This window comes from Eulemur rufifrons, chromosome 8 (assembly GCF_041146395.1).
Source record: "Eulemur rufifrons isolate Redbay chromosome 8, OSU_ERuf_1, whole genome shotgun sequence".
Classification (NCBI taxonomy): domain Eukaryota; kingdom Metazoa; phylum Chordata; class Mammalia; order Primates; family Lemuridae; genus Eulemur; species Eulemur rufifrons.
The window spans coordinates 95,553,360-95,625,448 of NC_090990.1; the positions used below are offsets into that span (position 1 = coordinate 95,553,360).

Here is a 72,089-nt window from a genome sequence, read left to right on the forward strand (position 1 = left end):
AAGTGCTGAAGTGAAAAATTATCATTTTGCAATCATCACAGTTAAGATAGGCTTAGGCAAAAATCACCAATGGAAGCTAAATCTCAGAGGAAAATTTGATGAGGAATAGGATGTTTGCATGGTTTCACAGCATATACCAACAGATTTTTGGTAGTTAAAAAAAGAAGAAGAAAAAGAAGAAGTAACTATGCAATGGAGAAATCTGACATCTTGACCAGGTAAACAAAATGAGTGTTGCCCATGAGAAGACATCGAGGGCCTCTAAACATGATACCCTGAGAAATACAGAACATCACTTATATTGTACTTAATCTGGGAATGCATAAACTGTATCTAACCATAATGAAGTATCAGAAAACCCCAAGTGAGGAACTTGCCATTAAAAAAGAGAAGGTTGAAAGACTGTATTCTTCAAATATGTCCATGTTATAAAGGAGAAAAAGTGGCTGTGGAAATGCTCCAGATTGAAGGAGACTAAAGAGCTATGACAACTAATCAGATACTACAGTATCTGATGCTAGACTACATCCTGTACTGGAGAGAAAAGCATGACTATAAAGTACATTATTGGATCACCTGATGAAATTAGAGTACACATAGTAGATTAGATAAAAAATATCGTTATCAATGTAAAATTTACTTAAGTGATAACTATACTGTGGCTAAGGAAGAGACTATCCTAATTCTTCATGCTGAAGTATTTAGGGATAACAAGCCATGACATATGTAACTTACTCTCAAATAGTTCAGGGAAAAGAAGATATATAGTGGGGAGAGAGAGAGAGAGAGGTAATGTTAAAACAAAATGGGGCAAAACATTAAAGAACAGGTGTTCACAGCCACACCCAACTTGTAACCCCTTTGTGGCCTGGATATAACCAACTTGCAGGCTGGTTATAAGGGTGCTCTTTGTACTATTTTCTTTTTCTTGCTACTCTTTGACATTATTTTCAAGTAAAAAGTTAAAAAGACAGATTAATGGAAGGTCTAGAGTACTTGTTTCCCCTTGGTGGTCCTTCAAGATGCTGAGGGCCTGTTTCGCATTTATTGTGTCCTCTTTTTCTCCACATAGGCCTCTCCTTTTATGGATCTGTGAGCTCTCAGCACATAATCGTTTTCAATGTTGAATTCCCATTGAATCATCTGCCACAAGAGGACAGATTGTTGATCTAATCAAGTGAGAGCTTCCATGAGTAACAAATAGGTAGACGCTACAAATTCCTGTGGCTCTGCCAGGCTCTGCCCCATGTGTCTTTCCATTCTGTTTCCCAGGCTACAGGAGCAGCTACTCTCTCAGCCTTGCTGTTTCTGGCAGAGGGCAGGAACATACAGCAGAAGGATCTTTTTAACTCACAAGTTTGACAATGACAACATATCTATGCTGAAAACTTTCAAGGATAGGCTCTTTAGAAAGCCTAAAGATCCTTATGTGGTTTGGTTTCTGTGGATTTCTCCTGTCTCATTTCTAGCCTAGCCCCTTCCTTGCAGCAAATGCTGCAACCTTCCCGAACTGCTTGCAATTCCCCGAACTCACTCAGTGACTTTGCTCAAGCTTTTGCACTTCCTGGAATCCCCCGTCCCCCTCCTCGTTGGCCTAACAAACTCCTACACATTTGCTAAGACTCAGACCAGTTGTTGACTCTCCAAAGCTCAAGAACTACTTCTTAGGAGTGGGACTCTCCTTCCCCCATATCTAATCTCTTTCCACCCCCTAAGTGATAGAAATAATTATTAGAAAGAAGACTTGGAATCATCAGCAAGGAAGCCCATAAAATCTGCATTTCCCCATATTTTCTTTAATCTTGGAAGACCAAGAGAGGGAAGTGGTTAGCCCAAGACCATCTGGCGAGTTACTAGCAGAGCTGAGGTGGAACTCAAAGACACTTTCTCCTGTCTTTGCTGATGTCCATTGAGTTCTCCCTGGGTCTTGACCCATTGCCAATCTTATATTCATGAGGGTCTCTTAGATTCTCTCAAACCCCAGACCACCGAATTTTGCAGGGCCTATTGGTATTGGAGAGCTTGTTGGCTCCTAGAGAAAGCACTGGAATAAGCATGTTTGAGTTCCAGGCTTATATGTAATACCTGGAACCACATTCAAAGCCTCTGGAAGGCTGCATGATACAGGGAAAAGAGCATGACTTTTGGAGCTAGTCTTGGGTTTGAGTTCCAAAACCACCATTTACCAGCTTTAGAACATCAGGAAAAATAAACTTTCTAAGACTCAGTTTTCTCATGTGAAAAAAAGTGAATGATCTTTTTATCAGGATTAAATGAGATAACCTCAATAAATCATTCAGCATAAGGTCTGCCATACAGTAAATGCTCAGTATTAGTTGCCTGCCTCTGTCCCAGACTGCTTCCTCCTCTATACCAAGTTCAGGACTCTAATTTGACTGAATTAAGGCAAGATCTCTTAGCCTAAGTTTCTCCAAATATAAAACAAATGGGAATGGATGACATGATTTCTGAGCCCCAAATCATACCTTCTTTCCACTCTACTTGCTTTTATCAATCTCCTCAATCATGTTTGTAGACTCAGCACAAAGGTTGCCCATGGGTGTGACCTGAACAACAGAGTTTTGCTCTCAGAGGAAGTAAAGGAGGGTTGGGAGGTACCTGGGGAAATGCAAATTTGGTGGCTAGACAGGACTTCCCTGGGTCTGATGACTTCCAAGATGCCTCTGAGATATAATTCCAGTGATCATGTGAAGACCTCAAAGAACAGCTGCAATCAGTACAGTCATTCCACACACACTTACTGTATGTTAGACAGTGTCAGGCTGGGGAAACATGAAGATAAATTGAGCATAATGAAACTCAGGCAGGAGATGGGTGCACTGACTAGACCCAAGAGATCTGGTTTCTGGTCTTGGCTTTATAAAAACTGGCCACATGGCAAGTCCCTCAGAGGTGTCAGCCTCTAAATCATAGCTTTCTTTCTCACAGTGAGACAATGGACTTGCAAAGGTGGTTTCTATATTTGTTTGGTTTTATTCCCTCCAGATTATACCTCTCCCCTGAAATTCAGCTCTCTGTATTCAAATACCCCCTGGAAATCTCCATCTGGATGAATCATAAATACTTCAACTGAAGATATTCCAAACCAACAGATAATCCTATGCCTCCCAATTTTTCCCCAAAGTTATCTCCACCTCCCATACTTCCATTCTCAGAAAATGATATTGCCATCTGCCAGGAGACTACTGTCATCTAAAGGCCACAGTATATAGGTCACTATCCTGTTTGCCTAACAAACCATACCCTTCCAAATCAACCTGCAAAATAGCTCTCCAGGGGACCTCGTTCTCTTCCACCTCACTGCCACTTCTTTAGTTGAGACTGTTATTTCTTCTAATCAGCTCCCAGCCTCTAGCTATACCTAAATCTCTCTCACACTAAGGCCAAAGTAATCTTTCCAACACAAAAATATAAACAGGTCACTTATCTGCTTAAAACCACCAAAAGGTGGCTCCCATCAAAGGATGAATGGCTTTCCAAGAATGTGTTGAACTATTTGGATGCAAAAATGAGTTTTGATCAGGTGAGAGGAGGGACATGGCCTCCTGTGGGAGGACCTGGGTTCATTAGGTTGTGTATCCTTCCTAGGAATGAAAGAAAAAACGATCAAAAAAAAAAAAAAAAATGAGGAAGAGAAAGGAACTAGCAAATATTGAGTGCCCACGATACAGCAAATACTATACTTTGTATACACTGTTGTTCTAACACTTAAAAAAATATATATGAGCTATCTTAGGTCAGAGTTGCCCCTAAATCAGACTCTGAGATGGAGATTTGTGTGCGGTAAGTTTATTGGGGAAATGCCCGTGCGGGGAGTGAGGGACTGAGCAGAGGGAGAAGTCGAGCTGTGGTTGCAGTTGCAACAAAGGCCTCTGCCAACTTCCCGAGGAGCTCTGGAGCTGGGATGACCCTTCAGAGCTGTTTCAAATCAAGGCAAGGGAACTGGACTTTTGCATCCTTTCATCGACCAATTGACCTGTTGTTGGATGTGGGTTGGAACTGGCTGACGGCAGTTCTTGGAGAGGGACTCCTCAGTGAGCTGTCAGCCACCAACACTCCCAGCATAGGGACTGACTGCTTTGGCTCTAGGGGGAAGATCTGAACAGCACATCATGGCGTCCACTATGTGAGGTGGCTTGTAGCACACTATTTTATAGATGAGAAAACTGAGTTTCACCAACACTGTGACTGACCCTAGGTCATACAAGTAGTGAGTGAAAACCTTGTGGTTCTAATTCATATTTGTCTCCATGCTCCTTTGGCTACATATGTCCTTGCAATTAGAAACTTTCTTGGGGTAAACATTTTATTAGAGTAAGGTCAAACTTGAACCCTTAGATACTTTGGGTGGCAGTATAAGTTGTCACAAACATTAATCATTCGAGGAAGAATAGAGCTCAGCAATAGTGGGGCCAAGTATCTAGGGTCCCAGAGAGAGAGTCATGAGAACAGACAATGGGAGCGTCAGGGCCTGTGGAGCCTCGGTGTGTAACTCAGGACAAGGAGAGCAGGATCATATTTGTGGCAGCCCCAGGAAGGTTGTAGAAGATTGGCAGCTGAGATAGCCAACAAGGCAGCTACCATGGACATGGGCCTGTGGCCAGAAGTGGCCTGGGAACCAGAGAGCTCAAAGGGCTGAAGGGAGTGATAAAGGGGAAGGGCAGAAAGAGAAAGCCTAAGTCAAGACCAGGGTAGTTCCTAAGAAGAAGACAGGAAAGAGTAAAGGAAGTCATGAGTCAAAGATCTTTCATGACAAGTAGATAAGAGTATAGGTCAAGAACTTAAAAAGGATGTGATAGAAGGAGGGTGTAGAGCCACAGTTGTTCTTTTTCCCTGGTTTCTCCTTATCTGACCATCTTGCCCCTGAATATTAAGGGCTCTGGTAATGGCTTTGCTAAGCAGCACATACCCTGCATGGTAGAATGTGATGGAGCTTATATCCAAGTGCTGGCTCTGCTATTTATTTACTGTATGACCTCGGGCAAGTTGTTTAATTCTCTAAGCCTATTTCCTCACTATAAGTTATCTGGGGATAACAGTAAGGTTAGACCTGGTGCAGAACTCAGGGGAAAGCTAAGCTGTTCTGTAGAATGCTCATATTCTTCTACTTCCATGACCTACCACACCTGCGTGACCAAACCAAATGAAGAACCCAGGCTATTAAAGCAGATCTTTATTTTTATTTTAAGGAGTTCAGTAGACAATGTAGGAAGCAACATGATTCCTTTATTTCTCCCAGCCCTCAGTCCCAGAGTAGGATTTTCTCATGGTGTGGGAGTCGCCCCGAGGAGGAAGAGTGGATCCTCTGGGTTGCAGGGGGAATGTCTCCGCAGAAACTTCTGCTGGATTCTGGATGAAGGGAAACCAAAAAGGGCAGCTGGGTCTCAGGATGCCACCTGAGCATGCAGGATAACATCCCAGCCACTTGGGGCTCAGAGGAGAACAGGGCTCAACATTTTAATGGTCTTTATCAGGTTCTGTCATCAGATCTGAGAGCCATGGGCCATCCTTCTTAAAGACAATACAACAGAAATAGAGGCCTCTTCTTAACTGACCTATTCATTTCTAGAAAACTTTCTGAAAATGGAACCTACTCCTTCCTGCTTTAACTCTATTATCTTGCTGAACCAAGCCAAGTTTAGAAACAATAAAACTAAGAAAGAAAGCATCTACCTCTCAGTACGGTCTTTACTTCTTATCCATAGAATGCCTTCTAAAATTTGACATTTTGAATGATCTCATGATCTTTATTTGTTCTTTTTTCAAGATGAAATAATGAACACAATATTCTTTAAGAAATTCCTCTTCATAAAACTAGGCAACAGAATGTAATGCATTTTTATGTATTATGTTAAATCAAGAAAGAACACAAAAGTGTGTGCATACTAGTGATTGTAGTTACAACTGTGCTTCTGGAACGAGTAGCCCACTGAAGCAAGAAACAGCTCCACTTGAGCCACTGTTCTGTAAGGGATACTGCTTCCAAGGTCTCTGCCCCGGCACTGGTATCTTAACCGTAATTATTATTTGGGATTAGCCCAACTATCAGAGGTTTGCTTATGATGATATCTTGAGGCATTCTTTTACTTGAAATTTTATAATACAGCAAAAGGATAAACTGAAGTGATGAAACTCACCCTACAGAATAAGAACCCCACAGATGTTTAATACAGTGAAAATAAACAAAGGCAATTACTGTACTGTGTGATTTTGATATTGTCTTCAAATCCCTCTACGCATGGATTTTGTGAAACTGCATCAGGTGTGGCAAAGGGTTCAGTTCATATTTTCATTCTATTTCCCATTTTCTGGTTTGATTAATATTTTATTTTACTGGTCCCATTATATATCATACACTGATATTTTCTTTACAAAATGTGATAGTCTATGCTGAGAATTTTCAATTCCTTTATAACAGGAATAATACTTATTACATAAAATCCATCTGTCTGTCTTCAGTGACTAAAAGGTCCTAATGGCTTGTAATGTGCTGCTGTCAGTAATTTATGCTGCAAAGATACTCCTCTGATAGAGAAGCCCACAAATGACATTCATTTGTAGTGTGCCTAAAGCATTCATTCTATTCCATGTCCCAGAGGATTGTCCTTGACCTTGACCCTACGGTAGTACCTCCCATGCATCCCCAGCTGCTGCTACATGGGTTCATCATTTAATCACCCATGATCACTTTTAAGAAACAATAGAAATGACAGGCCGGGCGCGGTGGCTCACGCCTGTAATCCTAGCACTCTGGGAGGCCGAGGCGGGTGGATCGCTCAAGGTCAGGAGTTCGAGACCAGCCTGAGCAAGAGCGAGACCCCGTCTCTACTAAAAATAGAAAGAAATTATATGGACAATTAAAATATATATAGAAAAAATTAGCCGGGCATGGTGGCGCGTGCCTGTAGTCCCAGCTACTCGGGAGGCTGAGGCAGTAGGATCGCTTGAGCCCAGGAGTCTGAGGTTGCTGTGAGCTAGGTTGACGCCATGGCACTCACTCTAGCCCGGGCAACAAAGTGAGACTCTGTCTCAAAAAAAAAAAAAAAAAAAGAAATGACAGACACCAAATGCAAACTGGCTACCACATGCCAGTCTCTGCATTGAATACCTTACTTGCATTAATGTCATTTAATTCTCCCAATAACCCTATGAGATGTTTCCTCATCTTAACTCTGTTACTAAGGAGGAAAGCATGGTTAAGAGAGACTTAAAAACTTGCCCAAGGTGGCACGATTTGTAAATAACAGGATATAAATAACTGAGGACTTGAGCCCAGGTCTACCTGACTGTGGACCCAGAGTTCTGAACCAGTTCACTATTCTACCTTATAATCAGAGATTTGGAGGAGATTTGCAAGCACAAAAGCAATTGTGACAAGGTCATAAAACCATGGCAGATTTTATTCTTTCTTCTTTTTAAGTTTTCTTCAGTGCTCCATCACATTTGCAATTTTAAAAAGAAGAGGTATGTGTTAGTTAGGCTTCTCTAGAGACACAGCATCAGTAGGGTAGATATACAGAAAGAGATGTATTATGAGGAATTGGCTTAGGTGATTGTGCAGACTGAGAAGTCCCATGACCTGTGATCTACAAGCTGGAGGCCCAGGAAAGCTAGTGGAAATAATTCCAGTCCAATTCTGAAGGCCTGGGCGCCTCAGGGGCTGATGGTGTAACCCCAGTGCAAGGGCAAGAGAAGGCCCATGTCCCAGCAGGCAGGAAGGAAGCAAAAAGGTTAAATTCTTGCTTCCTCTGCCTTTTTGTTCTACTCAGGCCCTCAAGGGGCTGCATAATGCCCTTCACACTGGGGAGGCCAATCTACTTTACTGAGTCTACTGATTCAAATGCTAATCTCATCCAGAACACCCTCACGGACACATTCCGAAATAATGTTTACTCTGGGTACCTTGTAAGGCCATCAAGTTGACATCTAAAGTTAACCATCACAAGATGGAATCCTAATGTTAAAAAAAAATTGAATTCCTAAATATTTTTTCTTTTAACCAGCAATATTATCTGATAAAGTCATTCAAATAGTTGATACTTAGATTTGTTACTCCTTATAAGTATGAATATATCATTAAAGGATGTTTAGAGTCATATTTTAAACCAATGGAATGGTTTTCTCATGGTTAGTGCTGGGGCAGGCAAGTGGATGGTCCTCTCACACCACTGTGCTTCATCTGGAGTTCTTCCCCACCATTCATCTCTCTCTCTAGTGATCCCAGTTAGAATTCTTCACTGAAACTTTCTACCCTAAAGCTAGGTCTTCCAAACTGCTCAAGTAATCTAGCTCTCGCCTATTCCTCGGACTCACTTCAGGTCAGCACATGTCACTGGTGTGACAGTGTAGGAATCCTTGTTCTGGATAGCAGAAGTGGCCCGTGAGTATCCCAGAGTGTCATTGAATGACCTCATGGAGCATGAAGCTCCCATTTCCCCAGCTGTTTCTGTTTCTGTGGGAAGTGACCGGTTGGTTACATATCAGAACTAATCAGAGAGAAAAGAATGAATCCTGCTTCTCACCAGCCTTTGCAGGAAGAATGCTCAGTGGACTTGCCAAAGAGTCTTCTAGAATTGCCAAAGAGAAGACTTTGGTTTGAGCTTTGTATAGAGAGAAGAATAAGGCTGACCATGGTAATCCAGGGTTTCCAGGGTACTTTGCAAATTATCCTAATATCTATCACTGTGTCTAAAAAGACAGAACAGGGGTATGGGAGGCAGTTTTCAACACAAAGAAAAGGTCTGAGGTTGGTGACTCAATAGTCACCGTCACTGGTTCCTAAATCTATTCCTTCCTAGAAGGAGTAGTATGGCATGGGCATTTCCCTCTCTCTAGCAACGTATGCCAGTAAAAAGCAGGCTAGCAAGCTACATGGCTGCCATGTGAAGTCATTTGAACGGTAGTAGGAAGCATCTTAATCCTAGCAAGATTGTTTGTAAAGATGCTGTGGAGAGAGTCTGTGAAACGGTGACTCTTCTCTTCATCAGTCACCTCTTAAGGGACATGAAGAGTTCAGAATCAGTCCAGGAGGCCCCTGGAAGAGAGGGATCCCCATATGCTGGCTCTGGGGTCTGGAGGGATGGCAGGAGCATCTGTGGAAATGACAGGAGTTTGGAGACGAGGTCCTCAGATGACAGAGGCCCACAGATAACTCTCCACTCCCAGACTCCAAGTGCTCTGAACCACACCTGAACCCCTGGAGGAGGCACTGATGTGAGGAACCTGGTGAGCGCCTTGGAGGGGGCAATTTCAGGACCACAGACAGGATAAGGGCCCGAGGGCACCACCAGCAGACATTTTCATAGGCCACAGTGGGCCATGTTTCCAGCTCCCCTCCCCGAGCCCAGGAAGGTGACTGGCAGGCGTGAACACTCAGGGTGTGGTGGGCGGGGGGCAAAGCCTGGGCCTGCATCTGAGCTAGAGCCACCTCACAGCCAAGTCTTCTCCCCACTCTGCCCTCAGTCCTGACAGCACCAGTCCCACAACAGGGCTATCTGGTCGACTGGTCTGCTCAGCCTCCATGTCAGATATCTGCCCCCGTGGGCTTCCTCATCTCGCCCAGCAGGGCCGACGCCACGGTGTTTTTCCCAGTGCTTTCCCCAGGCCAGTTTTAGACTCTTCAGTCAGGTCTCCTAGGAGATGTTTCAGAGTTTGGGGGAATTTTGTATTTTCGTTTTGGTTTTGAGGGTTTTTCTTGTTTACTTATCCAGATAGATGTGCTCATCGTGAGCTCCATGTGGCCAGGTGGTCTGGCCTCAGCGACTCTTCCCCGTGGGTTCGTGTTTCGGAAGACCTCTGGTCAGAGGCTGTGATAAGTACGGCCATCAGCCGGGGAGCCAAGATGCTCAGGGGCAGTGCAGCCCAGACACTGTCACACAGGTGACTTTGCCACCTCTCACCATAAAGTGTCAGGAGAGAGAGTAACAAGTCTTAGGGACACATTTGAGAGTTTAAGAGTAGGAGATAGCCTCATCGTGTAGCCCACATGAGATTGTTGGAGGAAGGCTGCTTTCCACAGAATACGGTCTACGGTCCTCCTCACTCTCAGGCTGGGGCTCTGTGTAACCAGAAGGAGCAAAGTGGTGCCATGCCACAGACACTGGCGGCTGGGGCTGGGGAATGTTGCTGCTGCCCGTGCTGTGACCTGAACATTGAGAAGGAACGTCCCCCAGACAATGGGCCATCGGCCAACACAAGTCTGAAGACTGGCTAAGGTTCTTGCTCAGTGTAGTGACATACTGGTATGGTGAATGTGTACAGCACAGACTCCGGAGTCACATAATCCAGGACTGGAATCCAACCCTTCCATTTTTGGCTCTGCTCCATTGGGCAAGTTATTTAGCAGCCTGTGCTTCAATCTGTAAAACAGGGATACTTATGCCTGACCCAGAGTCAAGATTCCCAAGTTCAGTCTAGACCTTGCCATATAACACCACCATCTCAACCTCCTTCATAGGGATCAAATAAGGTAGTGAATGTGAAGGCTTTTGCAAATGGCTTTGTAAAGACAAGTTATATCATCTGTGTATCTTCTGTTGCTGGTCTGTCAACGTCTGCTCTTTACAACTGAAGGAAGCAGCTTGGTATACTAGGTGCACTGACTGCAAATCTTGGGGTAGATGTGTTGCCCCTTAGGTCCTGTGTTATTAATAGTTTCCCATGGCTGCTGTAACAAATTACCACAAACTTGGTCACTTAGAACAACAGAGATTCATTCTTCCACAGTTCTGGAGGCCAGAAATCTGAGATTAAGATATTGGCAGGGCCAGCCTCCTTCTGAAGTCTCTGAGGAAGAATCTTTCCTTGCCTCTTCCAGCTTCTGCTGGTCTCCGGTGTTCCCCAGATTGTGGCTGCACAGCTCTGCCTCTGTCTTCATGTGGTTGTCTTCTTTTATGTCCTTTCTTCCCTTTTTCTGTTTTTTGGTTTTTTTTTTTTTTTTTTTTTTTGAGATAGGGTCTCACTCTATCACCCAGGCTAAAGTGCAGTGGCTTCATCATAGCTCACTGCAACCTCAAACTCCTTAGGCTCAAGCTATCCTCCTGCCTCAGCCTCCCGAGTAGCTGGGACTACAAGTGTGAGCCACCATGCCTAGCTAATATTTTTTTAATTTTTTGTAGAGACAAGGTCTTGTTATGTTACCCAGGCTGTTCTTGAACCCTGACCTCACGTGATCCTCCCACCTCAGCCTCCCAGATTGCTGGGATTATAGGTATGAGCAGCCACCATGCCTAGCTTGTCCGTGTCCTTTTCTATTTCTTATAAAGATACAGTCCTCTTGTTGGATTTAGGGGTCAACCTAATCCAGTCAGTACAATCTCATCTTGATCCTTACCTTAATTACATCTGATAGATGTATTTCATCTGAAGGGTGTATTTGGAATAGCACCTATTTCAAATAAGGTCATATTCTGAGGTTCACGTAGACAAGAATTTTGGAGAGGGGAACTTTATTTAACCCACTACAGGGCCTCAGAAGCTTCATCTAAACTCATTTTTGACCCTCAGTCAGTGTACACTTTTGCTGAGTTTTAAATTGCAATGAAGAGTAAAACCCTTCAGCCAGTGCCCAGCAGTAGCTCTGTGTGTGTCTGTGCAGGGGATCAAGGGAACATAGTGGAGATGTCTCAGGGTGGGGCTAGAGAAGGGTTAATTCTGGAAATGAGAGGAAGAGCAAAATAAACGAGAGTAAATACCTGTCTTTAGGAAAGAGGCTCGACACAAGTAGACAGAACGTACATTCCAGTAGCTGTGTGGCTTGAGAAGAGAGGACCAGTCTTGAAGTCAGACCTGGATCACAGGTTTCCCACTTATAAAACAGGGCTAATAATTAGACCCCTACCAAGGTGTTTCAAGTTTTAAACTACATTACCTTAAAAGAGCATAGCATAGTCTTGTCTCACAAAATGTTCTTGTAAAAAGCCAGAATAAATATGTATTAACATCACAGCGGTCCACTCTGTGCCAACATTGCTTCTCAATTGAGTGATTGTATAGTCAACACCAAAGCCTTATGGGATAGGCCTTACGGGAATATGGGATCCCCATATTCCCAGATCCCATATCATTTAGTTATATTTCAGCTGCTATTTTACAAATATAGGGAGACTATGCCACTCACCCCACCATTTGAATTCTCAGTTATTGTGGCAGTGGTGTGCTGGTAAATTTTACTTATATGAAGGATGTGTAGCACATAATTTATAAAGATACAATTTTTTTTGTATTTTAATAAACTGTATAATACCCTTTATTGTAAATTCATACAGTCAATTCATTCTCACAGAATTCCTGTGTTTATATTAGCTTAACTCATATCCGTAGCCAATCTGAGGTTACAACTGACAAAAGAATATAGTTCCAACATGAATGTTGTCCCTTTGTAAGTTAAAGACAGGTGAAACAACAAAGACATATGTGGGAACATCACTTGCCCATCAGTGACACTAGTGACTTTTTGCTGAATCAGATGACAGTTTTTGAGTATTGGAAAAATATCTCCTCAATTTTTTATACTATTCCCAGTGTAAGGGCTACAGTCATGGTATATATGTTTAAATTTAATCTGTATCATTGTTTTCTCTGTCACTTTCTTACATCTAGACAATCAATGAAACCATAAATTAAAGCTCTGCTTTATATCATTTGCCGATTTCCATGGTATAAACTCCCACCATGGGCAATTTCAAACTCCCAAGATGACGTCATTGAATGCAGAGCTGGGAAAAGAGGAGCAGCTGCACCCATGACTTGGTGTGTTACTTCCACGAGAAGATAGAGTAGGTGTCAATGACCTCAAGAGGATAGATATCAGTAATATCATACAATAAATAGGAAGTAGTGAGTTTTAAGGTTTTATTCCCTCTGTTTTTAATATAATTCATTTAACTGTAAGTTTGTATGGTTATGTAATTTAATAATGGCCATGTTTATCAAGCAGTTCACAAGATTCCTGAAAATTTAACAACTACCTCTCATGGGTTGGTACGTGCCGGCTTGAGCATACACCACCGGGTAGAGTTGTGGGGAGGATGCCTGGGTCTTGGGGGATGGAGGGTGGGGCACAGTTGAGGATATAGAGCAAGTTCACACATATCACCAGCTTTTACTATCCTGATACCCTTGGGGAGGCCCATGGGAGAGGGTCTTTAACCTGTTGAGATGGACTCTAAAAACACTACCCAGGCCTTTCCAATATCCCTGTGAGCACTGGTCATAGCACTTTCCAGTGTTCCATTCTTATAGCTTAACTCCTAGAAAAACATGGGGTCTTCCTTCTGCCAATTGTAGCCCCCCCTTCAATGGAAAGTTAGACACAAACTCTAAAACAAAGGTGACCCCCAAAACATAACACAGGGATCCCTACATTCTACCACATTGCACCCATCAGGGAACTTGGGTTTCTGCCAAGTGGTCTGTGTGACAGTGGTACCAGGACGTGACTGCACGTTAAGGTGTTATTCAAAATTACAGAATAAGTCAGAAGTAAGAGGTCCATCAGTTCATCGAAATTCAGTCATCCAAGTTCAGCTTTGAACTATCAAATTTGAGGGATGGTCTGACAAGCATCTTTTCTTTGCACTCTAAGAATAGAGAACTGCTCAGAGAAGCTGTGAGAGTGTTTCCTGGAGACAGCTAAGGAAAGAAGGAGGGCAGAACATTTCTGCCCTGAGCCGCGGTTTGGCCCAGGTGACAACACAGGCCCCGGGACCTCTGGAGCAGCTGCTTCTTGAGAACAGCCAAGTGATTTAAGGGCTGCAGTGAGATGAGCAATCCTCAAGACACAGACAGAAAAAGTCCCAGTGACACAGGAAACTGGTTCAGGAACTGCTGGCTCCTGATGCATAAATCAGACAGCAGAGGCAGCACTGCCTGACAAAAGCTCGCTTCTGCCGAGGCGGTGGCATCTGTGAGCCGCTGCCGGGCTCCCGGCCAGGCCCCCTCCCTTCCCCTCACTGACGGATGGATTCCAAGGGGTTCTTCTCCTTGACCCTCCTGCTGTTTCTGTCCCTGGCCTTTGAGCACAGCTATGGAACAGGTGAGTGTGCCTCTGTCTGAGGGTTCGAGTCCCATGTCAGCTGCCAGGAATTGGCATAACCTCCTGGCTAGAGGGAAGGTGCAGGTCTGGGGACTGTGGTTTGGCTGCTTCTTCCTTAGGGACTAGCTCCGAGTTTCAACTGCCTCTTTCAAAGAGGAAGAAATATTATGAGTTCCTGGACCCTTGGGTTCCAAGGCTCAGCCCCACTAATCCTAGGTTCCAAGGAAACCAGGAGGTCTAAGCCAGAGGCCCTGTCACATTTCTGCCTGGTTTCTCAGGGCAAGAGGCTCTGGTGGAAGTCCCGGTCTGAGCAGTTGGTTTTGCATGGGTACCCTTCAGACCCAGGCTAGAGGGACTAAGCTGCAGGGACAGCAATCTGGGAGATTTGTCCTACATCCCTGCCCTGGAAGGGTATTGCACACACACAAGCAAACAAACCATGAACATAGTCCAACAGAAAGCAAAGGCTATAGCGGGAAGAGAGGGTAGAAGTGAAAACCCCAGCCCTTTGGCTGAGAACTGACATTGGCCACAGTTTGGTCACACTGGTGGCTACTTTCTGGGAAGAAGTGGTTTCAAGACAGCAAGGCGGGGAAAGGTTGGGATTCCTGGAGCCCAGGGCTGGTTTCAGTATTCGGGAAATGCAAATCTGGAATGAGGGGGAGCAACTCCAGCACTAAGGCCAGACCCGAGGCTGCAGCTGCGTTTGGAGCAGGTCTCTCTCTTTCTGGCTGTCTTCCTTCCAAGCAAGCTATTGTTTTCTGTTTAGTAGTATCAGGGCTGAAAGAAAAAGCCAAGCAAAAAGTAGACTTTGGGCTGACTGCATGAATGGGGTGAGGATCTCCTTCTGCTTATCTGTTTGGACTGTGGGAGGCAGCCTGGAGTAGAAGAGGTGGCATTAGGGAAAGGGGGGAAGTCCTGAGGCCCAGGGTGTTTTGGACTTGGGGTTTTCAAGACCACAAATCCATTATGGACTTTTCTAGGAAAAGCCCCAAAATAGGCCAGGGATGTTGGGGAACAGTGCATCAGATGCACCTCCTGCCAGACTGCCAGAGAACAGCCCCTTGTAGGGCCTCCCTTCCCCTTGGAATCAGCAGACCCATGGCTTTTACTTCCCAAGGTCTAGGAGAGGGAGAACTGAGCTCAGGGCTCAGAAAGCCAAACCGAGCTGCTGTAAGTGGTCGCAGGGAGAGCCAAGCCTTCCTTGTTGCACCCCGTTTGTGACTCCATTTTTGGAATACCTCTTGGTAACTGTAAGGAGTTATGGGCTTAACTGTGGTCTGGACTGTTCCATGTCTCCTCACTGGACTCCTGGCCAGCCTGGCCCATGGCATCTCGGGCGCTGCTGACGGTCGCTCTGTGTAAGGCTCTGGAGGTGGCTGGTTAGTGAGACACAGCCCAGCCCCCAAGGAGTGTCTACCCAATCGGTAGCTGCTTCCTTCCTTGCATTTCTTCTTCTCTGAAATATTTATAAAATGTTGTCAGTGTTTTTATTTTTAAATACACACCCTTTTGTGAAACTCCAATAAAACCCAGATGGAAATGCTTTGCAAATGGGACCAGTCAGTCATGACAGGTTTTACCCAAACAAGAAGCTTGATTCTTGTAAAATCGATACCTCTACTCAGTTTGACTTCCAATTCCCAGTTAGAATCATAAAACTCAAAAAGTCCACATGCCCCTTCTCCCAGTAAAGTGAACTTTCCATTTCCCTCGATGAGATTCTCTTTAAAAAATTGACTTTATTTTTTAGAGCAGTTTTAGGTTCACAGCAAAATTGAGCAGAACATACAGAGATTTCCCCTAGAGCCTCTGCCCCCAAACATGCACAGCCTCTGCTGTTATCAACACCCCCACCAGAGCGGGACCTTTGTTGTAACTGATGAACCTGCCTCAGTGAGACTTTTTATTCCCCTGCGCGGGTCCTCCTCACCCACTTCACACACATGGGGGAGAGGTGAAGGGCAAGTCTATGGTTCTAGGCTTGGCTCAAGCTTGAGTGCTCACTGGCCCATTCTATCTATCCCAACATGTCAATCAAGGCACTTTTATTTCTCAAAAACTTTAATACTGTGATATGATGTCGTCATCCTCACTATCTCCAGCATTGGACCAGAAATTAAAATATCAGGGTTATTTGATTTTATCCATACATTGACTCTGGATGATCCTATTCAGCCACTATCTATTAAGAACACATGATATGGCAGGCCCCACGCAAGGTGTGCGGGAAGCAAAATGAACAACAGCCTCTGCCCAGCACCTGACACAGTGTCTAGTATTCCCCTGTCCATGAATGTTTATAAATGAATAATAGTATGTACTACATACTTGCTATATACCAGGCATTGCTCTAAGTGCTTTATGTGTATCATTTATTTTTCATATCAACCCTGTAAGATATATATTATTATTGTTAGCATTACAACTCTATAAACAAGAAAAGAGAGACACAGAGTAGTTTAGCAATTTCTGTGCACTCACACAGTCTGACTCCAGAGGCCTCAGTCAATGAAACTGGATGAGCCTACGTTTGAGGAGTGAGAAGGGTGTGGGAAGGATGCTAAAATTTGTATCCAGATCCCATGGTAAAAATTACAATATGTTATCTATAGTTGAAGCATATGAGTGGAATTGAATCAAGTTGAAATAAATTAAAGTATACGAATTTTCAAAAGGTGAGAGATGTTGATAAAATCCTAGGAGAATACAGAGGGCATATAAGAAGTATTTGATCTGGAATTTGGAAAATGGATAGAAACTTTTTTCATCATGCAAGTTTTCTTTTTTTTTCTTTCTTTTTTGAGACAGAGTCTTGCTCTATTGCCCCGTCTAGAGTGCCGTGGCATCAGCCTAGCTCACAGCAATCTCAAACTCCTGGGCTTAAGCAACCCTTTGCTCAGCCTCCCAAGTAGCTGGGACTACAGGCATGTGCCACCATGCTTGGCTAATTTTTTTTTTCTATATATATTTTTAGCTGTCCAGATCATTTCTTTCTATTTTTAGTAGGACGGGGTCTCACTCTTGCTCAGGCTGGTCTCGAACTCCTGACCTCGAGCAGTCCTCCCACCTCGGCCTCCCAGAGTGCTAGGATTACAGGCGTGAGCCACCGCGCCCGGCTGCAAGTTTTCATTTAACTTTTTTGTCAACTAGTTTGTTTATTGGGTATCACATATATGCCTATAAAACTTCAACAATACAAATGAATTTAGAGTAAAGACTAATTTCCCTTCTATACCCCTTGCTGGAGGCAACCAATGTGACTAGTTTCTTGTGTCTTTCCAAATGTAAAGGTCTTAGTGTTTGATAGATCAGAAGGGTAGCTATAATTAGCAATAATCTGGGTGAGCTCAGCGGCTCACGCCTGTAATCCTAGCACTCCGGGAGGCTGAGGCGGGAGGATTTCTTGAGGTCAGGAGTTCGAGACCAGCCTGAGCAAGAGGGAGACACTGTCTTTACTATAAATAGAAAAATTAGCTGGGCCTCGTAGTACACTCCTATAGTCCCAGCTACTTGGGAGGCTGAGGCAGGAGGATCACTTGAGCCCAGGAGTTTGAGGTTGCTGTGAGCTAGGCTGACACCACTGCACTCTACTCACTCAGGGCAACAGAGTGAGACTCTGTCTCGAAAAAAAAAATCTATTGTACATTTCAAAATAGCTAGAAGAGAATAATTTGAATGTTCCTAGCATAAAGAAAAGATAAATATTCAAGGTGAGGGATATCCCAATTATCCTGATTTGATCTTTACACAGTATTCAAATGTGTCAAATTATCACATGTACCCCCAAAATATGTACATCTATTATGTATCAATTTAAGAAAATGGCAGAGAAGAAATCAGAGACTTATGGATAAAGAAAGTGGGGAGATAAAACTTCTCTGGATTTCTCAGTGTCCTGGTAAACAGCATTGGCTTCTTGACAGTTTTTACATATCATGAGAATTAGAACTGTAATCCTGTCTATAGGTAAGTGCTTTGATCCAAAATAATAATAAAACTTTTCTCTTCCTGAGAAGATCAAATGGTTACAGCCTGGACAAGGTCCCTAGGGTGAGCCCCCAAGGTGCCAGGAAACCTCTCTCTTCCCAAGCAGGCCAGCAGAAGCTTGTGCCATCAGCAAGCAGCATACAAGAAGGGACGAGCCTCAGAACTTGGAGACAAGTCCTAGGACCTGTCATAAAAGCTGAGACATGCAAGGGGTTATCTGGAGCCTGGGGAGATTTTATTTACCTACCAAAGTGTTGCAGTAAGGAGGAGATCTTTAAGGAAGGGAAAGGGACCGCTGCCTTCTGTCCCTACTCTTGGAAGCTTATAATTGAGGAAGGACGACAGGCATTGAACCAGACTTAAAAACGTGATGAGTGATACAAAGGAGAGATGCAAAGTGCGTTGGAAGCACATGGCGGGAAATCTAATCTAAGCCAGGAGTCAGCAAAGTCTTCCCTAAGTTTTCCCTAATAAGCAGGGAAAATAATTTTTCCTATGGAATGCTTGGTTGCTCACAAAGGACAACTGACCTCACTCTCATTGCATCATCCTAGGGCAAAAGGAGTCCAAAGCATTTACTATTTACTCTGAATTATTTAATAAGAAATCTGACTCTGATCCAGAACATCTAGTGTGCACATTTGGGATAAAATGAATAAAAATAAATATTAAAAACCTAAAGTACTTCAGATATATAGGTCTGATAGGTTGGATTTTTATGGGACTCGAAAAAGAGCACTCAGATGGAGGTACAAATGCAGAGGTAAAGTGGGGCAAGTGTTCAGGGCAATGGCAACTGGTCTGTTATAGGTGAAACTTAGGGTTCATAGCTAAGGCACTTCCATCTCCTCACCTGGCAAGTGAGGAGAAGTGTCCCCATCATTCTTCCCCATCATATACCAATTAAGGATGTTATAAAGGTAAAGCAGAGTACATTTTGATTTTGGAAAGAAGAGAATTTAGACTCTGTGGATTCATCCTATACCATTTTATTCATTCACTTGGGCAATAAGGATTTACTGATCTCCTACTATGTTCTAGGTGGGTGTTAGGGATACAGCAGTGAATAAAACAGATACAGTCCCTACTCTTGGGAGCTTACAATTGGGCAAAGATGACAGGTATTGAACCAGACTTAAAAACGTGATGAGTGATATGAAGGAGGGATGCCAAGTGCATTGGAAGCACATGGCAGGAGAGCCTAACCCAAGCTAGGAGTCAGGGGAGTCTTCCCTAAGGAAGAGATGTTGAAATGGATGGAAGGAGTTATCCAGGCAAATACAGGGTGGTTATAGGCTTTCAGGGTAGGGAACGGTGTATGTGTGCATAGTCTAAGATTTGGAACAGGAATAGAGTTCAACTGACTGCTGGGGCCACAGTTTAAAAAGCAACAAGGCAAGTTATCTTCTCGTTCTGGGCCTAAATTTGCCATAAGAACTGTGGGGCCAATAATAATTTCTGTCTCTTCTCTACCTTAAAGAAATGCCATAAAAAGATGCTAAAAGCACATGAGAAAGTGTCAGGGCTAGGCAAAAAAAAAAAAAAAAAAAAAAAATTAAAAAGGGTTTTCCTTGAGTGGAATCCCATCTTGTGAAAAGGTTGGCAAAATCCTACTAATTTCAGGCCTGTGAAATCCATGGGCCCATGTGAATCACTCGCTTTTCGAAGTAGAATCACCCCTGAAGGAAAGTGAGTTGGTGTTGACAGCTACAAGTGTTTCCTCCCAGACTCTTTCAGTAAACAAGGGCAGACTGAATCACAGACCCACTGGAAAACACTCATCAGGCAGTGGGATGTTTCAGGAGCAGGCACTCCACATGAAGGTTTTTATGAACCACTGTAAAGCCCCCACTTATATTTCCACTTGTGCTTAGGTGGGGATGATCTCAAGTAACCCTCAGACGCGGCCACTCACACACTCAGGTGTTGCGTCATCATTCTTCATGTGGGTGAGAGGTGTGAGGGTCTCTTCCTAGTGAAGCTTTGGTTCCACACCCCATGACCGTGTGTGCATACACCACTCAACCTTTACTCATCTGCCCTCTCCTTTTCGTTTCCTCTTTTCCCTCCTATTTCCTTTCTTTTATGTTTTATGTTTTGGCTGCTCACTGCCTTATTCCATGTCCCCTCTTTCCCCTCCCCCCACCAACTCCAAGTTCTGAAAGCCACCATGGCACAGAGAGTCTGCAGGTTTAGGTGTGGGGAGGGGCGCATGGGATACATTTGGGAGGGTGAAAGGTTATAGTCCAAAATTGGGAATAATTTTCCTTCTTTTTTTCTCCATATCAAAGTCGATCCAAAAAAAATCAATGGTATGATAGCAATTTTTAATCTTGTTTTAAATCTCAGATGCCTTTGAGAGATGACATTTATGGATATGTTTTCAGAAAAATGTGCATGCGCTCAGATACAACTTTTTGTACACAAGTTCAGGGGGTTCATACTTGCACTTATGGCTCCAAATTTGCTCTCATTTCTTTATATACGGAAGCTTAGGTTCAGGATTCAAGAAGTTACTCTCTTGGGTACTGCGTCTACAGTTCAGGTATGTGGCCCCCAGAGGAGCCACATTACGTGGACAGTCAAGCATTCATAAGTGTAGGTGGAAGAAAGTCCAACGTGCTTCCCAATGTATCTGTGTCAAAACAACAGCAAACACAATAACAGTAATATTTCTCACCTAATTAAGTAGCAGGGGAGAACACTCCATTTTAAGGGTCGATATATGAGCAATATTCCAAAGAACAAATTCCTAATTGCCTTTCTCAGTTTTCCTTAACAATGATGAGTTTCAACTACTCTAATCCTGATATTAGACCAGGTAGACTGCTTTTTCTTTTTCCCTAATCACTAAACCTCTAGCCTACTATTAGCTGGGCCCTTTACTGGACAGTGTTGAGCTTTCTGGGTATTTGGGTGTCAAGAGTATTTTGGCTAGTGTATCTAATTTTCCAACAGCTCATCTTAACCACGAATCAATTATGGAGAGGTCTCTTCTGTTAACCACATTACTTAAGCAGATGGTTTTATTTTACTCTTCTTTCTCTCTTATCAATTAGAACAATCTATGCTCTCTCTGAGTCACAGATAAAGCTCCTTCCTTTAACAACACTAGCTTATGGTTAAGTTCAATTATGTACATGTTAGGCAAATACGGTTTTCAGCATTCACAAATTGAACAGATACTTATTAAAAGCCTCCTATGTGCCAAGCACTGTTGTAGGTCCCAGAATCAAAACAGTGAACAAAATGAAGTTCTTCCTCTTGAGAGGTTTGCATTCTAGTGGGAGAGACAAAAATAAAATAAACAAATATACAATATAACATCAGGCAGTGATGAGTGCAATAAGGCGGCAGAGGCTATTTTAGATAGATGGTCAGAGGAGGTCTCTTAGAGGAGATACTTTTTGAGCAGAAACCTAAAATAAAACGAGGGAAGGAGCTATCCAGGTATGTAAGGGAAGAGATTTTCCATAGAGAGGAACAGCAAATACAAGAGCTCTGGGATAGGAATGCTCCTGGCAGGCTCATGGAGCCGCCAGGAGCCAGTGTGGCTGTAGTGCAGTGAGGGAAGTAGAGAGGGCAGGAAACAGAGGTGAAGTTGTACAAGGGCCTGGGTGTGCAGGGCCTTTGAAGCCACATCAGTCAAGGACTACGAATTTTATTCTACAGATGCTAGAATGCCCTGAAGGTTTAAAAGCAGGAAAGAGACAAAACCAGACATGGTTTTAAGAGATGGCTTTGTCCATTGTACAGATGCAAGAGGACAAGCAGTCCCCAGGCCTGTATGATGGTAGTGGAAACAGAGAAGGTGCAAAGAGCTCAAATGCCAGACACATTCTGAAGTTGGAGCCAACAGGATTTGCTGTTAAACTGAGTAAGGAGTATGTGAAAAAGAAAGGAGTCAAGGATGATTCCAATGTTTGGGTCTGAGACATTGGGTGAATTGCAATGTTTGCAGAAGGTGTGTTGGAATCAAGAGTTCCTTTGCTAAGTTTCAGACACCCTTTAGACCTCCACATACTGATCTGTGTGAGCAGTCAGGAGTACAGTGAAGGGCTTGGGGAGAGACATAACTCTGTAGCCATTTCCAGAAATATGTTGAACTGTGCAACTGGATAAGAATCTGGATGAGTGTGGATGGGGAAGAAAAAAAATCTGAGTAGTGGGATGCTCCAATATTTAGAGGTCTGGAAGAGCAGAAGTTTCCTTCCAAGGACACTGAGAAGGGGTAGCCAATGGAATAGGAGAAAAAGCAGGAGAGTATGGTGTCCCAAGGGCCAAATGAAGACAGCGTTTCAAGGAGGGAGTGATAAACTATGTTAAGTGCTCCCAAGAAAGCAAATAAGAAAAGGACTTTGACTTGGTGTAGTGGAGTAGACAGCAAGCTTGACAAAGATGGTGCCAGTGAGTACTAGGGAAGAGCTCCTGTTTGGAGTGGGTACAAGGAAAAATGGGTGAAGAAATGGGAACAGAAAGTATAAACACACATTAAAGGACTTTGCTATAAAGGAAAACAGAGAAATGGGGAGGCAACCGGGGATGGACCTGGGATGGATTAAAAATCAGGGGACAGATTTTTAATATGAGGGAAATTACATGTTCACATGTTGTGTGTTGATGGAATTCACCCACAGAAAATGAATAATGCAGAGGGGCAGAGGCAGTTGCAGAAACAAAAGCTAGAAGTAGGTGAGTGCTTCTTGAAGGAAGAGGCTGGCCTTAAGTGGGAGCATAGACCACCCATCCAGGCAGATGGCTTGGTTTGGTGCTAGATGGAAGTTTTCTTTTCGTTTCTTCTATTTTTTTCAGTGAAACACAAAGCGAGGTCATCAGCTAAGAGAGGAAAGAGAAAAGCAGGTTGTGGGTTTGGGGAGCGGGGAGGTGTTAACTAATCAGCAGCAGGATCCCTTATAGTGGTTTGAAAGGCTTTGGTTTTTTGTGTCTTTTTTTTTTTCTTGTTGGCTCAGCTTTTTTGAAAAAAGAGAAATAAAATAATATCTCACCCTCAACATTATTAACTGTTTCAGGGTGTTGTGGAGGGCTAGAATTCCACGGTTTGAACCCTGGGCTTACCACCTCCCTGACTCCACATCCCTCAGACTTTTCTGTTTTCCTCATCATCCAAAGTGATGCTCCTGTAACCTTGGTCCTCTGGGCACATGAGCGCAGAATCATTTTCAGTTGTTCTCCGTCCTTCATCCTATGTATTCAGGATGGCGAGAACCCTGTTAGAGGGAGTGGCAGACCTGGATTCTTGTCCTGGCTCTGCCACTTGGCAGCTATATGACTTTAGGGAATGCATTTAACTTCTCTGTGCTTTAGGCGCCTTAACTATAAATCTGAGTTGATAGAAACCTGGTGTTCTAGTTAATCTATACATCTCTATCCTAAGTAATTTTAGGATTTCTCTTGAGATTTTTGAAATACTCAAAATATAGTGGGGACTTACATGGCAGACCTTATAAACTACTAAGCACCTGCTCACACCGGGGATAGCTCAAGAGGAAAAGGGAGAGCCTGCAGTCTGTCATTCCTGATCCACAGACATGATGTGGTCTAGAGACCTCCACACTAAGGGGCTCGCTTCTCCTCCCTCCCGTAGGCCCGGGTGTGATGAACTGCCCAAAGATTCTCCGCCAGCTGGGAAGGAGTGTGTTGCTGCCCCTGACGCAGAAAGGGATAAATAAGAGCATGAACAAAAGCATCCGCATCCTTGTCACAGCGGCAACGTCACCAGAAAACAGTGTCAAGGATAAAATAGTGTCTCTTGATCCATCAGAAGGTGGCCCTCGACCTTACCTGAAGGACCGCTACAAGTTTTACCTGGAGGACCTGCGCCTGGGGATCCTGAACACCAGGAAGGAGGATGAGGGATGGTACTTTATGACCCTGGAGAGAAACGATTCAGTTCAGCACTTTTGCCTGCAGCTGAAGCTTTATGGTAATAATAGTGGATTCTCCTGTCTACACTGGAGGGCCAAGATGGTCCCTTGTATAAGAATTTAGGCCTCTCTTAAAAGAAGAGCTATTCAGAATTGGAAGCAACTTGAAGATCATTTAGTCCAGGGGTACTTAAACTGTGCTTCAGGGAAGAGGTTTTAGAGGTTGGCAATTCCCCCCCCCCCCACATTGCTCATTGGTGGTGGCTGATTGGTGGGAGTCGGTTACTCTTACCCACATTTCCCACAGGCCCAGCTGCCTGTGGGCTGAACAGCCTGTAGCCCGAAGAGTCTTGGTCTGCAAATAAGATTTCATTTGAAAACAAGATTTTTTTTCTGATTTTTAAAAAATTTGAATATCACTGATCAAACCCAACCTCTCCCATAGATGAGGATACTGAAATTTAGAAAGAAGTGGTTTGCACATGTTTATACATATTTGTGTGGGTGGTTCACTGCCCTGGGGGTTCTGGGTAAGGAGAGCTGAAATTCTGCCCACACACCACTCACCAAGCCCTGTGTCCTGGCAGAGGATCACGTTCACCTGGTGGAAAAGTATCTTTTTTCTCATTTAAACGAAGGCTCTGGTTATAAAGTTGCTTAGTTGCAGTACTTAAACTAAGACCCTGGTGCACATGAACCCAAGGCCAGTGCTTTTTCAAGCCTCTTTGACTGCCAGCCCCTCTTGAATACACCCAGGGTTTGTGTCTGTTAGGCCCGGACACTCGCCTGAATTCCCAGGAATCCTGATAGCCATGTGGGACTTTCCTGCTTCTTCAGAATGACTTCCTTGTATCTGAGGATGGGACAACAATTCGCGCCTACCCAGCATTTCTTTGACGTCCTCAGCTCTCTAGAGGGGAGATAGCAACACCCTCCGTGACCCTCCCTGTGCAGCGTTCCCTTTCCTGCAAACGGTGCACGTGGAGTTCCCGCAGCCCTCCGCCAGGCACCAGGCAGTCCTGATCCATCCAGCAGTGTCTCTGGGGCGAGAATGCCAGGAGCATGGAGGCTGCACATGATGCATTTTTCAAAACAGGGTAGATGTCATACATTCAATACTTTTGTTCCTATAAGTTTACTGCCCTTGTCACATCTTGTGATCAAATTCTTACTTTGGAAATGTGGTCTCTGCAACCACAGCATTCTTCTGAAGTCAAAGAAAAAGGCTGGATTTTGGAGTCAGACAGACTTAGGTTCAGCTCTCAACTTGACCACTTAGATGCTATGGGACATTATATAAGACATTCCACTTCTCTGGGACTCAGTTTCCTCATCTATAAAATGGGAATAATTACAACTGGAGTTATAATTATCAAAAAGATTGAAGAAAATGATGAATGTGAAACTCCATCACTGTACTTGTCCTATAGTAATTGCTAAATTAACAAGACTTTCCCTTTTATCTTGCCTGTTCCATGGCATTAGGGTGGGATAGACTGATGGGGCCTACAGCTATAACTGAGAACCTATCCCTACCTCAGACACACACACACACACACACACACACACACACACCATACTATAGAGGAAATCCCATTACTAAGAAGTCATTCTTTTAGGTCTAGGAGGTAATAATTTAAGCCAATTAAAATCCATGGGGGTTAGTTGACAGCAAACTCCACAGATAGAATACAGGAGAACAACAACCTAGATCAAGAACAGCAGGAACAGCAACAGTATTGGAGCCCTAACAGTATTGGTAGAAGGGGACTGAAACAAAAATTTTCTCTATTTTATCCTGAGGTGGTCTTAGGGAGGGTTTAGTGGGCAGCGAGGCATGATGTGAAGCAATAGTTCCCCACTAGAAATAAATCACACCGAAGCCGCCTGGCAGGTGGGATGCCATTAGGCTGTACTTTGTTCTAACAAAAAGGTCAAGTGAGGATTCCTAGAGGTTCATTTCAGTGATGGCTGCCTTCCTCCCCCTCCTGACAGAGAAGGTCTCCACTCCAGAAATTAAAGTGTTAAACCAGACCCAAGAGAATGGGACCTGCACCTTGATGCTGGCCTGCATGGTGGAGAAAGGGGACGACGTGGCTTACAGCTGGGGCAAGAAGGTGGACACTCACCTTCTGAGCCCAGCCAACAGCTCCCACCTCCTGTCCATTACCCTCGGCCCCCAGCACGCCAACAATACCTACATCTGCACTGCGAGCAACCCCATCAGCAACAGCTCCAAGGCCATCATCCCATGGCCCAGTTGCAGCCCAGGACCCGTGGGTGAGTACCTAGTGGTGGCCAGTGTGCCATTCAGTGAGTACAGGCTCAGCTTCCCCCTGAGCCAACTGCTCTGCTTCCCCAGCCATGGCATTCACCTTAGTGATGACACTTCACATTTTCTTTATAGTCTGCAAAAGCCACCTGTGTGCATTCAGTGAGTGCACTCTTACATTGGCCAGGGTGGCATTGTTATCCTCGGTTCACAGTTGAGGAAACCAATGGGAAATGATGGAGCCAGACCCAGAAGCCGGGTCTCCAAGGCATGATCCTTCTTCTCTGCCTCCTGTCCTGGCTCCAGCCTGTGAGGGTGGCTGGGTGAGGAGTGCAGGTGGCAGGTCCTGACTCTCAAGTCCGTGTTCCACTAAGGATGGGACAGGTCTATACCACCAATAGTATTTATTGATCACCTACCCTGTAGGAAATTGGGAATAAATATGACACATGATCTTTGAGATAAGATATGAAACATTTGCTTAATCATGAAACACAGGATATAATGAAGAGCCTCATTTTATGGAACAGACTGAGAACCCCACAGCAGGTCAGAGGGCCAGGGGAGTCAGAGAGAGGTGGAAGTAAGACCTGGACTCAGAAGCTTGAGGAATAATGATGAATTGGATAGCACTTTACTATTGGCAAAGCACTTACAAACGTAGAATCTCTTTTGATCCTCACAATAACCTTGCTGGATAGGTGTTATTACCAACATGATGATGCAGATGAGGAAATTGAAGTTCATAGAATTTAGTACCCTCCTCGAGTTTCTTTAACTTGTAAATATTGAAGTTAGCACCTAAACCTAGATCTTCTGACTGCTCTTTCTCTAGAAAGAAAAGCATCATTATTCTTTTACCAAAAAGAAGAGAGAACTGATAAAGTACACACATCTGACCACTTGCATACAGGTTAGAACACTGGCCCTTTTCACCAACAAATCTTGTGCCCCTGACTCAGACAGGTTCAGGGACAGAAGGACCAGGGTGCCAGCCCTGCAAGGTATTGCTTATGCCTTGACATTCTACTGTCTGCATCCACTGAGGGGAAGCAGGAGTCATTCCAAAGAGACTCCTTCCCACAGTAGCCGTGGTGTTCATTTCCCACATGACCGTGGATGAGGTGACAGGGGAATCCAGCTAAGTTATGCCCTTCTACATAGCACCTCCTGTCACAGAGACTCCCCTGGAGTATTCCCAAGTGGACTTCTGGGGAAATCCCACCTGGCATTCAGGCTGTACCTGGGAGTTCTCTGGTAAACCTAACACACTGCATATTCCCTCTCCCAGCCATTTCACAGCAAGAGTCACCCCCCTGTCCATTTACTGGATATGTCGGGTTGCCTGCCCACATTGCCTGCGTCTCTTTGTGGGTCCAAATTTCCTCTTCTTAAAAGGATACCAGTGAGATTAGATTAGGGCCCACCCTGATGACCTCATTTTTAACTTAATCATCTCTTTAAAGATCCTATCTCCAAATACAGTCCCATTCTGAGATAATGGGGGTTAGCCCTTCAACATATGAATTTTGTGGTGAGACGATTCAGCCCATAACACCACCCTAATGACCTCATTTGAAATTAGTTGCCTCTGTTAAGAACTCATCTCCAAATAAGGTCACATTCTAAGGACATCAATATATAAATCTGGGGTAACACAATTCAACCTGTAACACAAGTAGAGATTCTCCCCTGCATGCCCCGCACTGTCCCCAGGAATGAGGGACCACACTGTCTCAGAACCAGATCACACAGCTGGTTTGCATCATGCCCTTTCCAATACACCATATTGCCTAAATACTGAAAACAGAGTTTTATTAGTCCATTGATTTAGTTTTGCAAATGAATACTACTAATTTCTAAAACACTGCACTTAGTGTGACAAAACATTTGCTTAAGCCCTACTCTACCCCAACACTGTGCTAGGTGCTGAGTACACAAAGATAAAAAAGACACGATTCTTGTCCTTAAGGAAGAAGATAGTTCTACAAGTAAATAATTATCCTAGATAACATAGTGTGACAAGTGCAAAACAGATGTAGGTACAAGGTAACAAAGAAGAGGGAATGATTAACACTGTTTCAGGGGATCAGAGAGAGCATCACAGAGCATATGACGTAAGCTGGGATTTAAAAATAAATGGAAATTACACAAGTTGATGAAAGACATTCCAGGCAGAGGGAAAAACAGGCACAGCTAGGTCTTGTTCTGTATTCTCCTACAAGTGATGGGAGCTAATAAAGAGTTTTAGGTAAAGGAGGGACACCATCAGTTCTGCCTTTCAAAGAGAAATTCAATGGTGTAGAGAAAAGACTGAAGCAGGGAAGAGGCAGAAGAAAGAGAAACTAGTTCCGTGGGGACACTATTGCAGTAATCCATCAAGAGATGATGAGGTCTGAGCCAAAGCAGGAACTGTGAGTTAACAAAGATTTTTTTCACACGCACACAAAGGGAAATCCCAGCCCTGGGATGAAATGGTGAGGTTTGAGGGTTTATTAGAAGTCACTTCACTGTCTATTACCAGAACAGTGATTTTAAGATATTTTTCATTTTCATTAATGAAAAAATCTAAGTGCCCCATGATGTGATGAGACCAAATGCAATGTGATGTCAGCACTATCTCCTGATAGGACTCAAATGAAACAACCCGTGCAAAAACATATTTGTTCCTCAAAATCATTTTCTTTAAGTGACATCTGTCCAGGCTCTTGGTCACATATTCATCCTTGTTCCAATTGCCATTTCAGTGTTTTATAATAAGAAACACTTTAGTGTCTATTATAAAGAGGCATCTTTATTGCAAAGTCTCAGTCCCAGGGTGCTACAAAGTGCCCTGGCTAGGTCATGTGAAGCATGCTGACCCTGGACAGTGTGGGACTTGCTGCCTTCCTTGCTGACTGTATTCTGAAATAGCTATGTCTACGCTAGAATGATTAATACATAACCTTAAATAATTCAACTAAAAGGGAATGCCCCTGGATGCTCATCTTGAAAAGATCTTTTTCAAAAGATTAGCAAAAGGCTGGCTCAGCATGTCTGAATTAGTTCAGTGGAAGAAACGGCTGACACCTGCCCATGAGCTCCGGAGGCTCTGCCTTTCTAACAAGGCCATGTCCTCAAGCAGGGAGCTCCCACTGTTACAGAGCCACCTAGATGCTCCCGCAGAGGCAGATCCCTCTCCATGGTCTTTCCAATCCAGGCAGCCTAACAACAGTGGTGGAAGCATGAAATCTGGGCATGTCTCATGGGCCAGAGCCTTGTTACATGGCCACGTCTGCTACAAGGGAAGCCGAGAGATGTAGTCTCACCTGGGCAGCTGTGTGCCTGGACAAGGCTTGTATTACCATGAAAGCATGGGAGAAATAGTACTGGGTGCACTACTAGTAGTCTCCACAATGCAATGCTGGGTGGGACAGGCAGGGGTGTGGAATTTTTCTGGAAACTGTGAGCTCTGTAAAAAGTTTTACTTGGATGGTCCCAGACCTTAGATTAGTATATGGTTCCTAAGCATCCTCTCCCCGCCCCCAACTGAGTGTAAACTGCCACCAACAAGAAAGTATCTCTTGAAGATGGTTGTCTTCTTCAAGGAGATGTGCACCACACTGGCAGCCTTACTGACAGAACCACATGAAAGGCAGGAAAGAGATTCGGCACTCTCCAACCGTTACGTTAACATTTCAATAGCTCCTGGGTGAGCTACATTTGTTTCTCAGATTCTTTTTTGTTTTCTTCTTTATCTTCCCTAAAAAAATAAAATAAAATAAGATTTGAGGACTAGAGGAGGGAGAGAGACTTTTGTGTTTCTATGGCAACAGTGTTTCTGAGACAAGAAAGGCCCTCTGGCTTTTTCCTTGGAGGTGTGTGACACGCCAAGTTACCATGTTTAAACCACAGCCAGCAGAGGAGAGAACCACAGGGTGGAGATTCGTGCAAAGTACTCTTCCTAAATAGCATGGGAGCTCTCAACCAGCCCACTCAGCTATTTCTAAGAGGCTCTAGGGGAGAAAAGTCCCAAACGTCTGGTTCAAGAGTGTTCAAGTAGCATTTCTTTGTGAATGAAGGAGAAAGGGGCTGTGGGCCCCAGGACACCTGTTACCTGATTTCCGCGCATCACCATCCCAAAAGACCTCACTACATGACTCGGAATAAAGAGGGAGAGCTGGAGTTTCTGCCACAGGAAGTGGTGGTTTGAAATGGGAGCACAGGTGATGTGTTGAGAGCACAGACACATGCTTGCCTCCTGGCTCCATCTTGTTATTATAAAGCATAAGCCAAGTAGGTCACTGCTGCTTCCCTCGACTCCTGCCTTGAGCCATTCAGAAGGTGACCCTTCATTCCTTCTGAGAACTTCTTATATTTAGCACTCTGTTAATTTTTAACAAAAGAAAACATGACAGTCTTCTCCCAGGTCCATTCACATGGACTCTAATTTAATCTAATTTAATTCATCAAGTACATATTGAATATCCTGCTGCCCTATATATTATATCAGGTGGAATGGGGAATACAAAATAAAGAATAAGGTACAGGGCTAACCTTCATGAAATTTACAATCTAGGTGGGATTCTATAATTTACTAGATGGGAAAATATCATATTAAAGAAACTGCTTCTAGAATTCCTTTTTGGAAGGGAACAGTATTTGTTTAGTATAGTACCTTAATAAATGCTAGAAGCCAGAAGGTGAGAGCCCCAAAGGATCTGGGTGTTGTGTATGGGAAAGGGGAAAGATGTTGCTTGTACAGAAATAGGAAGAGAAAGAGAGGGTCTGAGCCTGTCAGGTGGTGAAAGCTGCCTGGTTCACAATGGAATCGTGCCCTGTGACCCTTCAATCTTAAGTAGAGGATTTAAACCCACAAAATTCTTGGTGTAGGGCTTTTTTTGTCTTTGTTTCTTTATTTTTGTTTGTTTGTGGAAACTAATGGAGGAACTGAACCTTGCACCCAAGACAGCACAGAGTAGAGCAAGTGGAGCTACAGGAGCAAAGACTTAGAGGACCACGAGGAAATTCTTCTCAGAAATTATAGAAATCATGGGCAGCCTGACCCCAACATGCTTTAACAGTGGCATTTTGTCCATATTTATCTAAATTTCTAAGAGCATAGAGGGTCTCTGATGTTTAGTGTTCTTATAAATACCATAATTAGAGAATAGCAACAAATGGATGAGCACCAAGTGTAAAAATACTTGAGCCTGCTATACAGATAGGGAAACTAAATCATAAAGGACTGCATGGGACTGAAGCATCTCTCGATATCAGTGAAGAAATTCCTTTGGACTTGAAATCAAACCTATCTTCTTGTCCTTCCAGTCAATCAACAAGAATTTACTGAGGACCTATTATGTACCAAGTGGAAAGAAAGCTGTAGAAGAAGTATAAGAGATGGTCTCTGGCCTCCTAGAACCCAATAGCTATTTGGGGAATTGAGGCTAGTGGAAGTAGTTGACATTTATTGACCAAATGAGGATTCCAGGCATTGCTCTGGGCATTTTCCATACATTACTGTATCGGTTCCTTGAAACCATTCTGTGAACTTATTGCTGTGCTCATTTTACAGATGAAGAAACTGAAGCCACAGAGTGTACAAGTAGCCTATCTGAGGTCACAGGGCCAGAATCAAGTGGTAGACCCAGAATTTGAATCCATCTTTCCAGCTCCAAGTACCATCACTGAAAATGGTCTCCATGGCAAAGATAATGCTGCCAAAACTCAGGTTTTAAGACATGTGACATAAACCACAGGTGCTGCAGGAGTCCCAAGGAGAGGGAAGAATAAGAATTGAAGTTGTCAGGAAAGGTGACATAGAGGAAGTAAGATTGGCCTGGATGTCAAAGCTGGGCAGGCATGGTGGACAGCTGAAGGTGCACGGGGAAGGAGAGTATGGGGTTGAGCCTGGGGTCGGGAATGGGCACGTGTTGGGTGGAGGAGTGGGGAAGGATGAGTTGTCTCCTCAGAGGGCTTTTGACTCAAGAAGTCCCCTGTGCATCACAGCCTGCCACTGCTTTCCTGATGGAGGCCTTGTCTCCAGAGGCTAAAACACAAACTGCAAAACCTACAGTTCTCATTTCAACCAGTTTTGCCACCAACTTTTTCTACGACTCCAGGTATGCCTGTCTGAGTCTCAGTTTCGTCAACATAAAATTAATTGGTTGGGTGAAATAAGCACTATACTATACTTCCTTTAAGGTTAAAAAAAAGTCTATGGTTCATATTTGTATCCAAAAACTAGGAGAAAAATTAAAGCCTGTGGAATATCTTTCAGCACTGTGGTCAAATTGTCTCTCAGATCTAGCTGGGCTGGCAGAAGCTGATCATTTATGTCATAGGACAAAGGTCGCAGATTGCTTTAATCCTCCTGAGGCCCTGGAAAGGACAGAGAGGGCTGGTGTTATCACATCCTCGGAGCCTCAGTGATGTACCCCAGTCATTGCTGTTAATAGTTCATGTGGGTCGGTGGGCAGCAGAGCTTTCAGCATCAGGCAAAAGGGAAGAGGAGAACCCCAGTAACTCAGCAGGTGTTACTGATGCAACTTTGTCATCTGTTATTTTCCTGTTTTAGAGGCATTACCTTGTTTGTTGGCTTCATTTTTTTTTTTTTCAATCTCAAATAACATTTGGGAGAAATATTGTCTTTTAAAAGTATACAAATGGTTGAGTGTTTGTTCTCAAATCAACTATTGTTTTAGAAGTTCCCAAAATCCCTATAATAGAAGAAAGAGGAAATAGTCTCAAAATAAGTGCTACTGTAAAAATTTGCTGCATCGATTCTGTAGGCTGATGAGGCACAAAGATTAGGCTGCTGGCTCTGTTTCAGGAGGTTTCTCCATGAGTCCCTGGTGTTGCAGCATCTCAGAGACCATGAGCCATTTAGAGTGGTCATTCAGAGTGGAGCTGTTCACAGGGTACCTCCAGCCTTAGTAGTGATTCCAAATTTTATGCTTTATACAAATTCAGGAGTCTTTTTAGAACTCTCTGCTTGCCCCTAACTTTTTGATCAAATCAGATGACTGCTGAAGTTGGTATCTGGCAGAGTTAAAACATGTTTAATTTGGGAAAGAGAATCTATAATTAAGGCATTCATAAAGTTAGTTCAATAAGATTCCTTAAGATGACTTGATAATTTGAAAGGCCTAGGAAGAAAAAGAGAGAATCTTTTCAAATCCAGAAGGCAACTTCTGGTCAGATATCATATTGGAGGCCCACTTGGGTCTTGGTGGGCTGTCTTTTATGAATTCATTGAGACTTCAGTGCGTATCTTTGGTCAACTCTGTAAACATCGGAATTGTGTCTGTGATCACTCTGTTCCTTTTTAACCCACCTCTTCCTTCCTTTCAATTTCCTCCCAATAAATCCAACCCAGGGTCAACAACAAGCAGGCTTATTCCACAATCATCCTGATAAGTTACCCTTACACAATAACGTTAACACCTGGTATTACACTGTTTAGAAACTTTGTGCTATTACTTTAGTCAGAACCCTAGTTCTTTAGGTTGCTCCCCACTGTTCATTACCCTGGTGCAACTTTGCCCAAGCCCATAGATCTCGGAAACTCTCCGAGAAGTCTGTCTTTAGTATTCAGCCACATTTCTGCTCCTAAACCAAGCGCTAGTTTGTGAGGGTCTTCATGCCTGCTTCCTTATCCATAAAATTGTAATAATGAGTGTACCTGCCTTGTAGGATTGTTGTGAGGATTCAATACATTAGTACACACGATGCACTAAAAAATGTTTGGCCCATTGTAAGTGCTGAATAATTGTCTATTATTATCTTATTCAGCTAAATGTCTTGTTTACGGAGGCAATAGGTCTCACTCACTGTTTTCCAAAGTGTTGCTCCTGGTCCCAAAAAATTTGGTATAGAGAGAAAAGGGGAGAAAGCTGTAAAAGTTGCCTCTCTGATTTTGAGCCTGGGTGATTTGAACTGTAGGACTAATTTTAAGCACAAGAATGATTGAGAGGAAAAACTAAATGCTTCCCCTTCAGTTCAGGTCTGGTGGGTTCAACAGTTATTTGCATGGAAGAGCAATAATAGCACTATAATATTTATTTTTAGACAAGAAAACCAGCTCTTTCTTCCTCTCGGTGTCTCATGAGAATAGCGTGGATGTGCAGTGACGGCACAAGGAGCCACCATGTTCTGTTTACCCAAAATGGATACAGGATGCATTAGAAATTCCAAAATAGAGAAACTGGGCAGAGAGATTGACTTCGGAGAGATGAAGATAAGTTTAATCTTAGACATGTGGTAGTTGAGGTAAAAATAAAGCGTTTGGATAGAAAAATCTTTATGGAAATTAAGCAGCTATGGAAATCTTCAGTGGTCTAAAGTGGATCTCTAAAACGGTGGAAACAACTCTCCCTTGGGAAAGAATGTAGAAATAGAACTTGAGGCTCAGTCATCCTACTTCTGTGAGGGATGTTTTTAAACTCACAGTGCTTTTGGCCGGGCGCGGTGCCTCACGCCTGTAATCCTAGCACTCTGGGAGGCCGAGGCGGGTGGATTGCTCAAGGTCAGAAGTTCGAGACCAGCCTGAGCGAGACCCCGTCTCTACTAAAAATAGAAAGACATTATATGGACAACTAAAAATCTATATAGAAAAAATTAGCCGGGCATAGTGGCGCATGCCTGTAGTCCCAGCTACTCGGGAGGCTGAGGCAGTAGGATCGCTTAAGCCCAGGAGTTTGAGGTTGCTGTGAGCTAGACTGACGCCACGGCACTCACTCTAGCCTGGGCAACAGAGTGAGACTCTGTCTCAAAAAAAAAAAAAACTCACAGTGCTTTTGAGATTGTCCTTTGACCTTGTTTTTTCAGAACCAAGTCCTCAGTGGGGATTGTATGCTGGGCTGCTCTTAGGAGGTGTCATTGGAGCCATCATGATTCTTGAAGTGGTAGTACTACTGTTGAAAAGAAGAGGTAGGTGTCTGCCAATACAGAGATTCTCCTCAGGCTCTCTGTGGTAAGCCGGCGCCTCTCCCTACAAGCACAGACTTGTTCTCAATACTTTGGCTTTCGGCATGGGGCTGCCTTTGCAAAAAACACTAAATAAACACACCTTGGGAACTTGCTCAATTCAGTCTAACTCAACATATCTTGATCCTCTCTACTAGGCTTTGGGAATAGAGAGAAGGGCCACAGGTGTCTAACGTGGGAGACATTATTCAGATAAGTTTAATTCAGTGTGACTAGCACTGCAGTAGAGGTATACACGTGCTGCCCGTGGGGTCCAGACAAGAGGCTTAACAGTATTCACCGGGAGCTGAATTCAGAGAATTTTTGGATCTCGTTCAAAAAATCAGTCAGGGAAGAATGAAACCAATAAGGTGCAATTATTCCCCTGCAGTTTTGGCCTCTTTTCCAAATGGTCCTGTGATTCAATGACTCAGGGCAACGTGTTCCCCTCAGCCACACTGACTGCCAACCCCCGCTGCAGTCAGAATAGACCAGGAAAGGTGCTCCAGACAGCCTTCTCACGGCGGGGACAGAACCTGATCCTCGTACCACCAAGCTCATGATTGATCTCATCCTCAAGTAGGTCAGTGTCATCCACACACAACCTTCTTAGAAAAGCCCTTACCTCAGCACTCTGGGGTTGGTTTTGCTTATATAAAAAAACATCTAGATCATAGCACAGCTGCCTACTTTTGTCTCATTTCCTCCATCTAAGAGTTAGCTGGGTAATTCAGATAGAAATCATGTTGAGAGCCCAAGGGGTGGGGTGGGGCAATCAGACTTGGCTTGTACTATAAGGAAATGGTGAGATGCCAAGGATGAGAAAACTGAGCTTAACTTATCCACATCAACCCATCCAGCAAAGGTGCTGGGATCCCACCCCATGCTCTTGCCTCAGCTACACCCTGCTGGTCATGTATTTGTGCTCTGAAGGGGATGGTGATCCCATCCCACCACAATTCCCTACCACCTTCCCCTACACACATACCCATCCTCATCTCCAGTCACCATTTGTTCATTGTAAGCCAGTAACATACAAAACTCTGCCTCAAACCTGTGCTAAAATTTATATTTAGTGGCTATACCCTCCACAAAACTTTGCTCAAGAGACTCCGTTGGCAGCTTCTAATGGTGTCATCTCCAGAATGCAGCCTGACTCTGAGGGTTTTTAAATTGACTCCCTGGGAATTTCATGTCCAAGAGAATACACTGGTTAAGAACATGGGCTTTGGCATTAGAGAAACTTACAATCAAATGCAGACTTTGTCACTGACAAGGTATGTGATCAGACAAATGACCTAACCTCTCATCTGCAAAATGGGGATGATTTTACATACTTCACGGTACTCTAGAGTCAATACATGGAAAGCACCGAATGCAGTCACTTCCACAGAGGGATGGAAGATAGATACACACATACATGCATACATGCATACATATATACAGGCATAGACAGATTTCTTAATGTAGATGAATTAAAACACCACTGTTTAAGTTGTAAGGCCAGTAGAGGGCTGCACTGGACTACATCTGGAAACAGTGCCTAGAGTAGGTTTAAAGTACTTGAAGTTATGGTAATATAACTTTGCTTCAAGTGGGAACTAAAAAGGACATTAAACAGCCTACACCCTCACTTTAAAGTTATGATAAGAGAAGAGACCCACTGAGATGACATGATTTGTCCAATGCCACACAGCTTATGATGACTAGAATGTAGATGCCCTAATTCTCAGGCCAAGACCTTTTTCATTAGACCCTAAGACTTTGCTGATTTTGAGTTGAATTGAGCTTGTTCCTGAAAACCTGTTTTTACATTGGGGAAAAAATGTGAGACTAAATTATCTTGATCCAATAAATTCATCCTCTTTTTGAGCAGTAACAATCAGCCCCACTTTTTCCATCCATCTAACCATTTAGGATTGTCCCCCCATTTCTAAATTTCAGCCTGGACTGACCTGCAAGATTAAAAGTCCTAGATCAGTGGTCCCCAACCTTTTTGGTGCCAGAAACCAGTTTCATGGCAGACAATTTTTCCGTGGACGAGGGTGGGGGCACGAGAGGGCATGGCGAGTGATGGGGAGTGGCTATAAATACAGAGGAAGCTTCACTCACTCACCTGCTGCTCACCTCTTGCTTTGCAGCCCGATTCCTAACAAGTCACAGACCGGTACCAGTCCACGGCCCAGGGGTTGGGGACTGCAGTCCTAGAGGACTGGAGTCTATTCTCTACTCTGGTTGTATATAGCACCTAGAAGAGTGCTGGGCAGGCATGTCTAACTTTGCAAACACTCATGGGTTTGAACAGAAAGGGTATATGTCACAGAACTACCTTGCACTCCCTCTGCTACCTCCAACTGATTCTCATCATCCCTGAGTCCACCCCTCCATTTTACACGCACACACACACACACACACACTCCTCAGTCAGGATCAACCCTGACCAAACAAGTGAAGTTGGAACCACCAGTCACACCATGCCCACACTCACGCAAGAAAATCACATTGACTTTCCTTGAATCCTCTGAACTTCTTCAGTGGCTGCCCGTCATTTTCTCCCCAGGGTTCACACCCCTTTTGCAGCACATTCCACCATGCTCACCATATACACACTAACAAAAATGTGCTGCTCCTAAGTGCTGTTTCCTCAGAGATGTGCTCCCAATTTTTTAGGAGGATGAATTTATTGGTGTTAAAATAAGTCTACCCTAAAGACTGTAATTTCCTGTGGGGAAAGCCTCCATTGCCTCTGCTGGACTTTGTGACAATCTCTTAATAGGGTTCATGCTTCAGCTTGTCACCTTCCCAGCATCTTCACTGCGGCATCATGTACACAAAGGATACCATGCAATGTTAGAAAGAACAAGATAGATCTACTGCACTGGCATGGAAAATGTCCTCAATTAATTTTAAGTGAAAAAGTCAAATTATAGAGAAGTGTGTATAGAATGATCCCATTTGTGTAAAAAAAAAATCTACGTAAGTATAATAAATGTCTGGAACTGCACTGTCCTATATATTAATAGTAGTCATTAGCACATGTAGCTTTTTAAATTTAAATTAATTTGAATTAAGTAAGATTTAAAATTCAGTTCCTCAATTGCATTAGTCACAGTTCAAGCACTCAATACCCACCTGTGGCTATGGCTGTATTAGACAGTGCAGATATGGAACATTTCATCCTCTCAGAAAGTTCTTTTGCACAGAGCTGATCTACAAGGATATATATCAAACTTTTGAAGTGGTTACTTTGGGAAATAAAACTGAGTTGGTTAATGGGGGAAGAGGGCATGCTTTTTACTTTATGCACCTCTACACAATTTTAATTTTTATAATGAGAATAAACTACTCCTATAATTTACAAATTTTTTAAAACTAGCTAAAAATTAAAATATTCCACAACTTATTCATTTCCAGAAACCCTAGGCCCTTAGCAAAATTTCCAGATGGTGAGCAACAGAATGACATTGTTGCTTTGTTTTCCAAATAGTCCCAGGTGGATCATCTCTCCTACATGCCCCTACCCTCCCTCCATACACATACCAAGTCTCTCAGAAATAGGGAGGTGAGAAAGCTGTGAGTGAAGCAACATGCTAGCCCCCAGAAAATACAAAAGAGGTATAACTAACAGGCCCTGCCCTCAAAGAACTTAGAATCGTATTAGGAAACCAGATATACACATCAAACAGAGAGATTAAAATAACTGAATGGCACACCAATGAGAGCAACCCCTAAAACACTGGGCATTTACTATGTGCCAGGAGCTATTCCAAACACTTTACAAGTGATATTTAACTGTTGCAACAGCCCTGTGAGGCAAGCATTTCAAATCCCATTTCACAGACAGGGAAATAGGCCTAGGGGAAATCCAGTAACTAACCCCAGACCATATGACAAATGCGCAGGGAGGTTGGGACTCAGTACTTTGTTTCTACGGTACTCTTGGGGAAGGTGGGTATGCAAAGGAGAGTAAAAACCACACAGGTCTGAGCAGGGAGTTCATGCTGGGCACCAGATGGAGATAACCACTATGGTTTCTTTTCCCCAGGTAAAACGGACCATTACCAGCCAACAAAGGAAGCAAAAAGCCTTACTATCTATGCCCAAGTCCAGAAACCGGGTGTAAGTTCTATACTTTCTTTGAGATGAACCTGTCATGTTTCCCAAAGGATTCTTGGCCAGTCCACCTTGCATATCTGACATTCATGGGTTCTAAAGAAGAGCAAAGTAGGGAAGCAGAAATCAAGGACAAGAGCTCTCTTGAAGGTCATGATACTTCAGTGTCATATGGGACTGTTTATTATTTGAAACAGTGGGAAACACTGTAACTGGTGATCTGTTTCTTCACAGCAAAAAAAAAAAAAAAAAAAAAATGAGGAAGCTGGAAACACGTGAGATATGACCCCTTCCAGCTCTGGCATTCTAGGACTTGATGGTCCTGGCGTCGCCAAACTCTTTTCTTTTCCAAGGAAAAGGGTTCAGGCTTGAGGAGAGAGGGGAAGGTCTGGAAAAGCTATCGTGTGACATATTGGACTGATACAAGTTTAGGCATTTGCATAGCACAAAGGGGACAAGGAAGGAAGGATCTTGAAAATTCCGGCTACAGTGGGGTTGAAGACAGATATGCAGACTGCAGATGGAGGAAAGTGAGACAGTGATAGAGTGATCGTTGGACTAAGAAGAGAGGGATGGCAAAACTGGAGGCATGGTGGAACTAAGGAGCAGATAGAAGGAAGAGATAGGGAGGCTAAAAGGATTGTAGTTAGCTGTGGAGATTTTGTAGTTTTTCAGACAGGAAGGCAATTCTAGGTGATTTATAGGCCAGAATCTGGCCACTGGCCATTTGAGGGATGAGGGGAGGCAAATTCTGGAGTAAAGGATGTGAAGGTAAAGAAAGCTTTGATTAGTACCTTAGAAAATTGCATCAAATGACTGTAAATGCATTTCTGAGAGCCAGGAGATGGACTTTTTGGACAAAGCTCTTATTTCTTCTGTCCCCTAGTGGCCTGGAGGGTTTATTACACAACCCATCCTCATGCCCTCTGCCAACTAAACTCCATTTAAATAGATGAGAGTCCCAAGAGTAACCCCCCCATCTACACATTTAAGTAACCCACTTCATCTTTACCATGTTGTCTTCCCTAACTATTTCATCCTATGCTGCTAGCATCCCTCTTTCTTTTTTTCCTTACTGTGAAGCATGACATATATACAAAAAAAGTGTACAACACATAAATGTCATCTCAATGAATTACTCTTGCACATCTTGATATCTGGTAAAGCAAATCTTCCCATTTTATTTTTCTTTGAGAGTTTTTAGCTATTTTTATCCCTTTATACTTTCACATGTATTTTAGAATCAACTTCTCAAGTACTACCAAAAAAAATCCTATTAGGATTATGTTGAATCTATAGATCTATTTGAGGAGAAATTACATCTTTCAGTATTAAATCTTCTAATACCATAAAACTACCACCCAGATCAAGGAACAGAACATGGCCACTACCTCCTGAAGATCTCCTGTGCTACTTCTCAACCACTGATCCCTCTCTCCTTCCCAGAGATAACCATTGTCCTGACTTCTAGAAATAGAATTTAATTTTCCCCCTTTTTTTGAACTTTATAAAAATGGAATCCTTTATTATTTTTCCTATTGTGTCTGGTTTCTTTTGCTCAATTTTGCCTTTATGAGGTTCATATATGTCTTTGAACTTAGATAAAATGCATTCATTTTCATTTCTTTATAGAATATCAGTGAGTTTGTTTATACAATTGACTATTGACAGACATGTGAGTTATTTCTACTTTGAAGCTAATATGAAAATTGCAGCTGTGAACATTCATATGCATGTTTTTTGGTGGATATATTCACATATTTTTGTTGGGTATATACCTAGAAGTTGAAATGCTGAATCATAGAGTATGTATATTCTTAAATTGACTAGATAAGGCCAAACTGTTTTTCAAAGTGGGTGTACCAATTTACTTTTCTATCAGCTGCACATGAGAGTTTCAACTTCTACACAATCTAACCAAAACTTAGTATTGTCAGTCTTTTTAATTTTAGCCCTGCCAATGGATATGTCTTGTTATGGTTTTATTTTGCATCCCTCTAATTATTGAGGAAGTGGAACAACTTTTCAAATGTTTATTGGCCATATTAGAATCTTCTTTCTTAAAGTACCTGTTAAATCTCTTGCACATTAACGTTTGAATTTTAGGCTTTTTAATGAATTAGTTATAGATTAGTATAAGCTTTTTACATATTTTGGATATGAGCCTTTTGACAGTTGTATGTTAGCAAATACCTTCACCCATCTGTGGCTTGCCTTTGCAATTTCTCAGAGATACCTATCGATAAAGAGTCATTCTTGATTTCAGTGTAGAATAATTTAGTAATCTTTTCCTTTAGAGTTAGCATTTTTTGTATCCTCTTTGTTAAATCTTTCTCTATTCCCAGGTAATAAAAAGTTATTTTTCTTTCACATTTATATCTATTTTTATATCTGGAAATGATTTTTGGAGTATGGTTTGAGAGGGATCAAGTTTTTTATTTTTTTCCATGTGGATATCTTATTGACCATTTATTGAAAAGATTGTCCTTGCCCCACTGCAGTGTCATCTTTACCATAAATCAAGAGTCCTTATATGTGGGTTCTATTTTGATGTTTCCTATCCTGCTCCATTGATCCATTTGTTAATACTTGCAACACTGCCATACTGTTTTAATTACAGATTTATTATTATTATAAATATTGATATCTGGTAAAAGGAATCTTCCTATTTGGTTGTTTTTTTTTTTTTTTTTTGAGACAGAGTCTCGCTCTGTTGCCTGGGCTAGGGTGCTGTGGCATCAGCCTAGCTCACAGCAACCTCAAACTCCTGGGCTCAAGCGATCCTCCTGCCTCAGCCTCCCGAGTAGCTGGGACTACAGGCATGTGCCACCATGCCCAGCTAATTTTTCTATATATATTTTTAGCTGTCCATATAATTTCTTTCTATTTTTAGTAGAGACAGGGTCTTGCTCTTGCTCAGGCTGGTCTTGAACTCTTGAGCTCAAACAATCCACCCATCTAGGATTACAGGCATGAGCCACTGCGCCCGGCCTCTTTTTTTCTTTTTAAGAGTTCTTGGCCATTGTGGTCTTTTGCCTTTTCATATGTACTTTAGAATCAGTTTGTCAAGTCCTTCCCAACCCCACCCCAAATCCTGCTAGCATTTTAATTAGAACTGCATAGATCAATTTGAGAACATACCTCTTTATAGGACTGAGTCTTTCAATTCACAAAAAAAGATACATACCTTACTTTATTTAGGTCAGATGATACAATTATATATAAAAAATATGTTTTATTTCTTCATTTATAATTCACATACTTTCTCTTACTTTTTCTTGCCCTATTTTCCTGTTTGAGATGTCCTATATGATGGTTAATGGAAATGGTAATAGTGGCATCTTTATATAGTTCCAAACTCAAAACAAAAGCTTTCAATGTCTCACTGTTAAGTATGATATTTGTTGAAGGTTTTTTGTAGTGGCCTTTTTACCACATTAAGAATATTATCTTCTCTTCCTGGTTTACTAAGATATTTTATCATGAATTGATATTGAATTTTATCAACACTCTGCATCTGTTGAGATAATCTTATGGTTGTTGTTTTCCTCATTTATCTGCTGCTATAGTGAATTACACTGAATTGCAAAAGTTAAAGGAACTCTCCATTCCCGGAATAGAAGCAATTTAGTCTGATCCTTTTTAAATATTGCTGGATTTTATTTGCTAATATTTTGTTAAGAGTTTTTTCCCCCTACTGATGTTTCTGAGTGAAATTGGCCTGTAATTCTTGTCTTTTGTAATGCCTTTGTGAGGTTTTGATATCAAGATTTTGCTAACCTCCCAACATGAGTTGGAGTATGTGTTAGTTTCCTAGGGCTGCCATAACAAATTACTACAAACTTTGTGACTTAAAAAAACAGAAATTTATTCCCTAACAATTCTGGAGGCCAGAAGTCCAAAACCAAGGTATCATGTTGTCAGGGCCATACTCCGTCTGAGGGCTCCAGGGTAGAAGGCTTTTTGTCTCTTGCAGCATCTGTTGGCGCCAATCTGGTCTTGTTGGATTGTAGCTGCATGACCACAATTTCTGCCTCCATCTTCATGTGACTTTCCCCTGTCTGTGTGTCTGTGTCTTTTCCTTTTCCACCTCTTGTATGACACACTGGATTTAGAACCCACCCTAATCCACAATGACCTCATTTTGAAATCCTTACCTTAATTACATCTGCAAAGACCTTTATTTCAAATAAAGTTACTTTCTGAGATTCTGGGTGGACATATCTTCTGAAGACCACAATTCAATCCGCGATAGGGTGTACTTCCTTTTTGTTATTCTTTGGAAATATTTGGTAGGATTGATCTTATTACTATTTCTCCCCTTAAATATTTGGCAGAATTTACTGGTGAAGCTCTCTGACCCTGTGGTTTCTCTGGTGGAGGATTTTTTAAAAACATTTTTAATTATTCCATTTGCTTTATTATATTAGTAATTAAACAACTTTTTTCTATTCTTTTAGTGGCTACCCTAGAAATTATAAAATGCATCCTTGACTTATTGAAGTTTAATATTTACTTCCCAAGTGTTGGCTAGCTCCTTTTTACTAAAGTATAGTGTGTGAACAAGCAGCATTAGCATCGCCCAGGACCTTATTAGAAATACAGAATTTCGGGTCCCACTCCAGATCTTCTGAAACAGAACCAACCTTGTTAAAACAAGATCCCCAGGTAATTCACATATATAATAAAAGTGTGAGAAGCACTGGTCTAGCCCATGCCCAAGCACTTCCAGTTACAGGGAACTGCCTTCCAAAGTAATCCATCCCACATGTGAGCATCTTTTATTATTATTAATAGAAAGATCTTCACTCTATTGAACCAAAATATTTTTCCAAATCCCAATCTTGGTCTAAACCTGTGGGACTCTACAGAGAAACCTAATTCTGCTTCTATATGGCAATCCATCACATAAGAAAGAGAAAAATCATGTCCCACCACAAATCTTTCCTCCAGTTAACTTTTCCAGTTCCTTAACTCTTCCATCGGATGACAAGATTCCAAGTTCTCTCTCATTAAAACACATGTGCTGTGGTTTCAAGTCTTGCTCTATACCCATGGAGAGTGGAGGGCAGCATTATCCTATAACCAGCGTCCCAAAGTGTGTTCAAGAGATGACTTCCCTATCATAAGTGGTGGCATTCCCATTTTACAGGGATGTGGTCTCAATTTACTCCTACACTCACTTTGTCCTGGTATGGTGCATTTTAATGCACTCAAAGTAACATCAACAAATACCAACCAAAGGGTTTTCTATGTGCCCAGCATTGTTTTGTGGAGAATGCAAAGAAGTATAGGAATTCTTAAGGAATTTACAGTCTATTTGGAGAAACAACACATATATATATTAGTCTTTTAAATACAATGTACAGTTGCCATAATGTGTGAATTAGGCTTTAAATATGTGAGGAATTTAGGTAAAGGATGGGTCATTGTGAGGTAACAAAAAGAAGAGTGACAGGAAGAACACGCCCTTTAAGTTAAAACACTTGTTGGTACTCCTGGCTTCAATACTTTTTGCATATGCACAAAGATTAAGTACTTAATCTTTCTGAGGTTTAGCTTCTTCATCTGTAAAGTATGAATAATAACAATATTTAACATATACAGTGGTTGTGAAGCAAATGAGAAAACGTATGTCAGGGTGAGGAACAGCAGAAGCAGCAGTGTGGGATGGAACGAGCTCTGCGTATAGCAGGTGGTGAGTGACAGATCGAATTCTATTAAGAGCTTGTCCCCTTCAGCTGGCCTGGTAAGAGCCACACCAAATTTGGTTTGGTGTGAGAAAGATCTTTAAAATACAGTGCTAACAATGAATGGGGCTTCTCTGGGAGGCTGTGAACACCAAGATGTCACTTGGGGAGTCTAAGCAAAGCCTGGAGAATTGAATTCCGGGGAAGTTGGAGGAGAATTCTCCCCCGGAAGGAAATTAGATCAAGTGACTCCAAGGAGCTTTCTAACTCACGGCTTCTCCATGGGGAGATTTGGATGGGAACTAGCTCTCTGTTCAGCTAACCTGCATTTTTTGCTTCTCTTATAGGGTCTTCAGAAGAAACCTGACCCCCTCCCAGCTCAGAACCCTTGCACTACCATTTACGTTGCTGCCACAGAGCCTGTCCCAGAATCTGTCCAGGTGAGGCATCTCTGTGCCTCCTCTCTGTACAGAGGGAATACGTGGAGGAGGGGAAGGGGAGGAAGTTTCTGCTTGTTTTTGTTTTTATGTATAAATGAAAGGAAATAGATTTCTGAGTCCTGAAGTGGGGAAGGTAGGCCACAGCAAGCGGTCAGCAAGGAGGATCTGTGGCCTTAGTTTTAGGGTTTCCATGAAACCCCTTACACCTGCTCACAGGGGATCACGGTTCACTCCCTACTGGCTGGTGTTTCCCTGAGAGTTTTCCGAGGACCACGTCAAAATCAGCTGGCACATTTGTTAAAAATAAGGATTCCTGGGGCAGTCCACCTAAGAATCCATGAAATCATAATGGCTATGAAGAGTACCCAGGGATCTACATATTGGAGAGCAACGGTAGCCCAGGTGATTGTGATGCACATTTAAGTTTGGGGATCGCAGCTTGAGTCCAGGAATTCTTACCTCCCACTGCAAAACAGAATTGCCAGGGGAGCTTTGTGAAAACATTCTTGCGTAGACTCTATCCAGCCCCATTTAATCAGAATATTTAGGGGTGCAGCTCAGCATGGGTGTTAAGCTTGGAAGAGAATATGAGGTGCAACTCAGAATGAGACCCACCTATTCTACCCCAATACAAAATCTGCATGAACTAAGCTTATTTCTGACAGGAATATTTCTGTCACTAAATGAATAGAAATAAATTCTGAGCTGAAATCTTGACTCCAGTTCGGCTCTTTTAGGAGACAGTCCAGGATTATAGAGGCACAAAAGTCACAAAAATGCCTACATCCACCTGTCTTCTTCAAAGTTCCTACTGCACACACGCACCCAGAAATGCCTGGGTGGGTGCCTTGTGTTAGGATGAAATAGACCATCAGTGTGAGGTCTATTCTCAGTACGTTGTCATATCTGACAGGAAAGTGAAAATATAAACCTGACTTCAAAAGCTTTAAACTTTAAATAATGTAAGTTTTTAATGAAGTTTATTTGGGGAAGAAAATGTTATGGTTTACATTCTACAGTGAAACCTCCTAAATTCCCCGTTCCCTGTTCCCTTCTCTTTCTTTTTCTGACTCCCCTCTCCCTGGGAGAGATCTCCGTGCACAATCCTCTTCTCCCCTCACTCCCTCTCTTCTGCTGGTACCACTTCTACCCTCTCCTTTGGGTCTTGCTCGCCCTTTTTAAAGCTCAATAATTTAGAACTCCCTTGGCTTCTCCAGATTTTGTTTCATGCCTAACAGCAAAGCACCTGGTTCTCCTTACAAGGGAAGGGAAGGGGAAGGAGGGGGAGGGGAGGGGAGAGGAGGGGACAGAAGGTCACTGAGGACAGGTCTCCTTGACTCCCTAATGCTTAGAGCTTGGAAGGGAGCTGTGGCCCTGCTGCAAGCAGGGCAGCAGTCTGGGGACCTGCGTGCTGCTCCAGCAAGGCACCCTCTGTGACACCCCTGAGCAAGTCGCTAACCTACATGATCTCTGAGACCCTGTCCTCAGCAGCGCTGTTTCCATTTGCAGCCTGTGAAGCTAGTGCCGGGTCCTTCCATTCACAGACTTCTTCTGCTTTGTCCCCAGGAACCGAATTCCATCACAGTCTATGCCAGTGTGACACTTCCAGAGAGCTGACATCAGTAAAGGGACTTTCTGAAAGAAAATAGAAAAACCAAAATAAACACTGAACTTGGCCCCAGGCCCCAGGTTCCCTGTGACAGACACTCTACACATCTGTACCCTTCTTGGATCAACTCCCTGGTGATGTTTCACATACATCTGTGAAATGGACAAGGAAGTGTGGCTTGTGCTGCAGTGGGCACAGTCACAGGACAGAGCTACTCAATACAGCTTCCATCTTTGTGGTGTGGCAGACGAAATGGGCAATGTGAATCCAGACTTCGGCGTCCTGCTCTGTGCTGGAATTGGATAATAAAAACCAAAGACAGAAATCCAGGACATCTAGTGCCTATCTCAGACTGCTGAGCACCAGCCACAAAGTCTGGAAAAGCTTACATTTTGGCTGTCTTTACTTTATTCTGGGAGCTGATCCTGATCACCTGCAGACCTTATCAAGGCTCTGTGCCTCAGTTTCTCTTTCTGGATGAAAGGTGAAAGAACGATGAAGGGTGAATTCCTTATTATATGTAAAACACTCTGAGATTGTTCTATAAAAGAAGCTAAGAGCATCAGTATTTTATTTGCAAACCCCAGAAACTGAAGAGTCAATAAACTGAAAGAATGACTTTGAGATCTCTGAGCTTTGAACAATAGAATGAAAACCATCTAAGATTCTAAAAAGTACAGTTCTGTGCAAACAGCATTTAGTTAAAAAAAAAAAAAAGTAGCGAGTGTTTGAGGTGCTGCTACAAGGGAATGTGAGATACTCAGAAGATCTTATCCCAGAGTGATTTTTCACTACCCAAAATGATCATTAAATCCTAGTTCTCTGTTTATTCCCTTGAACAACAAACCTGGAGCCTCTGCTAAGGCTGTCTCCAATCCGGTTCTGAACCACTTTTACACACAGAGCCTCACAGGGTATTGCAGGTCAGCAGGTCTCTTCCTACTCCTGCATACCTCTCCTCACATGAATTTTATCTTTGAGTAGCAAATTAAGTTATTTTGGCCCAACATCTTAAAATGATTGAATAGTCAGTAACTTAGTTCAGTAACTGTTTGCAGGCTGCAAGCAGAAACAGCCTCTTTTAGTAAAGTCCTTTTTCTTCCTATTCTCTGCTTTCAAACAGGCCATCTGCAATGTAAGCTCTTCTTATTGGTTCTTGCATAACCTCGGTGAACACTGTAAGAAACAACCACCGTACCATTGCATAACAAGGGGCACCAATTTCCCAGCTCAACATTCTGGGGTCGTCATTGCCTTATATCTTACTTCCTCTATTCAGTCGATTCACAGTTTAGGTTCTGTTGGTTAGTGCATCTCATTTGCTGGCACCAGCTTCTGTAACAGGGTTCTCAGCTGCAATCAACAGAAACTGACTTTGGATTTTTTATATGTAGAAAAGGAACTTATTGAAAAGATATTGGTTGGTTTGAATAACTGCTAGGAGTTTCTACAAAACTGTGCTTTGAAAGTGAGCAGGAAAAAGGGAGACTAAACTAAGGCTGGGACCACAGCCCAAATTACAAAACCAGCCCAGGGATGACAATCCTGGGCCCCACAGTTGCACAGCCACCGTCCCAAGCACTAGGCACAGACTCCACCACTGCCTCACTGCTTCTGCTGGACTTGGAAACTTGATATTACTGTTGCTGCTACACTGTCTGCCACCAAAACGAAATCTCTGGGTCCCTTCTTCATCTTTTCTTTCTTTTTGTTTTTGTTGTTTGTTTGTTTTTTGCTGGTCAAGAGAAGCAGTGAGAGTGGAGAAGGAACAAAGGAATCTGTAACTAGTTGTGAGCTTCCTCATCTTTTCATCTCCAGTTCTAATTCAAAATCTGGGACCAAGTGACTAATCCAAGGTCACACATCCATGCACTACCTCCAAGGGAGGCTGGGAATTGAATATCTGGCATTTTCTACATTCATAGTGGTTGGGAGACTCTGCCTCTTATGAGTTGGGGAATTCTTCAAATAGAAGAAGTGGGGTCCAGATTCGGGGCAGGCAAAAAGTAACATGTCCACTACACCACCCTGTGTAACCTTAAACACATTGGCTCTGTCTATTCTCAAAACTGTGGAGCTACTAACAGGGATTTGTGAATACTGGGGGTTTTGAGCACTCATTTTTTTTTTTAATTTTTTTACCACCACTCAGATTTCTCTAGAAGCTTAGTTCCCAACACTTGGGTTTTTCCTGTGGCTGAATTCGGAATAGAAGGGCAGAAACAAATGGGGAAGAAGTTGCTGTCCTTTCAACATTTCCTGAAACCCTGGACTCAAGACCTCACTGGGGAGGGAAACTATATCTTAAGGGAATCTTTCAGGCCACCCACTAAACAACACTTGACATTATTTCCCACACTTCCAGACTCTGGGTTACAGGTGGGAAACCAGAGGACCCTTCTGTTGGTCTTGCCACTATTCAGTTGTCCCCCAATGTCACTGTGGGTGAGCATGAGCTTGCTTTTACTTCAGGCTTAAAAAAATAAAACAGAGACTTTAGAGTCTGATTTCCCCATGTTCCCCTCTAATGTTGTTTTCTTTTGACCAAGCATATCTGAATTCTGGGAAGTCAGGAGGAACAGATCTATTCTTGGTTTTAAGGGACTGATGTTCTGAAATACAACTGGGTGTGGTCCCAGGCTCTTTAGGACACTTTCTCAGTCATGCAACCCGGATATGAGTATTATTACAGGATGCTGGCTGAGAAGGCACTGAGAGTTAATTCTCCTCCTGAAATTTATGTTTCTACTTCTTGGAAATGAATAAATTACAGCCAATCCATCAAGGAATTTGCATTTTTGTCCTGTGTTTCCTAGAGGATTTATAACATGGCAGTGTGCCAAGACATGTCACCTGGCCTTGTGTCTCCACAGCCATAGTTATGAAACTCTGAAGGTAGCTGATTTGATCAGATGGGCTGTGAGGTTGTCCCTTCCTAGCAGGTGGATAAGGGTTAGCCAGGTATCCACTTTACCAAAGGTCAGGCACCACCCTCCATGTGGGAAAGAGAACTGCGTTTAAAAGATTATTTAATTTTTTTTTTTTGTCACTGCCAGAGTAATCTCCTTTCCTGAACTTCCCCAAATTCCCCTTGTAGAGAAATTCTAGAGCAGGGTTTCTGAACTGCAGCACTATTGACATTTTGGGCTGGATAATTCTTTGTTGTGGGAACCATCCTGTGCACTGTAGGGTGTTTAGCAGTGTCCTTGGCCTCTGCCACTAGATGCCATAACACATGTCCTGCCCTCGATCACAGCAATCAAAAGTGTCTCCAGACATTGTCAAAAGTCCCCTGCTGGGGAAAATGTCCCCTAGTTGGGAACTACTGATCTAGAGATATGCTGGCCCCCTAGTAAGCTTTGAAAAGACTAAATACACTTCTATATACCAAGAAGTTGGTCTATCAAAAATCATATTTTGAAAGTGACAACCTGATCACTTAAGCATGGCTCAAACCTGCCAGTACTTCCAAGATTACCTAAATATTAGAATTACCTGAGTAGCTTTTAAAAAATAGTGATGTCCAAATCCAATCTCAAACCCAAATGAAATCTGGATTGAGATCTATAGAACCACCATCCTAGAAATTCAGACAGAAAGGATTTTGTCATGAGTTCCTCGCAATAGCCACAAGAGGGCGATGTGGCAATACAGTCCACCCTGTCCAAGCTCCCCGCCACCACTTCCCTGCATCTAAAGGACGTAAGACTTAGTTACAAACGTGCTGAAACTGTGGCTGGATTCTCATCCGCTCACAGCACTTAAAGGCTGGAAGGAGAGTTGCCGCCTCTCCTTGGAGATAAGGAGGCCCAGTGTGGGTTGATGACAAGTTCTGAAAAAGGGTAACTGCAATAAGTTTATTTCACAGAAATTGAGTTCTACTCAATGCTTCTCTCAGTCAACAAATAATTATTGAGTTCCTACTAAATGTTTGACCTTGTCACCCAGTGGGAGATACAAAGAACTAAAATATTATGATAGGCAGGTCACTACATGACCCACTGGAATCCACTGGAAAATAAAAGCAAATGCTATTAATAATTACACAGGGGCAATGGCCAGGGTATGTAGTCACCCTAATGACAGAGAAAGTGAGGGGTCTTCAGTAAGCACAAGGGAAGTGCCCCCAACTTTAGGAAAAGGAAGATAAGTTCATTTTAGGTAAAAAATTTGAAGTGGCAATGGAAATGAAGTAGAAAATTTGCATGAAGTAGCTAGAGATGAAACAGTGTAGCTCAGATTAAAAAAATAGAACCCAGACATGAGAGTCACCTTCATTGTAGTCACACTTTGAAGCTGACACTAGGGAAAAAGAGAGAGAAAAGGTAGGCCATTGATAATGTTATACTCACATTTAAAAGACAGAAGAATTTACAACATGGTCAAGGATGTAGATAAGATCACTGGTGTTACAGAAGGCAAGAGAAGAGATTCCAAAGAGGAGGAAACAGTCACCTATAGCAGAAGCTGCTGAAGGAGAAAGAGGCCTTAGGAAGGGCCACTAGGTTTGGGAACAGATAATAAAGATTCCTATCTCTTGTAATGATCTCCAAAACTTATACCCCCACTAACAGTACATTAGAATTTCTCTTCCACCCTTTCCTCACCAGAACCTGATGTTATTATATTTTTTGACCAATCAAGTATGTGATCTACAACAATTGTTTTAATTTCCATTTCTCTGATTCCTAATGAGGGATATTGAATCTCTTTGTATGCTTATTCCCTGTTCCAGTGAGATGATTTGGAAAATAAGAAGTAAAATGAGAGAAGTAAAATAAAGATTGGTAGGTCAAAGGAAAGGTGGTGCTTTTTAAAATTTTTCACCATTTCTTGCCCCCCCAAAATGTTTGGGGATCATAAATCAAACATTTCTACTTATATGATCGTGGGTAGTTAGGGTTGGAAGAGAACTTAAAGGCAATCAGTGCAGTCCATTCTGCGGCCAGATTCCTGGATCTTCCCTCTGCATCCCTTTGTAACCTATGCTTCACCTCCAGCAGTGAGGGGGCACTTACTCTCTCAACAAGGTAGAGGACATTCTTTGTTGTTAGAAAGTTCTTTAAATGGAGCAAATATCCATCTTCCTATTATGACTCCCTCTGTTCACCTCTCACCTGCACTAATCCCATTATTCTCTTTGGAGTGGAGTAAAATAAAATTGAATCCTTCTTCTATTCTGAAAATTCTTTGAATATTTAAAGACATTGATTCTTTTCCTTAATTCCTACTCCCAACTTTCCTCTAATTATCCCACTGTTAAATTGAGAAATGACCAATAACAGTCAAACGGAGAACCAAATTAAGGACTCAATGCCCTTCAAAATAGCAACAAAGAAAATAAAATACCTAGGAATATATTTAACTAAGGAGGTAAAGGACCTCTATAGGGAGAACTATGAAACACTGAGGAAGGAAATAGCAGAACATGTAAATAGGTGGAAAACCATACCATGCTCATGGTTGGTAGAATCAACATTGTTAAAATGTCTATATTGCCCAAAGTTATCTACAGATTCAATGCAATCCCTATTAAATTACCAACATCATTTTTCACAGATATACAAAAAATAGTTTTACGCTTTGTATGGAACCAGAGAAGATCCCGTGTAGCAAAGGCAATCTTAAGCAACAAAAACAAAATGGGAGGTATTAATTTGCCAGACTTCAAACTATACTACAAGGCTGTGGTTCTTAAAACTGCCTGGTATTGGCACAAGTGCAGGGGCACAGACCAGTGGAACAGAACAGAAAATCCAAATATAAAACCATCCTCATATAGCCATCTAATCTTTGACAAAACAGACAAAAACATACTCTGGGGAAAAGATTCCTTATTTAATAAATGGTGCTGGGAAAACTGGATAGCCACATGTAGAAGACTAAAACAGGACACACAGCTCTCACCTCTCACAAAAATCAAATCACGGTGGTTAACAGACTTAAACCTTAGGTCGGAAACTATTAGAATTCTAGAAGAAAATGTAGGAAAGACTCTTACAGACATTGGCCTAGGCAAAGAATTTATGAACAAGACCCCTAAGGCAATCGCAGCAACAACAAAAATAAATAAATGGGACCTGATCAAATTAAAAAGCTTCTGCACAGCCAAAGAAACAGTCACGAGAATAAACAGACAACCTACAGAATGGGAAAAAATTTTCGCATACTACACATCAGATAAAGGACTGATAACAAGAATCTATTTAGAACTCAGGAAAATCAGTAAGAAAAAATCAAACAACCCTATCAAAAAGTGGGCAAAGGACATGAATAGAAATTTTTCAAAAGAAAATATAAAAATGGCTAACAAACATATGAAAAAGTGTTCAACATCTCTAATCATCAGGGAAATGCAAATCAAAACCACAATGAGATATCACTTAACTCCAGTGAGAATGGCCTTTATCAAAAAGTCCCAAAACTATACATGTTGGTGTGGATGCAGAGAGACAGGTACACTCATACACTGCTGGTGGGACTGTAAACTAGTGCAACCCCTGTGGAAAGCAATGTGGAGATACCCTAAACAGATTCAAGTAGACCTACCATTCGATCCAGCAATCCCATTATTGGGCATCTACCCAGAAGAACAAAAGTCATACTATAAAAAAGACACCTGCACCCGAATGTTTATAGCAGCACAATTCACAATCGCAAAGATGTGGAAACAACCCAAATGCCCATCAATTCATGAATGGATTAGCAAAATGTGGTATATGTATACCATGGAATATTACTCAGCTATTAGAAATAATGGCGATATGGCATCTCTTTGGTTCTCCTGGACAGAGTTGGAACCCATTCTATTAAGTGAAGTACCCCAAGAATGGAAAAATAAGCACCACATGTACTCACCAGCAAACTGGTTTCCCTGAGTGCACATTTGGGAATAACACCAATTGGGTATCGGACAGAGGTCGGGGCTGGGTGGAAGGAATGGGTGTATACCTACTTGATGAGTGCGATGCACACTGCCTGGGGAATGGACACGCTTGAAGTTCTGACTGGGGGGATGGGGTGGGGGGAGGGGATGGGTGCACACCTACATGATGAGTGTGATGTGCACTATCTAGGGAATGGACACAATTGAAGCTCAGACTCGGGGGGATGGGGAGGCATGGGCAAGATATATATAGCCTGAACTTTTGTACCCCCATAATGAGCTGAAAAACAAAAAATAAAATTAAAAAATAAATAAAAAAGTTGCAAAAAAAAAAAAAGAAATGAAAAAGTACTTTTATCTAAGAAATGCAAGTCCTTTTAAATTATCAGGCCCAGAGAGATATTAAAATGAGACAGCAATAACATCCTACTCCTCTTTTTGTGTATGTATTAATCTCTCTTTTTTTTAATTTCAAAGTGTTACAGGGTACAAATAGTTTGGGTATTTTGGTTACATGAATCACTTTTATAACGCTTGAGTCATGTTTATAAGAGTACCTGTCACCCAGATATTGTTCATTGTACCTGTTAGGTAGGTTTTCGGCTGTCCCCACCTCCCTCCACCCTCCACGTTGATTTCCATTGAGTTTTTACTTCCCTCTATGTACATGTGTACTCATCAGTCAGCTCCAATTTAGTAGTAAGTACATGTGATGTTTGTTTTTCCATTCTTTAGATACTTCACTTAGGATAATGGTCTCCACTTCCATCCAAATTGCTGTAAAAAGCAATAATTCATCCTTTTTTATGGCTGAGTAGTCCTAGTATATATATACCACATTTTGTTACTCCACTCATGAATTGATAGGCACTTAGGCTGATTCCACATCTTTGCAATTGTGAATTGTGCTCCAATAAACATTCGTGTGCAGGTGTCTTTTTGATAAAATGTCTTCTTTCCTTTTGGGTAAATACCCAGAAGTGGGATTGCTGGATCAAATGGTAGGTCAACTTTTAGTTCTTTGAGGAATCTCCATGCTGTTTTTCATAGAAGCTGTACTAATTTGCAGTCCTACCAACAGTGTACAAGCAATTCCTTTCTCTCTGCATCCAGATCAGCATTGTATTCATCTCTTGAAACTGCTTGCTGTTGCCAGAAGTAGCTGTAAATTAACCTAGTAATGCCTCATTGGACACTAGAACCCACATCCTATAGCTTAACAATGTATAGCCAATCACTAATCAATGTTATTTCTATAAAACAATGAGAATTCCTGACAAAAAAACTTTGTATCAACCCACTCCCTGTCCCCCTTCTTTTGTCTTTAAAAACCTGCTTGTAACAAAGGCCAAATAGCACTCATATCCAAAGTTACTCAGGTCTGAGTTATCCAGACTGCTGTCCTCACTTTGGCTCAGGTAAATTCTTTAAATCATACTTTGAACTTCAGTCTCTTTCTTTTAGGTCAGCATAGGTCATAAATTATGCAAATATTCAATTCTCTGAATGTTCATAATTGATCTCAGAAACGTATACGCCCACTGACAGTACATTAGAGTTTCTCTCTCTGCCTTTCCTCACCAGCACTTGATATTATCTTTTTTTTTTTTTTTGGCAAATCCAGTATGTTATCCAGAACGGTTGTTTTAATTTTCATTTCTCTGATCCCTAATGAGGGATATTGAAACTTTTTGTATGCTTATTCCCGGTTCCAGTTTCCATTTCTATGACCTGTTTATGTATATTATTGACTGGTTTTCCCATAAATAATCTGTGCTGTTCTTGATAATGTGCAGGTTTTTCCTGTATATTTGGGATATTGAGCCTTAGTAGGTTACATACACCTCTGTTTTAACTTTGTATATGTTGCCTTTTATTAGGCAGAAAACTTAATTTGATGTAGACGTCTATTTTTCACTTTGTGCTTTTTATATCTTGATTTAAAAAGCTTCCTCACTCTTAAGGATACAAAAATATTCTTCTATATCATCATCCAATAGTTTTAGTGTGTTTGTGGTATTGTGAAATATGTATTTGGTCTTAGTCCCCATTTCCTGACACACAGCTTCTAAAACACATGCAATCTCCAGAGTGATAAAACTATGCTAATGGGATGACTGTTGGTTGGGGGATCCTACATAGCATCAGGATTGGGGCTGGTCACTGGAAAGACCAAAGCAGGATTAGAGAGTTGGGACATTCATCCCCATCCTCTAATCTCTAGGGAGAGGCCACTAATGGCCAATAAAGTAATCAATCGTGCCTATGTAATGAAGCCTCCATAAAACCCCAAAAGTACAGGTTTCCTTTTGAAGTATTGCATGAAGTTGTTCTGTGAAGTTGAAGGCTAATTCACGCTGCCAATCAGTTATGGTTGTCCTTGAAAGAGGCAGTTGTTTGTACTTTGAAACGTTATCAGGGTCTAAGTATCCTACAACTTTAACAATGCATTCTTTCACAAATTCTACAACACTGAATGGCTTCCCTTTTTTCCCCCAAGAATATAAGCTACTTTATAAGTTGCTTCAGTGGCATTGTTTCCAGGTCTTACTGCTGCTTGAAAGAATTGTCTTTGCTTGTGCTTTTCATCTTTTAATTGCTGCAATACAACCTTTCACACCTCTCTCTCTAGTTTAAAATATCTGTGGTCCTTAAGAGTGTTATAATGCTAATGAGCATTGAATTTCTTTAATGTTGATATTGCAATATCACAAAGCAAGGAAATCGTCTTATCTTTAGCAGAAATAAGATAATATTGCAATTCCCAATCCTCATTTAAAAATCTGTTTTCTTCCTTCAGTGTTCTCTTGGTCTTCTTTGACATGATGGGCTGTTAAGCACACAGATTTAAAAAAATACTGTGCAACTATTTACAAATTTCACTGCAAACAAAAACACAGTGCACCATTGCCAAAAGCTGATAACAGACTGGCGTACTTGACCACCATAAACTCTCACCAACCAGTGACCTCCTACTGTAGTGGCGCCAGTCAGGCGGTAGAAGTTAGAACTAAATCATGAGCATAGCATCCATCAATTTAGCCCTTATGGCTTACCAAGGTTCTAATTTTGTCAGTCAATCTGGGAGGATTATTTCATTCAAACTTATTTTATTCATTGGTATTTTAAATATGTTCATTTTAAAAATAAAATACAAATATAAAAGAAGAACAAAATGTATTATTAACAATAAAAATAAAAGGATTTGTTCTGTAAAATTTAGATTCAGTCAAAAGGCCACACTTAAGAATTAGAAGGCCACATGTGGCCTTAAGGTACCAGATTGAACTGTGATAATCACAGGGGAATGGGATAACATGGAATAGCTGCATTACAGGCTTTCTGTGCACCCTCCACCACTGGGTCAGTCTTCCAGAGTAGGATGCAAAAACGCCCTCTAGGGACCTCTCCTTCTTCTCACCAAGTAGGAGAGTTCCCAGCAAAGGAGATGAGGATCCCTGGCAACCTATCAGCCCTGAGATGAAAGAAGAGGATTCAGATGAGAAGAAGGCATCAAAAAAATTCTGGCAACATGAAAAAACAAAACAATTCAACATCCCCAAGGGATCATAATGGGTCTACAGCAATGGACCCCAACCAAAAGGAAATTGTCAAAATGTCAGAAATGGAATTCAGAATATGGATGGCAAGTGAGATGAATGGAATTTAAGAGAAAGTTGAAAACCACCAAAAAGAAGCCAAAAAAATTTCAGGACATCAGTGAAAAAAATGAAAAATTCACTATAGAGCCAGACAACATAAGAAAGGATATAATAGAACTTAAAGAAATGAAAGACTCAGGCCGGGCGCGGTGGCTCACGCCTGTAATCCTAGCACTCTGGGAGGCCGAGGTGGGCGGATCGTTTGAGCTCAGGAGTTCGAGACCAGCCTGAGCAAGAGCGAGACCCCATCTCTACTAAAAATAGAAAGAAATTATATGGACAGCTAAAAATATATATAGAAAAAATTAGCCGGGCATGGTGGTGCATGCCTGTAGTCCCAGCTACTCGGGAGGCTGAGACAGGAGGATCGCTTGAGCTCAGGAGTTTGAGGTTGCTGTGAGCTAGGCTGACGCCACGGCACTCACTCTAGCCTGGGCAACAGAGTGAGACTCTGTTTCAAAAAAAAAAAAAAAAGAAAGAAATGAAAGACTCACTTGGGAATTTCAAAATGCAGCAGAAACCTTTAACAACAGGCTAACCCAAGCAGAAGAAAGAATCTCAGAGCTTGAAGAAAAGACTCTCAAATTAATGCAGTCAGTCAAAGATGCAGAAAATATAATAAGGAAGAATGAACAATCAGAGAAACATGGGACTATGTGAAGCAAACTGATATATGAATTATAGGTATCCCTGAGGGAGAAGAAGAAGAAAGCAAAAACATGGAAAATATGTTCAAGGGAATTATTGAAGAAAACTTCGCTGGTATCATCAGAAATTCAGATATACAGATACAAGATGATCATTGAACACTAGGAAGATTAACAGCATATAAGACATCTCCAAGACACACAATCATCAACCTGGCCAAACTCAAAATGAAGGAAAAAATTCTACTAGCAGCAAGATGAAAGCAACAACTAATGTACAAAGGAAAATCCATCAGGCTAACAGCAGATTCTCAGCAAAGACCTCATAAGCCAGAATGGATTGGGGTCCCATTTTTAGTTTTCTCAAACAGAACAAATGCCAACCAAGAATTTTGTATTCTTTAAACTAAGTTTCATAAATGATGGATAAATAAAGACTTTTCCAGACAAGCAATTGCTAAGGGAATTTGTCATTACTAGACCTGCCCTACAGGAAATACTCAGAACTGCATTATACATGGAACAGCACAATAGACACCCACCAGTGTAAAAACACCCAAAAGTTAAAGCTCATAGCTTCAATAAAACAATAGCACAAAAGGAAAAACAAAACAATAAGGTATTGCCCAACATGATGATCAGAACAGCATCCCACATACTAACACTCAACATAAATAGTCTAAATGCCCCACTTAAAAGACATAGACTGGATGAATGAATGAAAAAACACAAGCCAAATATTTGCTGTCTCTAGAAAACACATCTGACCCACAAGGATTCATACAGACTCAAGGTGAAGGGATAGAACAAAATACTCCTTGCAAATGGAAACTGAAAGAGAGCAGGTGTAGCCATATCTTGTAAAGATAAAATAGACTTTAAATCAACAATGGTAAAAAAAGGACAAAGATGGTCATTATATAATGGTAAAGGAAGTAATTCAACAAGAAGACATAACAATCCTAAATATGTATGCACCTAACACAGGAGTTCCCAGATTCATAAAGGAAATCCCACTAAATCTAAACAAAGAGATAAACAGTAGCATCATAAATGCCAGGGACTTCAACATCCCACTGACAGAGCTGAAAAGATCATCACAGCAGAAAATCAATAAAAAAAAAACACTGGACTGAGGACTGTAGAACGAATGGACCTAACAGACATCTACAGAACATCCTACCCAAATCTACTGAATATACATTCTTCTCATTGGCACATGAGATATTCTCCAAGATTAATCATATCTTAGGCCATAAGCCATGTCTCAACAAATTCAAAAAAATTAAAATCATATTGTGTATCTTCTCAGACCACAGTGCAATAAAACTAGAAATCAATTCCAAGACAAACACTCAAATCTACACAAACTCATGGAAATTAAACAACCTGCTGCTGCACAACCCAAGAGTCAATGATGACATTAAAATGGAAATCAAAAGATTCCTTGAATTGAAAGATAAAGGGGATACAACTTATCAAAATCTGTGGGGCACATTAAAAGCAGTCCTAAGGGGAAAATTCATAGCCTTAACCACCTACATCAAAAAGACAGAAAGATGACAAATTAACAACCTAATGTCCTATCTCAAGGAACTAGAAAAGGAAGAGCAAACCAAACCCAAATCCAGCAGAAGAAAAGAAATAACAAAGCTCAGAGCAGAATTAAATGAATTGGAAACCAAAATAAATAAATAAATAAATTAAATAAATACAAAGGATCAACAAAACAAAAATTTGGGTTTTTGAAAAGATAAACAAAATTGATAGGCCTCTAGCTAGATTAACCAGAGAGAAAACAGAAAGGACACAAATAAACTCAATCAGAAATGAATAAGGAGATATTACAACTGATACCAGAGGAATACAAAATATCCTCCACAAATACTACCAAAATCTCTACACATATACACTGAAAAACTTAGAGAAAATGGATAAATTCCTGTAAACACACAATCTCCCAAGACTCAATAAGGAAGAAATAGAAATCATGAACAGACCAATAACAAGTAGCAAGATTGAAATTGTAAGAAAAAATTGGTCAACAAAAAACACCTTGTACCAGATGGATTCATAGCTGAGTTATACCAGACCTACAATGAAGAACTGTTATCTATCCTACAGAAATTATTCCATAGCATCAACAAAGAGGGAATCCTCCCTAACTCATTCTATGAAGCCAGTATCACCTTGATATCAAAGCCAGGAAAGAGCACAACAAAAGAAGAAAACTACAGACCAATATCCTTATGAGTATAGATGCAAAAATCCTCAAGAAAATACTAGCAAACCGAATTCAACAACACATCAAAAAATAATTCACCATGATCAAGTGGGTTTCATCCCATGAATGCAAGGATGGTTCAACATATGCAAATCAATAAATGTGATTCCCCACATAAACAGTAGCAAAACAAAGACCATATGATCACCTCAATAGATGCAGAAAAAGCATTCAATAAAATCCAGTACCCTTTCATGGTAAAAACTCTCAACAAACTAGGCATAGTAGGCAAATATCTCAAAATTATAAAAGCCGTATATGACAAACTCACTGCCAACATCATACTGAACGGGGAAAAGTTGAAAACATTCCCCCTAAGAACTAGAAAACATAAGAGTGTCCACTGTTCCCACTTCTATTCAACATGGTACTAGAAGTCCTGGCCAGAGCAATCAGGCAAGAGAAAGAAATAAAGGGTATCCACATTGAGAAAGAGGAGATCAAACTATTGCTTTTTGCTGATGATGTGATCTTGTATCTAGAAAATCCGAGACTCAACCAAATGACTCCTAGAATTTATAAATAAATTCAGCAAAGTTGCAGGTTACAAAATCAGCGTACACAAATCAGTAGCATTTCTTTACTAATAACAGTCAAGCTGAGAGTCAAATCAAATATTCAATATCATTCACAATAGCTACAAAGAAAGTAAAATCCTTAGGAATATGCCTAACCAAGGAGATGAAAGATCTCTACAAGGAGAACCTAAAATACTGATGACATAATTTGCAGATAACACATATAAATGGAAAAACATATCATGCTCATGTATTGGTAGAATAAACATTGTTAAAATACTGCCCAAAGTGATTTACAGAGTCAATGCAATCCCCATCGAAATACCAACATCATATTTCACAAATCTAGAAAAAAATAATTTTATGCTTCATTTGGAACCAAAAAAGAGCCCAAATAGCCAAAACAATCTTAAGCAAAAAGACAAATCTAGAGGCATTTCATTACTCTACTTCAAATTATACTACAAGGCTATCATAACCAAACAGCATGGTACTGGTATGAAAGTAGAGACATAGACCAGTGGAACAGAACAGAGAACCCAGATACAAAACCATCTATCTACAACTGACTCTTCTTTGACAAAACAGACAGCAACATACCCTAGGGAAAGGAAGCCCTATTCAATAAATGGTGCTTGGAAAACTGGATAGCCATATGCAGAAGAATGAAACAGAACCCCTATCTCTCACCATATATAAAAATTAATTCAAGATGGATAGAAGACTTAAATATAAGGCATGAAACAGTGAAAATTCTAGAAGAAAATGTAAGAAAAACTCTTCTAGACATAGGGAAAGAGTTTATGTCTAAGACCCCAAAGGCAATTTGCAGCAACAATAAAAATAAATAAATGAGATTTGATTGAATTAAAAATCTTCTACTCAGTAAAGGAAATAATCAACAGAGTAACTAGACAACCTACAGAATGGAAGCAAATATTTGTAAACTATATATCCAATAAAGGGCTAATATCCAGAATCTACAAAGAACTGAAGTCATCAGGAAAAAAACAAACAATCCCATTTAAAAGTGGAAAAAAAGCATGAACAGAAGTTTTTCAAATGACCAACAAACATATGAAGAAATGCTCAACATTACTAATCACAATAGCCAAGATATGAAAATAGCCTAAGTGTCTATCAATGTATGACTGGATCTTAAAAATGTGGTATGTATGTATGATAAAATACTACTCAGCCTTTAAAAAACAGCAAATTCTGTTTGCAACAATGTGATGAACCTAGAGAACATTACTATAAGTGAAATAAGCCAGGCACAGGGAGACAAATACGATATGATCTCACTTAAATGTGGAATCTAAAAAAGTTGAACTCATAGGAGTAGAGAATAGAATGGTAGTTACCAGAGACTGGAGGTGGTAGGGGTGGACAGGGAAAGTGAAGACTTTGGTGAACAGGTGCACTTTCAGTTAGATGGAAGGAATAAGTTCCAGTATTCTATGTACAGAATGGTGACTATAATTATTGATAATGTATTGAATATTTCAAAATAGCTAAAAGAGAGAATTTTTAAAAATCACAAAGAAATCATAAATATTTAAGGTATGGGTATGCTAATTAGCCTGATTTGATGATTTCAAAATGTATACACGTATCAAAACATCATATTGTACTCCATAAATGTATATAATTATTACTTGTCAATTAAAAATAAAATAAAACTTAAAAAATAAGGAAGACCCCAGAGAGCTAGCTCTTCTCTTCCACCATGTGAGAACACAGGGAGAAGGTGCCATCTGTGAGGAAGTGGGCTCTTATTAGACACCAAATCTGCTGGCACCTTGATCTTAGATTTCCCAGCCAGTAGAACTGTGAGAAATAAATGTTTGTTGTTTACAAGCTACCCAGTTTATGGTATTTTGTTATAGCAGCTTGAATAGATGAAGACACAGAATTTGGCAGAATTAACTCTGAGCTTACCAGGTGCCTCAGCACTTAGGGAGAAGTTGGTTTCTCAGTTAAAAATATTGAGTTTGTAGAGCAGAGTCATTTAAAGGTGCCAACAATTTTAAATAATCATAAAATGAAAATTTGAAGATGCTTACAGGTAATTTTATAAGATAATTAACTTAATAAGAACAAGTTTAGTTAGAAAATACATTCTTTAGAAAAAATTGTAGTGACCTGGTATGAGACATACAGCTGAAAAATTACTGAAACTCTGTGACTATGTACCAGAAATAATTATTCTACTTATGTTATTTTTGAAGTTTAGATGACCAATAATATAAACAGTTTAATGTATAAGTAGTAATACATAAAATTTTTATTTTACCTCAATAAACAGATGTTATGTTTATTTTTAGAAATAATTTTATTTTTGAAAATGTTTTTAATAAAACTATTTTCCAGTTCACCATTATAATAAAACTAAGTTTTCATCCAATATATTAATATTTCAAAAAATCAAATAACATTAATTAGTTTAGTGCTCCTTTATCCCCAATGCCTCCTAGTTTGGATGATAAATTATACGTTTCCTCTAGAAAGAAGAGAACAGAGAATTGACAAACAGAGTTCATGACATGGAGATCATTGATAATCTTGACAGGAGGAGTCTTAGTAGACTCGGGAGCTGTATTGAAGAGGGCTGAAATAAGAAAGTAAAATAAAGGAGTAGAGACATGGCACTATATTTACTTTTCCATATGTTTTGCTTTTAGTGAGAGCAAAGAAATAAGATAGTATATAGTGGAAGATGTGAGGTCAGCAGATGATATTTTGGGGATTAGGTTATAAAGTATATGTGTGTTTGTGTTGCTGTCCAGTAAGGAAGCAGAAATTGGTGATGTAGGATGGAAGGAAAGAGATAGAGCCCAAAGAACAGGGGAAAGTTGACTTTTCACTCAGATCCACCATATTGTTCCTTCTGGTAGACACACTGATTTTTCTCTTCTTTATTCTGCTTAATTTCCATATTATTCTATCTTTATTTGTCTTTTTTGTAAGCATAAATAGTAACATAAGTAGAATAAGCAAAATAGAATAATTAATTCTTGCACGTAGTCCAAGTTTCATTAGTTTTTCAGCTGTGTCTGTCTCTAATACCAGATCACTAGAATTTTTAAGAATGTATTTTTTAACTAACGTAAATCTTGTTATTTCAATTCTCCTATCTTCTCTTCAAATCAGTTTTGAAAAAAAATAGGAAAGAAAAAGAGGAAGAGAGAGGAGGAAGGAGGAAGGGGGTAAAAGGGGGTTTTATTTAAAATCTGAATCTCTCCCTACACCTTGAAGGTATGGATTAGATGCTAATAAGTGACTCTGAGCAAATAACCTAAGAAGCATGTGTGCATGTGTTGGGGGGTGGGGGTCGTGGCTGTTCTCCTCATAGTTTTCTCCAAGTAACTTGGAGAGAATGCTAGCAAGCCTTAACTGATGTTTCCTGCCCTTTCTGATATGTTTACTTAACTCAGTTAAACTCAAGCTTCTTTATTTTTCATGACCCCAAAATAGGTTTCCACATGTTGATATAAGAAGTGATTAGTTCCTTCAATTCAGCTTGCATGATGAGAATATCAAAATAGTTGCAGAATTTATCCCTTACCTACTAATATTTACCATGTTAGGTTATTCACATGCTGCTGCTGATCGTGTTTTTGAGTCAGCTAGCAAAACACAATCCATTAGATAAATAACCTCTAAGTTCTAAATTCATTGACCCTATATATTAGGTAGTTGGGAGGATTGCATAAGAAGAAAACAGAATTTAAAAATTTTTATTTTGAGATATTCAGGATTCAGTTACACAATGAAAAATCCCCACAATAACATCCACGTCAAGGTCCAACTGGTCTTGGCTTTAACTCCTCCATCTATTGTGGGATGACTACAATTGTTAAGAGGAAAATCCTCATGTTGAACTGCTCTGCTTCCCTGGAGCAACATTCGAGGTGACTAGTTTGGCCTTATGGATACACCTTGACTCCAAACAATAGCATTTTAAATACCTGGTTGTAATTATCATACGGGGTCACCCACTACCTTAATCCTAGGTTCCTCGCCAGGTTTTCTCTTTTTCCGGTTAAGCCACCCTAATTCCTTCAACTGTTTCTCATATGCAAGTGTTTACCATAGTCCTAGAAACAAACCTGGCACTCAATGAATGATAATTTTGTCTTTGTTATTGTTCAGTGACTAATCTTTTACAATCTGTTCCCCTCTGGGGAATAGTTTTCCAGATCATGAATGTTCAAATGATATATTATTATTTATTAGTGATAATAATATTAAGAACATTTATTAAAAGCTTACAATGTGCCAAGCACTTTGCTAAGCATTTTCAGACATTTTCGTTTAATCCTCAAAACAAACTTAAGGCACTATTACAGCTATTCTTTTTATTTATTTTATTTTATTTTTTTCAGCTCATTATGGGGGTACAAAAGTTCAGGTTATATATATTGCCCATGCCTCCCCATCCCCCCGAGTCTGAGCTTCAATTGTGTCCATTCCCTAGATAGTGCACATCACACTCATCATGTAGGTATGCACCCATCCCCTCCCCCCACCCCCATCCCCCCAGTCAGAACTTCAAGCGTGTCCATTCCCCAGGCAGTGTGCATCGCACTCACCAAGTAGGTATACACCCATCCCTTCCACCCAGCCCCGACCTCTGTCCGATACCCAATTGGTGTTATTCCCAAATGTGCACTCAGGGAAACCAGTTTGCTGGTGAGTACATGTGGTGCTTATTTTTCCATTCTTGGGGTACTTCACTTAATAGAATGGGTTCCAACTCTGTCCAGGAGAACCAAAGAGATGCCATATCGCCATTATTTCTAATAGCTGAGTAATATTCCATGGTACACATATACCACATTTTGCTAATCCATTCATGAATTGATGGGCATTTGGGTTGTTTCCACATCTTTGCAATTGTGAATTGTGCTGCTATAAATATTCGGGTGCAGGTGTCTTTTTTATAGAATGACTTTTGTTCTTCTGGGTAGATGCCCAATAATGGGATTGCTGGATCGAATGGTAGGTCTACTTGAATCTGTTTAAGGTATTTCTACATTGCTTACCACAGGGGTTGCACTAGTTTACAGTCCCACCAGCAGTGTATGAGTGTACCTGTCTCTCTGCATCCACACCAACATGTATAGTTTTGGGACTTTTTGATAAAGGCCATTCTCACTGGAGTTAAGTGATATCTCATTGTGGTTTTGATTTGCATTTCCCTGATGATTAGAGATGTTGAACACTTCAGAGGCATTCATATATGACAATAACAGTCAAACGGAGAACCAAATTAAGGACTCAATACCCTTCAAAATAGCAACAAAGAAAATAAAATACCTAGGAATATATTTAACTAAGGAGGTAAAGGACCTCTATAGGGAGAACTATGAAACACTGAGGAAGGAAATAGCAGAACATGTAAATAGGTGGAAAACCATACCATGCTCATGGTTGGTAGAATCAACATTGTTAAAATGTCTATACTGCCCAAAGTTATCTACAGATTCAATGCAACCCCTATTAAATTACCAACATCATTTTTCACAGATATACAAAAAATAGTTTTACGCTTTGTATGGAACCAGAGAAGATCCCGTGTAGCAAAGGCAATCTTAAGCAACAAAAACAAAATGGGAGGTATTAATTTGCCAGACTTCAAACTATACTACAAGGCTGTGGTTCTTAAAACTGCCTGGTATTGGCACAAGTGCAGGGGCACAGACCAGTGGAACAGAACAGAAAATCCAAATATAAAACCATCCTCATATAGCCATCTAATCTTTGACAAAACAGACAAAAACATACTCTGGGGAAAAGATTCCTTATTTAATAAATGGTGCTGGGAAAACTGGATAGCCACATGTAGAAGACTAAAACAGGACACACAGCTCTCACCTCTCACAAAAATTAAATCACGGTGGTTAACAGACTTAAACCTTAGGTCGGAAACTATTAGAATTCTAGAAGAAAATGTAGGAAAGACTCTTACAGACATTGGCCTAGGCAAAGAATTTATGAACAAGACCCCTAAGGCAATCGCAGCAACAACAAAAATAAATAAATGGGACCTGATCAAATTAAAAAGCTTCTGCACAGCCAAAGAAACAGTCACGAGAATAAACAGACAACCTACAGAATGGGAAAAAAATTTTGCATACTACACATCAGATAAAGGACTGATAACAAGAATCTATTTAGAACTCAGGAAAATCAGTAAGAAAAAATCAAACAACCCTATCAAAAAGTGGGCAAAGGACATGAATAGAAATTTTTCAAAAGAAGATATAAAAATGGATAAGAGGAAACCAAGACTTAGAACAGTTAGGAAACTTGATCAGGCTGACACAGCTGAAGGGTAGGGGGTAGTAATGCTCCACACTTTCTCCCAGGCCTTTGTCTGCTGTCTGCTCGCAGTAGATTGCCGTCTGGTAACTTTGCCTTGCTGTTCATCTAAATGGTGATTTCCTCCTTTCACTTTCCTCCTGATAGTTTTATTGTGAAGCTCAAAGCTATCACCACGAAGGTAAATGTTTTTGGAATCTTTTTATGCTATTTGGTTTTCAGTTCGTTGTTTACTTAGAACCTAACTTCTGAGTAACGCTATAAAAATTGCGTATATTCTTTGATTTCCCTTTTAAGTATTTGCAGAATTAAAAGTGTTTCAACGCTTCTCTTTTATTCAAACCCTTCCTTGTTTGGATTTCATGCCATCACCTCTCCTGTTTTCCTACTATCACTTTAACAATTCTTTATTTGTTTCCTTTTCTTCCAAGCTGTTTTCCATAGGGCTTTATCCTCATGTTTTGTTTTTTAATCTATACTTTCTCTAGTGTACAGAATTTTCCAACATGGAATTAAAGATAATTAGGAATCAAGAATTAGTTGCAACTAAAGGCTAAGAATAGACTTGGAAATGAAAGTATGTTACCAAAATTTAAAACCCAAGCAAATTGCTGAAAAGCAGTATGGACATGGCTGAAAATCCATGTCTGAACGCCATTCCATAGGGTGTCTATAATGGACTTTATCAGAATGTAAAGCAAAAAATATAAAGACAAAATTAGGAGATGTTAATTCAGCAGTATGAAGGATAGCTTTAGAGATTTTAATAGGAATTTCAGAAAGAGTAAGTAGACAGACCAGAAAAGAGGTGATAATAAAGGAAATAGAAGAAAATTTCCCTTTGCCAAAGAAAGACTTGAATCGTCGGACTGAAAATACACCTAGATGCCAGGTAGGAATTTTTAAAGAAAACACACCAGGACACATCCTGGTAAAAATCTTGATCTCCCAGGATAAAGAGAAAATCTTAAATGTTTGGAGAGAAAAAATTAAAGAACAAGAATCAAACAAGCATATGTTTTTTTGTTTGCAAATCTAAATTCTAGAACCTTGAAAGGCAAAGAGGTCAGGTACCTCAATGCATAGAAAAGCAGACTTTTAGACCTGAGAGGAACTTGCCTGCTACTCCTAGGACTCCACAAGGAAGACAGAAGACCCCACACACACACCAAAAAAAGGGGGTGATACCTTTTTTCAAGTTCCTCAAGGGGTCTCAGGGCTGCTAGAGGTCTCCTCTGGATTTCTTCATGTGGTTTCAAAGATGGCAAAGGAAGGAAGAGCAACAGTGCAAGGAAATAAAAGAACAAGTCTTAGAGCAGCCAATTTGGGAGATTTTAAGCTTTCTAAAAGGCCAATGAAGTTTTACAGTTTTCTCAGCAAAAATCATGCCAACAAGAAAGGAAGTGGGACCAAATGTATTTTAATATTTAAAAAGGAGTTTCAGTTGACTGAGAAAAAAATTCTCAGAAACAGGATCCAAAAGAGAAAAAGTAGAAAGGTATTTTTTTTTCCAAAACCATATTATAGCTTAAATATCAGTTTTTAATTAAGCTAAATTCTGACCACAGAAGTTAGAAGCCCTTCAAATAATCCTTTCAAATCTCTTACCAGATTTTAGGCAGGACAAACAGAAAGTAGGTCTCCCATTTAATTTGGTTCTAAAACCTGCTTTTTCCAATGGTGCATGCAAATACACTAATTTAGGCATTTCAAAAGATCCCCGTTTGGGCCATTGTGATTTGGAGTCATCTCAAGTTACATGGATCCATTTACCTAGGTATTTGCAAAATGGAGTTCCGTAGGTATCACACATAAATCCAGCTGGCGTTTCCAGGGAGGTTTGCCCCTGGCAAGAAAGCTCAGTTTTTGACAAACAGTTTCCCATAATTTTAGAAATTTCCTTTTCAAAAATGACTAAAGCCAGGACAGTGTATTGGGTAGGAGTGTGCTGCTGTGTGCGCATCACTCCTCGAAGAGTCACCAGTGAGTTGTGATTTGCTCTTTTATGTGTCTCAGAATCTTTGATTGCCTTGTGGCAGCAGAGCGCTCAAAGTGCAGCCTTATGTGCACCTTTTGGCTGAGCTGAAAGTCCCTGCAGGGGTTCTTGTGAGGAAGGCATCTGAGACCACTATACCTCATGGACAAACATAAAGTCTCTAGTCACCTAGAGCACTCAATAGGGTTTGGGAGGAGCAAGTGTCTCTTAACTTTGGGGCGAGAGATCTCACCCTCATACACCTTTTGGTTTGAAACTTAATAGGAATTGGTCACAAATGAAAATACAAGTGTATTACAAGCCATAGGAAACCGCTGCAATTTTAAAAGCATGATATGTAATTTTAGGCCAAAAAAGGTGAAACCACAGTGCTAAGACTGCCAATATTGTAACCTGAACCTCCTGCCATGAGGCAGAAGCAGAGAAGGCAGTTAGTTCTCTGCAGAGCTCTTTGCTGACTGCAACCCCAAACTCGTGTCATGAGTCAGGGTCAGGAGCCCTTGCTCTTAAGGGAAATAGAAGGTTGAAAAACAGCCCAAATAAAATCTAGACCTCAACCAAAAAGAAAGGGAAGCCCAGATTCAGGAGGACTCACCCTTTGCACCCAGGGAAACCTCTGGAGTTGGAGGAACACAATATGTATCGAGTCCAAAAGGAAACTCAGGATGTTGGTGATGGGGTCACTCTGAATCCTGCCAGTTGACCCAAAGAAAGAAACTGAGGCAAAATGAATATAAGTAGAGAGTTTCTTTCGGTCAAGTTTGAAGACTGCAACCCGGGAAACAGAGATTCAAATTGCCCTGAATATATGCTCTGATTAGCAGCAGTTACAAGAGGGTTTTTAAAAGAAAAAGGGGTGGGAAAGTTCTTACATTGGTTCATTAAAATAACATAAGCTATTGATTGGCTGTACATTGTTCTTCATGTCACAAATTCTGGGAACATAAAGATAATAGATGAGGGTCACATTGTGCAACTTGTGATAATATTTACGGTAATTTATCAGCTAGTCTAGAAACTACAGGGAAAGAAAGAAAGAACAAAATGCTTTCAAAAAATTGCCGCTGGTCATGGGTGCAGGGGGTATGACTGATGTCTCATACTCATCTCTCTCTGGGCCTGATAAATTTTGCATACTTCACATTCCTCAGACTGCTCTGAGATACTTTTCTTTCTCATAACTGTGTCATGGATATTTGGACATATATTGTGGGAATAAGTTACAAAAAAAATGCCAAAAAATTTACTCTAGGGCATACTCTACTGAAATAAAAAATAGATTAAATACAGATTTCCAAAACAGAGGGAAATTATGAAACTCAAGATATACTGATGAGAGCTTCCAGATAGCTGAACATGTAGAGATTTCTGAAGAGTGGCACACTGGGGAGGACATGAGAGCACTGTGACCTTTCCCCCATACCTTGCTCTATGCATTTCTTCACCTGTGTTCTTTGTAATATCCTTTACAAAACCCTGGGTCCTGTGAGCTATGCTAGCTAATTAAACAAACCCAAGGAGGGGGTCATGGGAATTCCAATTTACAGCAGGTTGGACAGAAGCACAGGCAAAATAATCTGGATCTTGTGACTGACAGGAGAATTGGGTCTCGGTCTTGTGGGGCTGAGTCCTCAATCTGTCTGATCTGATGCTATCTCCAGGTAGATAATGTCAGAATTAAATTGAATTAGAGGACATCCAGCTGGTTTCTGCTGAGAATTGCTTGCTTGCCTTCTAGTGGGGAGAAATCCCTACACATCTGGTGTCAGAAGCATGTTGTGAGAGTACAGTGGGAGAAACTAAGTTTGTCTTTTCTACTCCATTTGGTGTCAGTGAAGTGGGATTTGCTGGAATGGCTCTGGCCCTTGGAAACATGGTTTGAGGAGATAAAGGATGAAAGGGCAGGGGATGAGGAACCTTTGATTCTTGGGTGACCATATGGTCTCCAATGGTATGGAACAGCAACTGTGCTGCACTCAGTTATGTAACAGAGGGAATGACCTAGGGGTGGGAAGAAACAGCAAAAAGATGTTTTCTGTCTCTTTAAAACTCCCCCCACTCTTTTTGGAAACTGCATCCCTGCCTTGGGGGCAGGTGGTTGGGAGGGGTAGGGGAATGTCTTTTGTTCTTTGTGTTACAGAAGATAGCTCAGATGAACTGTCTGCTCCATCCCAGGCTCAGTGCCTGGCTGATGGAAGTCTGGATAGACCTCCCAGGTGGGTGGAGGTCACAGGCTTTGCCTTCGGCAGAGATGGGATGATTAGAATTGTTAATGACAATAGCCTAGAACTGAGAGCCCTCCCTTTGAAAGTTCTGTATTTCTGCTTATGTTCAGGAAATTTGGATTTTGAGACAAGAGTCTGCCATTTTTCCTCCTTTGCTGGCAAAATAATAAACTTTTCTTTCCCTCTCCTCAAACCATTTGCTCTTGTTCTTCTGATGTGGCCTTGAGGACAAGTGCCGAGCTTTCAGTAACAGTTACTAAAGGTAAAAGTTGCCAGTGGAATTGTGATGGATCCAACTCTTATGGAATTGGTTCACTGGATGCATGAGGAAATGCCAACTAATAAGAAAAAAGCAAAATATTCAATCCTTGGTTACTGTTATCTGTAATATCTAAAATTAAAAGAGAGTGCTGGGTCAGACCTTGATGCTAGACCAAGGTCGGATATCAGTGAGTCTGAGTTTTGGCCACTGGCCTCAAAGCCATCTCCAGAAGAAAAAATTATGCAGAGACAACAGAAAGTACCTCTGAGACCTGTGGT

At 41.2% G+C, this 72,089-nt stretch overlaps 1 protein-coding gene across 1 annotated transcript; it reads left to right on the plus strand.

Moving 5' to 3' along the window:
- Positions 1–13,980: 13,980 nt before the first annotated feature.
- On the plus strand, positions 13,981–47,012 carry SLAMF1 (signaling lymphocytic activation molecule family member 1). The gene is made up of 7 exons (XM_069478481.1): positions 13,981–14,056; positions 23,652–23,990; positions 25,927–26,211; positions 35,015–35,116; positions 39,198–39,271; positions 45,303–45,395; positions 46,962–47,012. Exons 1-7 carry the CDS (start codon positions 13,981–13,983, stop codon positions 47,010–47,012), a joined length of 1,020 nt encoding a protein of 339 aa, XP_069334582.1.
- The last annotated feature ends 25,077 nt before the right edge of the window (positions 47,013–72,089 follow it).

What these genes read in the sequence shown, in the direction of transcription:
- SLAMF1 (XM_069478481.1), top strand. Translation starts at nt 13,981, where the DNA reads ATGGATTCCAAGGGGTTCTTCTCCTTGACCCTCCTGCTGTTTCTGTCC. An exon ending in TGAGCACAGCTATGGAACAG is followed by an intron (nt 14,057 to 23,651) that starts GTGAGTGTGCCT and finishes TCCCTCCCGTAG; the next exon opens with GCCCGGGTGTGATGAACTGC. An exon ending in CCTGCAGCTGAAGCTTTATG is followed by an intron (nt 23,991 to 25,926) that starts GTAATAATAGTG and finishes CCCTCCTGACAG; the next exon opens with AGAAGGTCTCCACTCCAGAA.